The following is a 72089-nucleotide window of genomic DNA, read 5'->3' on the forward strand; positions in this document are numbered from 1 at the left end:
TTTATCATTCAACTTCAAAGAGTGACTCACTCAGAGAATGAGCAAACTGTAGGTCAGAAAAACTACATCCTTGTCATTTTCTTCTTTTAGGCAGGAATTTAAGGAACTCAGCACTGACCCGCTGGAAAAGCATCTCCCCAGTCAGTAGGAGAGCCTGCTCCTTGGCCTCTGAGAGGAATGGTCAAATAATGCTGTCAAATTTCCCCAGAAAGTTGTGTTGAAAAATCATACAAACAGAAAACTAAACAAATAAATCATCAAGACTATTTGTGAGGCAGTATTTTTTTTCTTCTCATGTTTTTCTCTCCTGTGTATCAGGCGTTTTACAGCTACTTTCAAAAGTCTAGTGTGTGTGTGTGTGTGTGTGTGTGTGTGTGTGTGTGTGTGTGTTACTGGGCTAACTAACTAACTAACTAGCACTGTGCCTATGAACTGTTTCCCTAATCATTTCCCTACTCTTTGTGATCAGGTCTCATGAAGCTGCCCTGCTTCAGTGACTATTGTAACTTCCCCTTATTTAGCCACTTAACACATACTTGCCGAGAATTTTCTATATGTGAGATACTATAAGGGCCATAAGTTTCTAAGACTAAGCCAATCTGACACTGGCATACAAGGATTTTGAAAGTTAAAAATGATGCTGACGTAAAAGAATTGGAGCCAGGGCCTGCTCCCACCGTTCGGAGTCTCACAGGGGACTCAGCTCCACGTTTTCTCTGCTCTCAGGTTCAGTGTATCTGAATTCACATATTGAGGTCTTAGATCCACTTGGACTTGAGTTTTGTAGAGGGTTATATGGATCGGTTTGCTGTCTTCTAGATGCCTACATCTAGTTAGATCAGCCTCATTTGTTGAAGATGCTTAATTTTGGCTCCTTTGTCAAAAATCAGGTATTCATAGGTGTGTGGGCTTATGCCTGAGTCTTCAGTTCAATTCCATTGATCCATTCTCTGTTTTTAATGCTAATGCCATGCAGGGTTTACTACTACAGCTCTGTATATGATGTTAGGATCCTCATACTGGATCCCCTTGCCCAGTCTTAATACATGGGGCGGTGCTTAGTCTTACTGCACCTTGCTATACCATACTCTGCTGATACTTATGGGAGACCTGTCTTTTCCTGAACAGAAATGCAGAAGGAGAGAATTGGGGGTTAGGGACAGAGCAGGGATGGAAGGAGGGCCTGGGAGGAGAGGAAGGAGGGGAAACTGCAACCAATATACAAAATAAATAATTATTTGTTTAAAAATGTTAACGGTGTTAGTGATAGTAAACACACCTGCCTATTTTTATTATATATTAATATACCATAGTCAAGTTAATAATTCTTAGAAACTACTGGGTACAGTAAAGTACAATTATTTGTTACCACTTCATGCCCACTGATCCTGTAGATTGATGTGATTTGCCCATAGTTTATTGAGAGCACAAGCTTAAGAATAACAAAGCCTACGGGCATGGCTCAATCAATAATATCTTTATCATGTTAGCATGACAACTTGAATCTGGGTCTTCTGCACCTGTATAAAACTGTCTGCAGCGTAGACCAGCCATCCTAGTGCTGGAGATCTGGAGACAAAAGACCCCTGGGGCTCTCTGTCCAGCCAACCTGTGAGCTTCAGATTCAGTGAGAGGCCCTGTCTCAATAGAGTGATTGAGTCAGCTGAGAAGGACACCTAACATTGTCTCTGGTTTCCACATGCACACATATCCATGTCCACCTGCATTCACACACATACACACAAGGAGAGAGAGAGAGAGAGGGAGAGAGAGAGAGAGAGAGAGAGAGAGAGAGAGAGAGAGAGAGAGAACCACTACTCCTTGAATACTCTGAGGTGTTCAGTGTGTGGCTCACATCTGCCACCTTGAACTGTGCCTGCCTTTTGTTTTGTAGATGGTAACTCCTTGCTTTTACAGCCCACACAGCAGCCATGTTCTGTGCTTTGCCCTAACTTCTTTCTTCCATGTGCCCCCAATAAACAACGGTTGGTTCACACGTCTGATACATAATTGGCAGGCCTCAGTCTCTCCCCAGCCCTCCAAACTGTAAGCTCATTCTCTCGTCCCGCCAATCCTAGAAGCATTCTTGAATCAACCCCACCTGTGCTCATCCTAGAAGGGAAAACCACGAACAAACACTGGCTGAAATTCTTTCTCTAACAAGGTCTTCTGCTTGGGAATTCCCTGGCTCTGTCTCTGTGGTCATCTTACAAGCTGGGGCTTTTGATCTCCTGTAGAGGAAAGCTGATATCTCACCCGGCAAAGCCCCTGTTCTCACAGGCCCCATAAATGTCTCCCCTGGATCCTACATGATAAATTGCCCTCTGATTGGCAAAGCAGATACGGTTTAGGGAAGGGGAGAGCAGAGAGCTCTGATGATGAGAGTCTGAGCCTCATGGTGTATCCCATCTGTCCGTGTGAAATCCCGCTCCCCAGCAACTGGAACCGCAGAGTTGGTAGAAACCCATGTAGGATTGCCTCTCCTTGAGGGTTTTGGGTTTGGTTTGGTTATGTGTGTTATTTAAGAGTGGGTAAACTAAAGTTTGCTCACCCAAAGCAAATGAGTTTGTAAAATGTCTGACAGGAACAGGGGTCTTACACAATCACAACTGGTATTTCGGGCCACTATTTGAAGAGAAGAACTAATTACGCAAATAGAGCACCAAGCGGACTTCAGTCGTGTGTCTGCGTTGGAAGTGACTCCCCTGACTCATGTTCTGCTTTGTTTTCGATTCTTGGGAAGACCTTTCTCTATACTGTGATTTAAAAAAAAATTAATAACCATTTTCCATTTGGAACCATTAGTTGGTCTTTCCACAAAACTGGGTTGCCAAACAGGGCGGGGAAGGAGGAGGCTATTCCTGGATCAAATGAGACGGGGTGAGTGAGGTCCTCAGACCTGACAGGCGTCATTCAGCTCGTAGACAATCAAAGGGGTGAGAGGGTTGCTTTGCTTCTGCTTCCAAATTCATGTTTATTTAAATTGGGGGAAAAGAAGCAGGTAAACAACAAAAACAAATGAAGATGGTCAGTAGCTCTGGGGCCCGTACAGCTAAGGGGACACAGCCTTCTGCTAACTTCTCTAATGGTAGGAGTCCCACGGTCTATGGCCAGGACTCCATGCCCGAATCAATTTACCACCTAACACACACCTAACACACACTCCCTCCCTCCCAGGCCACGTTCCAGGAAGCACAGCTTGGGCCCCTGTGTACATCATTGTGGCTTTTGAAAGTACTGTGTTTCTGTCGACCCAGCTGAAGGGCTTTGTGGCCTGATCCCTTTCTCAGGCGTGGACAATGGAGTCCAGTGTGCAACAGGGCTCCTTCTCTTTTAAGGTCCTCTCTCTTGGACAGAGAGGTTGAGCTTCCATCATGGGCTCTGGGAGCCCCAGGTTTCGATGCAGTGCTGTGTGCTCACTACTTCTTAAATTACCAGGACTGAAGACCGATGGGGAAAGAATCCTACGCCCCCATGGCCAGTGCCACCACACTGGGGGAGGTAGACTGCCACAGGCCAGAGCTGCCACCCAGCTGATTCAACCGCCACTCAGACTGTCCTCAGAGGTTACTGGCTGGAGACGTGAAGTTACAGGAAACCTTCCGGCCTCTGCCGGTTATTTATAGAGCCGTTTATAGGATTCTTCCACAACTCGAGGGAGGAAAATCCAACAAATGTCCCCTCCTATTATCACAGCATCTGAGGGCTACTCTGAAAATAGAAATTGGAACCTTCCCCCATTAACCTGTCAACCGATCCAGTGGTGTATTTATATTTTAACAATGCTATTACACATTTAATTTATTTGATGCTTTCAAATTTTACCTCCTGGAGAACTTTCCCTGATTAGGCCCACCCTCATCTGGACCCTTGGATGCCTTTCTGCTCTGAGCTAATGATTGAGGAATGGACTATGAGTGCAGAGTTATCTTACTCACGGTTCCTTCTTTTTCCTTGATTATTGCTTCTCTGCTGTACCTTTTACAAGTACGCATACTGAACTTGCTATGTGCTAGGCGTGCTCTGGTTTTTAATTCTTATTGCAGCCCAAACTGAACATACTCTTCTTGGTTCCATTTTAAAGATGAGAACCTAAGATTTTTGACAAGCCATTCACGCTGTCCAGGTGTGGCTTAGTTTCTTTGTTTACTCCTTTCTGTTCACTTTGTGAATAATAAAAGCACACCCAGTCCAAGAATTAGAGCAGAGCTAACAGAGATCCTTATATACATTCTTTCCTTGCCCTGTTTTGTGACCAACCCACGCATGCTGAATTTTATATTATGTATTTTTTCTCACTGATTTTAAAAATAGCACCAACACTGTACACCTGCAATCACTGCTGTTGCTGTCACTTTAGCGGGCTCTGAATGTCACTGAAAACATCATGTGGTGTTCGGCTCCGAATGTCATGTCACTCAGAGTCATACCGTCGTGTGTCACTAGAATTAATTTCATAACTGTAATGTACCCCTGCATGTACAATTCGGTATCAATTTTCCTGTTGAGAGCTGTGCACGACCTGCCTTTGCTAATAAGTGTTTCAATGAACATTATTTGACGGTGTGTGTGTGTGTGTGTGTGTGTGTGTGTGTGTGTATGTGCACACATGTGGGGGTGTGTTTCGAGGCTAGGAGACAATCTCTGATGTCATTCCCAAGGAGTCATTCATCTTTTTATTGAGTTCTCACTGGCCTGGAACTTGCCAAGTTGGTCAGGCTGGCTGGCCAGAAAGCCCCAAGGGATTTGCTTGTCTCTGAGTCCCCAGTGTAGGAATTACAAGCACATGCCACCACACAGACTTTTTAAATGTGGGTTCTGGAGATTAAACACAGGTCCTTATGCTTTCAAGGTCGCATTTTACCAACTGACCTATCTCCCTGGTGCTTGATGTGAACATTTTTAAGTGTACTCTTTAGTGCACCAAAGTAAGAATTTTCTTTGGTGTGTATACCTAGAAAACTGTCGGGTTATGGGGTATGTTGTTTAAAAGATTATGCCAAGTTCTTTCTCACATGATTTAGCAGTTTATCCCAGCAATGAATGAGAACTCTTTTATGTAAATATTCCTGGCTTGGGTGTAGTTTGAACTTTTAACTCTTGTCAAGAAATTGAATATAAAATGATATACAAGTGTTGCCGACGGCTGGTATATGTTCTTGTAAGGCTGGATATCTGTATGACTGTACACGGCTCTCTAAATGCTATCTATCCGTCTGTCCGTCTACCCACCCACCCACCCACCCACCCATCTACTATCTATCTATCTATCTATCTATCTGTCTATCTATCTATCTATCTATCTATCTATCTATCTATCTATCTACCTTCTCTCTCTATAGCAATCATTCATTAATCTATCATCTATATATTTATGTATCTACCTATCATCAACCTATCATCCATCCATCCATCCATCCATCCATCCATCCATCCATCCATCCATCCATCTATCCTCTGTCTATTTCTGTATCTACCTACCATTGCTCTGTCATCCACCCATCAATCTCTTCATTCCCCCCGCCTCTCTCTCTCTCTCCTCCTTTCTTTCAATCTTTTCTCAGCATCATAAAGGATTCTTTGAATATTCTTGGTAGTAAGGCTTGGTCAATTTTATGCTACAGATGATGTTTTTACCTTCTTTGAGAATTCTTCTTATATAGAATTTCTTAGCTTTAACAAAGTCAAAATCACAGATCTTTTTCTTTTATGATTTGTACGTTCTGTGCCTGTTTAACAAACCCACCCCTACCCAGCTTCGGAAAGATATCCACCTATATTTTTCTCCTAAGTGTTTTAAAGTTTGCTCCTGACATTTAAGTCTCTAATCCATCTGGAGTTGATTTTGGGTATGGTGTAAGGGTGGGATCCAGATTCATTTTTTTTTTCCAAATAGACAACCAATTTTTCCAGCTCGTTTTTATTGAATAATCCCTCTTTTCTCCACTGAAATGCCAGGTCACCTCTGCCCTTATTAAAGCTCCATATGCAAGAGGCTATTTCTAGAATGTTCTGCTCCACTAGGTCTTTGATCTACACCTGCAAGGTCAGGCTTTTAGTGACCATGCAATAGCTACAAGCAGAGAATTTATCATCTATAACCAAGGGAATTTGAGCATGTCACCTGACCATTTCGTTCAATTTTCTGTCCAACAACACATGGTAACAATAAGCTCCCTTACAAGGGAGCCATAAACATTAAGGGGCTATCTGTGAAGATGTTTGTTAAGAAGCCTATGAAATTTGAGCAAATCCTCTATGGTGTTACTTGTTAGATAAATGTTCTCAATGTGTGTTTTTGTTTTATTTTAGAAATCTTTAAGTTGTTAGGAATCCAAGCCTGACTTGGGCTGGCTTTTAAAATAATGTTTAATGGCCCAAGTAACTTAAACATGCCCATGGTAGACCCTGTCCTAGATGAGGCTTTAAAATAGCCTCTCTCTCTCTCTCTCTCTCTCTCTCTCTCTCTCTCTCTCTCTCTCGACTGGCAGGGGAGAAAAAGCACTTTCCCATCTCTCCTGTCAGGCTCCACAGGTTTTCTTCTCTTGAGGCCTTCTGATCCAGTCTGGACATAAACTCTTCAAATGCTTCTAGAGAAGAGGAAGGAATCATTTTCCCCTGATGCATGGATCAAAATTCTCTGTCTTATGAACCTAGTTTAGGACAACTGCTTGGTCTCCATCCATGGGATGGCAAGATAAGCCCCAAGGATGAGAACCATTTCCTCTGAAGTACAGAACTGTGATGTGAGATTCTCCTCTGTATATCATTGGTTAATAGAGCAGCTGTTTTGGCCTATGACAGAGCAGAACAGAGCTAGGCGGGGAAAAATAAACTGAATTCTGGGAGAAAGAAGGTGGAGTCAGTGAGATGCCATGTAGCTGCTGGAGGAAACAGTTGCTGGAACTTTGCCGGTAGGCCTCAATCTCATGGTGATGTACAGATTAATAGCGATGGGTTGATTTTAAGGTGTAAGAGTTAGCTAGAAATATGCATAAGCTAATAGGCCAAGCAGTGTTGTCATTAATATAATTTCTGTGTGACTATTTGAGGTCTGGGAGGCTGGGAACTAACAAGAAGCCTCCGCCAACAGAACTGTGACAGAGGTCTGAAGAATCTAGTTCCTGCTCCTAAGGAAGCAAAGAGTAAGTCCTTTGAGGGGACAACACATTGCAAGAAGTTATTCCATTTGATGAAGTTGAAACCAAATCACATATTGATAAATGTCACAGGCTGCACACTGCAGAGTGCATAGAGTGTGCATGGTAACCACTCTAAACAAACCCAGCCCCTCCTGGAAGAACCTTCCGTTAATCCTGTTTGCATGGGAGTCTCTAATGCATGTCTTCTTGCTTCTGGACCTTGTTATGTCTAGGAAGCCTGCTTCATAGTAATGTCTTTATGTAGTCAACGCCTTTGTCCTTTACTGTCCACACTGGTCATTCCTTGAGCTGCAACAGGGAGGCTAGTATTTGAAAATATTTTGTTTACTATTCTTGTTTTAAACACTATACCCACAAGTCTTTACTCAACTATTTTTATTATTTATTCAATCATCCACTTAAGTATGCAACTGTGCGTGTGTTTTGATTCACTAGCACTAGGGTTTGAAACTAAAGGTTTACACAAACTTGGTGTTCTACCACTGAGCTTTACCCCAGTCTCATCTCTGTTTCCTTAAATAATATGGAAAAACAGAGAACTTGCATATACCAATGGGTCACCATGTGATGTTTTAATGTGTGTGTGTGCATTTTTTTTCAGTTTTTCAATTGAGTTAAACAAGTCTGCTCAAATTTCTATCATTTGTTCAGAGTGAAATTACTCAATGCTCTTCCTGTCTGTATTGACCTCTCAGCCTTCATCTTTGAAGAACTTCAGTCTTGCTTCCTTCTTCTCCATCCTCTCCTCCTCTCACCCCACCTGTAAGGCTTTGAGTGTTGAGCCAGCAATCTTGGGAATGTTCACATCCTCCCCTTCATCTGTAAATCAGGTTTTCTTGCCCTCTACATGCTATTAGTTCTGTCCCTGGAACATATTCACTCTCAATCTAAACTTTGTGCAACTAGAGAGATACTTTCTCTCCTGTAATCCTGGCACTACTCAAAATAGTTGCTACACTACTGACTCACGGGGAAGTGCACCCTGCACAGAGGGTAAATAGAATCCTGGTTATTATATGCTTGCATCTGGGTATTTTATTTATCGTTTGTGTCATGACCTTCGACAGACTTCACTTTTCATGGACTTCCTAGTCAATATAGTTTTCCCTTTCCACTTATGACTTTCCTCCCATGCAATTCTTCCTCAAGAAGCATCCTTCCTTGTTATATTGTCTTTCTCTTCTGATTAAATCTTCTGTCTCTAGATCTCCTCTAGGGAGCTGTGTATGGTTCCTTGGCAATGTGTTGGATGCACTGTTTCCAGAATCCTGTTTTCCTTTCTTGCTGCTTCATCATTTTCACCTGAAGCGTGAGCAAAGACAAACTGCCCGTCTTCACCGGCTCGCATACATTCTAGTCTTTTTTTCAAGTCTATTGACATGCAAGTTTATTTTATTTCTCTCTATTTTATCTGGTTCTTGATTTAAATTTTGCTTTGCTGTATTTTGTTATGTTTATTTAGTGTCTCTCTGGCAAGGCTCACAGCAGGGCTGTCTACATCCTTGACACAGGTTCTACCACTGAGCTGTAACCCCCACCCAGCACTTAAACAAATTAAGAAATGTGAAAGAACCTTGTACATTTTCTAGTATTATACCAAAACTTACATGAATCTGACCATTATCCCTTTCCACAGTTTGTAAAGAATTCTTTATCTAAAGTACTCCATACCTTCATTAGAATTTACCTGCTTAATAATGAAAGAAAATCTTTTATTTGAATATTTTCAAAACTCCTTGATGACACTGTAGAAAATAGTACCCTCTCATCACTTTCTCCATTCATGTATTTCATAAAAATATGATAATCAAAATACATACGAATCTTCCAATTTCATAATTACAGTTTCTAACATAGTTAACAAAGGTTGGAATAATCTTTATATATCATGCAAAACACAGTGGCACATTAAAGTTAAGTTTGTGTCCATATAAAATGGCTTTCAGGTTTTCTTATACTTTGTTATTATTTTTAGCCTTATATGCACATCTAAGTGTGTGCACACTCACAGAACTGTCACAGATTGAGGGCAAGGAGCATCCACTGCATCTCAGATGTCAACCTCTTACATCTCAAGGTGACAAAGCGACATTTGCTCACACCTTCTGCAACAAACCTCTCTGTCGACAGACCCACAGTATCTACTCTTTCATTTGTTTGGCATCTTCTACTCAACAGGATGTCTGAGGATATTATTTACAACATTGGCCTTCATTATTCTTAAAACTGCTATAGAAGATTCTATATTCTACAACGTCGTTTTGAGATCGTCTGTTGATGGGCACCTGGGTTGTTTCCATCTGAAGTTAGTCAAAGGTGAAAATTGCGAGCATTCTTGTGCATGTTTGATGGGAACTCCTACTGACTTGTTTTAGGTATGCCAAAATGGAATTGCTGAGTCATCATATTTAAATTTATAAGAAACCATTACTGTCTCCCCATGTTGCCCACACAACTGTGCTTTCCTCCTGCTTTAGAATCCCTGTTGCTTTTCAGCCTCCCCAGTGTGTGTGTTTCTGTCAGCCATTCTAGCTGATAGATGTATGGCTTTAATTTGCATGTTTCTGATGAGTAATAATGTTGAGTTATTTTTTTTCACACATGTGTGAAGCTGTGGATAACTTCTTTTACATTTCTATGGCATTTTGTGCATTGGAAATTGAATTACATATATTTCCCCATGATGTTTTAGGAGTAGTTAAATGAAAGGAGTGTTTTTAATTACATTCCGTGGCCTGCTTTTCCCTCTCTCAAGACAAATTTTTATAGACAAAAGTTTTGTATTTACAGACATCCAAATTCTGAATCTTTCATTTGTGATTAATGCCTATCAAGGAAATTTGGGACCCACTCATGCAGTTTAGTGTTAGGGTGTATGACTAGTTTGTCTGTAGTTCCAGGAGGGTCAATCCCTAGTGCCATTAAATAAATCAATCAATAGTAAGATTTGAAAACAGAGAAAGAAATATTTCCCTATGTTTGTTTCTGAATATATTCGTCGATTTTTTAATCTAGCAGCTTTGTTGTTTAATCTTTAATATTTAGGATTACATTTACATCTATAGCAAATTGATTTCTTGTGAGCTCTCGGCAGGTAGCATGGGTTCATACCAGCATTCAGCTGCATCAGCAGCTTTCATTGAAAAGATCATCCCCCCAATGAATTCCATTACCAGTTTTGTGGTAAGTCTTCTCAATGCCTATGTGTGGAACTTTTTCTGGGCTCTACTTTGTCCCACTTTTCTGTTTGTCTAGTACTATACCAATTCCACATGTCTTTAATAGCGTTTTTTTATAGTGAGTCTTAAAATCTGGTGGAGAGTTGGGAACGGTGACACTCCCAGCACTCAGCAGACTAAAACAGGATGCTCAAGAGTTCAAATACAGCCTGGGTTTTATAGAAAGCTAGAAGCTGCCTGGGTTACATAGTGAGATCTATTTTTAAAGGGGGTGGGAGTATAGAGGCATCGAGGATACAACTAAGAAGGTAAAAGTGATTGCTCTACAAGGCTGATGTCCTGAATTTAACCCCTGGAACCCATGCAAAAAGCCTGACACAAAGTTCTTTCTTATTCTCTTATCCAATAATAACAGTGATAGTAAAAATAACATCAACTTACACTTGATCTGTGTATTAAATACAATTTGAAGTTACTCAAATTAGATTCTTTAATATTCATAATGATTTTGTTTTCTAATTTCTTTCCTACATCCCTACAAATATGTTGCCTTCTTTCTTTAAAAAAAACCCTTCTTGCTCCTTTATGCCTCTTTTTGTATATTCTTAGTAGTATCTACTTATTCATTAATATTTAAGAAATAGCTGCTTATCCAGGAAGGCTCTTCTCCCTTGTGTGACTCTGTGGCCTTCAGTCTCTTCCTGTACAAGAATCTGACCATCAGCTAGACTCAATAGAAGGGATCAGCTGGCTGCTCCCCTGCAGGAGTGAAGAGACCAAGAGCATCAAGCTGCTGCCTCTTCTATGTAAGAACACAGAAGTGAACCACTAAGGATTGTGTGATTCCCATACAGTGTATACGCCAAAGCCAAAGTCAACTCATCCTCAGTTTCATTGGGACCTGTGATGATGGAATTAAGCTTGAGTGAGGTCATCAGGGCAATACCTAATCTGAGAACTTGGGTCAAGGTGAAAGAATGAGATTCTCTCTCTCTCTCTCTCTCTCTCTCTCTCTCTCTCTCTCTCTCTTTCTCTCTCTGTCTCTCTCTCTCTCTCTTTCTTTCTCTCTCTCTCCTCTGTGAAGACACAGCAAGGAGGCAGCCATCTGGGAGTCAGGAACAGAATCCAATCTCTACTGTAAACTTTATCAGACACTTTCCAGCCTTCAGAACTGTGAGACAATACACGCACAATTTTTTTTTTCTTAAAAGTAGAAATGGAAGTCTAACTGCCTACTCCAAGTAAAGGATATAAACAGAGACTGTGCTTTTGATTCCCAGCCACACAGACCCAAATAAACATACAGGAACTATATTAATTACAACACTGTTTGGTCAATGGCTCAGATGTATTTCTAGCTAGCTTTTATATCTTAAATTAACCCATTTCTATTAATCTATGTCTCACCACAAGATTGTGACTCACGAGTAATGTTCTGGCATATTTCTTCTTCAGCAGCTACTTTCTATCTCTGCTCAGAAGTCCCACCTGGCTTTAATCTGCTAATCCATTGGCCAAAACAACCTTATTCATCAACCAATAAAAGCAACATACATACAGAAGGACATCCCACATCAGAAGGAGGTTCTAATGAGTATTTTTAAATACAGCTACTCTTGTCAATCCCCTTAGTTTGTATTTGTTTCTGAGTTTTCTCATTCTAGACATCTTGCATATATATATATGTCTGTTACCTGTTACTCACCGACCACCTGTCTTATTCACTGCGTTTTTGTGCTTATTTTTATATAAACACAAGCAAATGTGTATATATGCACATGTAAGTATAGATTCATTCTTTATTACACATGTTTCTATATGTAAAATTATATAGTCAAAGGAATATACATAATTCATGCTTTATATATATGCATATTATATATTTATATTCAGTCATGAATCATTTAACAAAGGATATGTTGTAAAAATGCACTGTTAGGCAACTTTGTCCTTGTTTAAACACTGTTATGTGTACTTTACACAAGACTCAGTGGTATAAGTTACAATATACCTAGGCTATATGCCATTGTTCTTAGGACCATGTACAAAAACAAAAACAAAAACAAAAACAAAAACACACCACAGACCAATTGAGAATTTAGAAAATGCTGTAATTGATGCAATCACAAGGTTCATTCAACATGAGGTGGAGGAGACTTGTAGTGTCACAGCATTTTTTTTTATAGAAAACTAATTTACTTTTTTAAGAAACAGAAAGGGCTACATAGATGGCTCAGTGGGTAAGTGCATTTGCTGTACAAGTGTGAAGATCCGAGTGAAGATCTAAATCTTCAGCGAGCCTGTAAAGAGCCACACATGGTCACACACTCCTATAACACCAGCTTTGGAATGTAGAGGTGGGCAGATCTTAAGAGTTTGGTGGCCAACCACCAACCTCACAAAAATAGTGGGCTTCCTGCTCAGTGGGACAACAAGACAGAGAAGGATGGAAGAAGAGACCCTGAAGGTCTGTGTGACCTCAGTGTGAACACACATCTAAATAACCACACACATACATGCACAACACACATACACCATACACACAAACGCACATGAAGAAGTAGAAGGACTAAATTTTAAAACAGTGACAGAAACTGCTCCATAGTAAACACAAGGATCAGGATCAGTTGTTTATCAACATTCAGTACTTGGTACTGTAAGAACTGCTCGTGTAAGAGTTTAAAGCAGATGTCAGCACAGTATATGTATTCACACCTATGTGACCTCACCTGTGAAGAATGCGCAGGAGGCTTATTCACACCTATGTGAGCTCACCCTGAACACACACACACACACACACACACACACACACACACACACACGTCATGTGCACATCCTTATTGAAAGATGTCATTGTAGGGAGAAAACCCTATTTGGGTATGTCCTGTTTCCATACAGTTAACTTGGTTTGTGTATTGAACAACCTTAAAAATGGAGATACTGCCTCCTTCTGTAGACATGAGGCAAGCCTGTTTGTCCAAGATAATAATTTGCTACACTCGAGTCAAGTCATAGTTGGGCAGGATTTATCAGTCACACATTATAAAAGATCAGAACTTCACAAGTTCTCAGCTGTGGTGCTAGCTTGAGAGAACACGGCATCCCTTGTGCTGCTGTGGGTCTCTCCAAGACACTGGAGCTTAAGGAATCAAGGATAAGAAGCCCTCCTCTCTACTGCGCACACGTGATGAAGAGCTTGGTTTCTGACCCACAGGTCTTTCTTCTGCCTTTACTAGTATTCGTGGAACTGTCAGGAAAGCTTGTTAAATTACAGAGCAGAATTTGAGAACCGCATACCACGTTCAGGATAAGTCTAAAAGGGGTCTTAAACCAATTATGATGCTAAAATTTAGCCAAATACAAGTTGAAGACATTCATTCTACCTGTTCCATTATGTTTGCTGCTATTTGGCTTCCTCTCAAGAGTTTATTAGCACATACTTTTAATCCTAGGACTTGGGCTGTGGAGACAAGAGGATCAAGAGCTCATCACCACTCCCACCCTCATGGTGAATTCAAGACCAGCCTGAGACCAATGAGACCTTGTTTCAAAACTATAGAATTAAATAAAATGAGAAAAGGAGATTGAGAGAATCGCTTTGTGATGCACAGACTCAAGCAATTCCAGTCATTTCAGAAGGGATTCAACAATCGCTCCCACTAAATAAGTATATTCAGTACACCAAGGTTAGTTAAAAATCTGACTTGAGTGCTCTAAAATTAAGATCATATAGGTCATAAAAACAAACAGAATCTGTTTGCATGTTTGTTTTTTGAGTGTACATCTTGGGCTGTGACAACTAAAGAAACAAAGATAAATACTTAGGGAAAGTCTGAAAGCTTTTTCCTTTTCTGCAGACCTCTGTGTGCTTTTCTAAATCACAGGAGCCTTGTTAGTCTGAGCGGTGATGCCTAAATGGGCTTAAATTATTAGGGTATAGGCAGAAATCATTGGAAACATAGGAAAAAGAAGAAAAATATTTTTAAAAGAGTTTTGTCTGAGCAAAGAGAATAATTTGGGGTGATGTTCTCTAAAGTTCACATTTCTTACATGCAATTTTCAGACATAAAAGTATCCCACACTTAATTTGGAGCATGGGATACTCAAGAAAAGGCAATCAAAAGCCATTAACCTGAGATGAAAGATTTACCCAAACCAAAGCCTAAAGAACACAGTGGCCAGTTCAGACAACGGCTAGATCCCTGTGGCGTCTTAACCTCCTAATACTTATGTGAAAATGTGTGTTTGCGGTATTGACCTAAAGGCTCTAAGAAAAACCTCTCAGACATCAAAGAGAGTCTGAGTTCTGTTTACTGCATAGACTTTGCTAAGGGCATTTTGTGAGTATTATTCAAAATGTGTTGAAATAAGAATGGTTCTCTGACTAACCGGCAATTAACCAGAACATTAAGCAAACGCAAATGTTCTAATCCTTTTAGATTCTGTATAATTACAGTCTTCCCAGTGTCTCACGCTCACCTCCCTAGGATTATTATTATTATTGACATTGTGTTTGTCTAGGTATTAAGTCACTAAAATATGGCCCAGTGATAGAGGTGAAACCCAAACACCTTGGTGTCCCTTAAACAGCACCACAAGGTCTGACCCTGTGAGAACCTGGGAGGGGAGTTGTGTGGGCCCAAGCGGTGCATCTCCCATCCCATTATCTTCCACAATTCCAATTTTCTTTAGTTCTAATTAATTTATCCAAAGCATTGGCCACACACTTAGATAACCCTGTCCCATTCAAATTCCTAATTTATGAGCAGAGTTTTTCTTTCTTTTTTTTTTGTTTCAGGACAACACAGAGAGCAAAAGAACACACGGTCTGCCTCTGCGAACATTGCCTACTGGAAGCAGAGACTGGTTGTGATCAGAGTGAGCCATGGAAAAGCCCAGGACCAAGTGGTAAGGGGCCCTCACGCAGGATGAGACGCACACAGTGGTAAGGCCCACACTATTGAAACAGAAAACAGTCAAGAATTTGAACTCTGCTCAATTTCTTTATTTGAGTACAATAAGGGTCCCAGCTTGAGACTAAAGGAGATTCAGATGTGTCGAGGGACATGTGGCAAAAGGGCAGTGTCAGCCCCCAGATTTGTTTGCGTGAAGACTGAGTGTATTTCTGGAGGAGGTTTTCCTCACACAAAAAAGATTTAGTAATCATGAGGCTGACTCAGTCAAGGAGCCTTAGTCATGGGATTAAAAAAAGATTATTCTCAGCACAGTCAGGGTGAGGCTCATGCCCAGCTTCACCCACGCTTAGTTGGGTTTCATGAGTTAGAAGGGAATGCTGAAATAATCCTTCTACTTCGTGGAATAGCAACTCCACTTGGGCTCCCCTCTAGCAGAATTGTCCAGAAAAAGAGTGGTACACACACAGATACGGCATGTTCAGGACACCACCAGGTAGGTACCCAAGCCCTGGCTTTGCCACCACAATGCCTTGGCCCTGTTTTGAAGTTGGTCAACCAGGAATAAATTCCACTCCTACCAAACAGCAAAGAGTGCAGGTCTCATCAGTGAGATAAAGGGACCCCTACAGAAGGCTTTTATACCCAGCTCAACATTAGCAGATACCAGTAGGAACCTGCAAACCATCAGAGTCATGAGCCAGATTGGCAAATCTGCACATCAGGTGCACAGCAGTCATGTGTAGTAGAGTGTCAACCACACTGAGGTATAGAAGCACCAACTGTGCCCAGTTTGGTAAGTACAACTTATTGGTTGCCTTATTAGAATGAAGGGCAAGACCTTCAATAAGCAGGGCATGAGATACTATGAGATACTGACGGGTGATTTATGTTTAATATCAACAGAACCCAGAGGGAGCTGTCAGGAGAGATCAGACAGGGAAGATGGCTCAGGGGTTAGAGTGTGTGCTGCTGCACAAACAACCCAACTAAAGCCATGTGCAGTGGTAGCACACACAGTGGGGTAAGATGTGAGGTAGAAACAGGAGACCCTCGGAAAGTTGCAGGCCAAGCTAGCCTGACATTTGCAGTGGTAGCACACACAGTGGGGTAAGATGTGAAGTAGAAACAGGAGACCCTCAGAAAGTTGCAGGCCAAGCTAGCCTGACATTTGCAGTGGTAAACAAGAGACCCTCTAACAAAGTGTCTACATCTGAGGTTGTCTTCTAATCTCCACAAATACACACACACACACACACACACACACACACACACACACACACGAGAGAGAGAGAGAGAGAGAGAGAGAGAGAGACTGATTTTAAAAGGAGATGTCTTAAGATGCCTACTTATTCAGTTAGCTCTCAGTTTTAATAAAAAGAGAAATTATCTTCAGATGTAACATTTTATATTAGGTTTATAATAAAGGCAAAATGAAAATGATCTCAGTGTATGAAGTAAATAGTCTTTAAATGTTCTATGATTGTATATATTAATTCTGTAGGAACCTCAAAGAATCAATGGGTTAGGTAGTTCAATGACAGAAATCTAGTCTGCCAATTCAATGATGATTCGAATAGAAAACAACCAAGAAACCAGCCATTGACTGGTGGCTGGCCTGGCAGTAGAGTCCACATCCTCCGACCTCCGGTTCTGAGCTTTGCATAAATACCCCGAGGACTCAAAGAAACCAGTTCTGAAATAATAAACCTAACCATGTCTCACAAAGTGTCAACAAATTAATTTATCTGTAGTTATTCCAAGCAAATAAAAAAAATGAAGCTTGGAATCTGTGCACGAAATGATGAAATGTGGAAATTCTCTTAAGTGTTTTTATATCGTTATTGATTTTGTTGTTGATATTTGAGACAGGATCTTATGTGGTTCAGGCTGCTCTTGATCTTTCTACTTAGACAAGGATGACCTTGAACTCCTGAACTTTCTGCTTCTGTGCCTGGAGTCCTAGGATAATAGGCATGCACCACCTTGCCCAACATACATATGCACACCATACATACACACACATATACATGCACATGAGTGCACACACACACACGTCCGTTAGTTTAGAAATGTTAGTTCTTGAATTTATTTTTAATATGACCTCTTAAAAATTAGAAGCAGCATTAGAATTAAATTCATAACAGAAAAGTTTGCACAATCTCTTGTTTTTCTCTTAGGAATAGATGAAGAAAACATGGCGGGAAATAACAAAGAAAGGCATGCAAACAGAAACAGGGGCAAGAGTGAGGAAGAAAAAATGGGAGAGGGAGGAGGGGAGAAAGCCAAATAAAGTGTTTGCAGTTTCCACATGAATCTAATAGGTGGCGAGACTTCCACCAAGTGCATACTGAACTTGAAGCACGTCTATTTTAACTGATATGATTTAGTTGATGTGGGTGACAGACCAAAACAGGAACCATGGTCATTAGTCAAGCTGTCCATTTGTCCGTGTCTTCATGGCCCTGTCTGCTGTTTCTGTTTGTCAGCCCTAGCCAGCCTGTGTCCTTGACCAGTCAACACAAGACAGTGAGTTTGGACATGTCCGCATACTCTCTCTGTTGAGATCCAGACTCAGAAATGAGTCACTACTCCTGAGAACTCCAGAGTTCAACTTTTCTCTTCCTCTAAATTAGAATGGGATGGCTTGTGTTTATGCTTTAATTAAGTAGAACCACATGGCTGCATCCTTTCTTCTGGGGGCCGTACAGAAAGGTACTGCACAGACCCTCCGCCATCTTGACTACCTGGCTGCTGTGCTCACTGAGAAACCAGCTGTCTTGACTTCTTCTTCAGGAGTTCAGTAACTTTCCCTAGATCCTGTTTCTAGGGATGGAAAGAAGGGGGCTACAGGGAGGAAAGGAAGGAGAAAGGGAAGGAGGAAGGAAAAGATGAAAGTCTATATTTTTCATTATAGATGCATGTGCACATATGCACATATGCAGTTTGTGTGTATTACTGTGGTTGTAGCAATCAGAAGACAATTCCAGGTATTGGGCCTGACCTTTCACCTTAGTTGAAGCAGGGTCTCTCATTTGCTGGCTGTTGCATGCCCTAGGCTAGCTGGCCCACAGGCCTCTAGGAATTCTCCTGTCTCCCATCTCTGTAGGAGCACCAACATAGGAAAAGGCTGCTGTGGCTAGCTTCTATATGGGGCCTAGGAATTCAAACTCAGGCTTTGCATTGGCAGGAAAATCTTTTGCACACTGAACCATCTCCGCAAACCTCCAGCTACTTTTGTGGCTGTACTGAGGATTGAACCTTGGCCATCATGTATACTAGGCAAGCGCTCTGTTACAGAGCCACATCCCTAGCAAGAAACAAGCACTGCCAGAGTTTTTCATGTTATGCTTAACATCTTCTAAAAAAAAAAACCAAAACCAAAAACAAAACAAAACAAAACAACAACAACAAAACTAGCAAATTATCTTTCATTTGCCCTGGTTGTGGAGAAGAGTGCATATTTCTGGGAACCCAATGACCATTTATTCTATGCAACAATTAACCTGGAAATTTGCCCATGGATGTCATTCTTTACCTCAGAAGCTCCTCTCTCTTCTACAACTCTTGGGTACTCTTTGAGCCCCAGTACAGATGGCACTGTCTTCAGAATTCTCTCCTCAGTGTCTCCAACCCACATGAAAACTCATACCCAGTGACTTCATTCCTCCCTTCCTCCCTACATTCATCCCTGGCACCTGACCTCCGCATTCTCTTATGGGGCTCATATAGATGGCAGCTATGCCTGCAATAGCACCCTGATGCTAGACAGTGCCAGCTGGTTACCATCCAGTTTTTTCCAAACAATTGTTTTTAAAAAGAATTAATTTATTAATTATAAATCTAATTTATAAATTGAAAATAAATAATACATTTTAAAAATGTGTGTGTGAGTACCTGCATGACTTTAGAGACACTATGTGTGTGCAGTTGCCCATGCCAAAAGAGGGCATCAGATATCCTGGAACTGGAATTGCAGGCAGTTGTGAGACAGTGATGTGGATGCTGGGAACTGACCCCAGGTCCTCTGCAAGAGCAGTAAGTGCTTTTCACAGTGTGGTGAATGTCAAATTAAGTTGAACAGGCAGGAAGACAACAGGGGAGCCTGAAGAAGAGGAAAAGGATAGAGGAAGGTTTCTAGTAACTGAGAATAACAGAAAACACAAAATGATTTGGTGTTGCTAAGGAGGGAGACAGGAAAAGCAGTCGAAAGGCAGAGTGGTGGTAAAATAGAAGCAAGGGAATGAAGGCTGAACAGGAAGTTGTCAGAGATCAGTGATGCTTTGTAATGTGATTACGGTTGTCACCAAAGTGGATGCCTTTGGTGGAATCTACTTCCTGGTTGTGTGAGACAAGGGAAGATAATCATACCGCCCTCCTAAGGCTACCTCCTCCCACAGGCCCCAGGAAGTCTGCCCTGTCCCAAGTTCCCTCATTTCTGTGAGGTCTGGGTAGATTTGTCTACAGCTACCTGGCTGAGCTGGAAAGCTGTTTACCCCAGAACTCCAGCACAAGAGCCTAGAAGAAGAAACCCTCTGACTCTGCTTCTGTGAAGTTTGATTAAGACAGAGTTGTCCTTCATCTGAAATCCATGCTCAGTATAATCTGTGCCTTTCTTTCCATCTGAGGTTATGAGATAACCCAGGATCCAGGAAGGAGCCTCAACTCTCAGTCTGCCTTCATTTATGATAAGCTGCCAGATTTCTTACATCAATGCAAAAAAGGATGTCATATCCTCAATCAATAACCCAGGGGGAAGAAGCAGCTATTGACAGAGAAAGCAACAAAAGGCCACTCGCTAGGGGAGAGACACAGACATGGTGGGGGGCACCATGACCCTGGAGTGTTAGCAGGAGGCATACGTCTCAAGCTAAGGGGCCAGTCTGTTTGGTACCGCCTCAGCAATCTCTCTTCGGCTTCATTGTCCTGTCCCCTGCCAGCCCCACTTGCTCCCCATGCAGAAACCACCAAGTGGTACCTTGGGATAAGGAGGAAACTGGGAAAACCCAGATTCTATTGTTTGGGGGGTGAGAGGACATTTCAAATCATATTCTATACATCATCTCATTTGATCCTACCAACAGTCACCAGGAGAAAGCTAACACTGATAGTATTACCTGCTGGATTTCTACTCAACTAAAGAAATCTGGAGCTATGAATCCTGGGAATTGTTTACATGGTTGATACAAGTGCCGCCCAGCCTTCGGCCTCCAGAGGTGGCCTTGGCTTTCCCACCATTTTCTTGCCCTTCTTGGTTGACCCAGCACGGACTGTTAGGGGACTAGAAAGACTCCTTGAGCACACGGCGGACCCGACAGACTCTCGTGACCTGGGCTGACCTGGAGAATGAGCCACCAGGCGTGCTTTCCATTCATTGGAAAAATTTGTTCCCGGTTGGTTCTAAACAACTGATTTACATACAAGATTCGAGTCCGTGGCTCATGTGAAAGCAAGCACTGCCTGTCCTGGGCTCCCAGCTTCTAAGGATAGAACCACGGCCCCTTTTATTTTTCCTGCTCTGCTTTCGGAAACTACCAACCAGGGCGCCAATTAGCACCAGATGGGACAGGGACTGTGTGATGTGGAACTCAGACCGCTGGGAACTGGAAGACATCCACTAATGTATTAAGCAACCAAAGAGCCAGTGGTTGGGCAGCCTAGGAGAAAGACTCAGCTAAGTTCTGCTCTGCCCCAGGTCCATATCTGACCCATATCCATTCATAGTAAGGGGGTCAGTGACTTGGATCTCTGTGACCCTCAAAGTCACGTGTCCTTGTTTGCATATTGCCTTTTGATCTGTGTCCGTTGTTATTTTAAACTTGAACACATCTTTATGGGGTGATAAATAAGTTGAGGGATGCATGTTTATTTGTCTTGGAACATTATTTTTTATTTTTAAAATTAAAATATAATTACACCATTTCCCCTCTTCCTCTAACCTCTCCCATGTCCCCCCCAACACACACATATCCTGCTCAAACAAGGCTTCTTTTTCTTGCATTGTTATTGCTTTTGTATGTCTAGATATATAAATGCAAGCTGTCCAGTCTGTTTAGTGTGATGTCTATGTGTATGATGTCAGGGTTGAGCAGAGTATTGGGTAACCAATTAGGGGCCTCACCCCTGGGGAAGACAATTTTTCCTGCTCTTGGTATTCCTTAGCTATCTGTAGCTCTTTGTCTAGGTGTCAGGCCGGTGCTAGGGCTCCCCTTCCATGTTAGTTTGTGTGCTGGTCTCGTCTTTGTTCAGGTCTCCTCTATGCAGCCCTGTTGTTAAGGTTTCCTGTGTGACCCTTCTCTGTCATTCCTAGGAGACACAACCTCACAGCAGCATCCCTGGCCATCTGGCTCCTGCCATCTTTCCTTCCTTCTCTCCTCCCCAATGTTCTCCGAGCCTTGGGTGCACAATTCTTACTCAGCTGTTTAGACATTTCTGGAGAGCCTGATTTTTGAAACCATAACGTTGTCTGAACACACAATCAGAACTGAAACTTCAGCTAAGCTACTCAGACTTAACTGACTTGCAACCCTGAGAGCATACAAAGGGAATACCACTGATGGCTATTGATATTATCCAGGAATTCATTGTTGCCTTATTTGGTAGCCATGTATATGCCCTGCCGAGAGCTGTTACCTGCCATTCTCTGGGAAACTTACCAACTATTCCCAGGCAGGGATTTATGTCACCTTTAAGATACCTAACCACAACACAAACTGAATACAGCTTTACCTTGATTTAAGATTTCAGTCATAAAATGGGGGGGGGGGGCTGCAATAGTGCTTTCCAACATTTTTAAAATCATAATGGAACACATGATAACTGATATTTTGAGAACTCATTGTCTAAGAATGACAGGTAAGATAGCTCATGGCCAGAAGAGGATGACTGGGGATGGAAAGATGCAGATCCTGTCCTGACCACACAGGGTCCCACGGAGTCAGCATCGGAGCAAACCTGCAACCCATTTGCACCGCATCCATTGACAGAGACCCCAGACATGCCAGGTCAGAAGTTCAGAATAATAGGTAGGCTAACTGCCTGTGAGATCCGGGACAGCTTCAAACTCGAATTTCCTGAGATGTGACACTGGGGAGGACTGAGCACTGTGTACCAGAGCCTAGGCTTGGGCGATGGACTGAGCCCAGAATAAAATATCTTGGTGTACAGGATTAAGAAGGCATCCAGCTCTTGGGTGAACAACTGCTTCAGGTTGACCTAGAATGAGAGGATTTTCATGACTTGACGACTCAGTTAATCCTCTACCCATGAGCTATCAAAATCCTCTATTAATATATTTTCTGAGTGGTGTAGGCACTGACAAGTGACCTGTGCCCCATCAATAACCCATCAGCAATGCCCCTGAAAACAACCATAATTAACTCATGGGGTCACCAAAAAAATTTAGACATGTGTGTAGAAGGGGGCCTAGTTGGAAAGAAGAGAAGAGCAAGAAAGGATGATGGGTGAATATGATCAATATTTATTATATGTATGTATGAAAAGGCCAAGATGAAATCCATTATTATAAATAGTTAATATATGATATTGAAAATATTAAAAATTCTCAATTTTTCTATCAAGGAAACAAACAAGAGGGAAACACAGTTTGCACATCCACAGGTTTCTACAACTTGTCCTTTTCCCTGGCCATCCTCGGTAAAGGACACACTCCATGCCTGTGTTATAGGATCCAAGACATCTATGGTTTATAAATCAGAAGTCAGGGAGACTTTTCTTGTGAAATAGTTTCCTCGTGCAGTTGTTTTTTGCCAGTTCCGAGAGGAAGCAGTAGGCTGAAGTCAAGTGGCATGACCAGATGACGGGGGCTAAGCAAGCGCTGTGTGCAAAGGGCTGCTGGGAACGGCCCGGCTCACGACAATAGCGGTGCTGACATGACTGCCTCCTGCCTGAGAAGCTCGTAAACATGCGCTCTAGGCGATCCCTGGTTCCAGCAGCTGCTGGCTCTTTCGTTTAATTATAAGCTACAAGCGAGCTTCTTAAAGAAGCGACGTGTGTACGGAACAGTGGCCAGAGGACAGTCTGTTCACAAATTTTAAGATAGTCAGCACAGTTGGAATTACATGTCCTAATACGAGATGGGTGGACTGTGTGGGAGAAATAAGAGCCACCACCCGCCCAGAGTTAAACCAAAATTGTTTTTGAGGTTCAAAAATATTCACATGACAGCTTTCTATGTTTGGCTAGGGCAAGCTAAACTTGCGTGCCCAGAAAACAATTTTCTCTATCTGTCAAACTTGCACAAATATTTGCCACAGCAACGAAGCGATAGTACAGCCCTGGCTTCTTACCCTCAGGCGGAGCTACTGTACCATGGCCTGTGTTTATTCTGAGCCTACTATGTGCGCAAAAACCAGCCTTGGCACAGAAGGGATGAGAAACGGTGAGAAAAGATGCGCTCTTACCTCACACTCTAACTACGTGGGGAGGGAAAGGCCTTCTCAGGAGTTACTGTCACACACCACATAAAACAAACACAGCGTAAGTATGAAATGCCATGTTTCTGGTAGCAGTTCACCAAACATGTGTGAGACCCTGCGTCTGATTGCCAACAATGCAAAGAAAGTGGAAAAAGAAAAACTCTAACTCCCTGTACCCTTTTTTCTACTCAAATAGGAAGAACAGCCTGGCTTATTAGAAAAATCCAAAGAATAGAAGAAAGAAAAGGAAGAACTCAGAAAGGGAAAAGCCCAAGCAGCCTTCCCCTCAATTACTGGCTGTGTCAGCTTTTCTCCTCCAAGTCTCGGGTCAGTTAGGAATCAGCTGTTATAGGGCACTGTGCCTCCTACCTGACCCCCACAGCATTAGAAGGCAGTCGGTGCCCAGAGTACATTTCAAGGTGTGACCCAGAACCTTCGGGGCTGAGACACCTCCCTGAGGGGTAGTCAGTAAGGAACAAGTCACTTCTCTAGTGAGTTAGCTTTTCAAAGGGTTTCAGAACCATTTCCTTGTACTGGGCGAGCCAAACCCTGACAACTCCAGCGATGCCGTACTTCTCTCTCTGATGAAGAAGGAAAAGAGCAGGAAATTCAGCATATCGGCCTCATCCTATCACTGGCCCCTTCCAGAGCTTTCTCTAAGTGTTCACTATGAACACTGTGATACACAGCCTAAGAAGTTGTTATAGCGGGTCTACTGTAATGATAAAATGCCAAAAATTTCCTTTTCATAAATAAATGAGCTCAATGCATATTGAAAGATAGAGACAGGAAGAGGGGAAAGGAAGAGAAGAGGAAGAGGGAGAAGTAACCTGAGCATGTATTTAAATATGGGAGAGAAAGAGGACTAGGGAAAGAATTAGATGAGAAAAAATGAAGTATAGATTGAATCCAAACACATTATATGTGTGTAAATATTAAATAAAATATTTAATTAAAAATAATTGATTCATAAACAACAATTGTGTGCACAAAGTGGCCTGTCTTCATTAATTCATTTATACAAAAATATCTATCTCATTTCCTTGATACACCCAACACTGCACAGGTCATGAAAGAAAAGCAGGGTTGGACAAAATCCTCCCCATCATGAATTCCACAGTCTTCTGTGAGGAGAGCAGTAAAGGACATAAGACATGAGATTGCATAGCATATCTGGGGGAAATGATTTAGACGGGGGGGGGGGGGGCTGAGCGGAAAAGAGCACAAGCCAACACAGGATGGTTCTGGGTGACTGAAAATGAGATGCTGAACAGAGAACTAGGGGAGCTAAAGGAGAGAGGCAAAGGAAACGGGATGCTAACCTAGGGGAAGAGCCAGAGCCGGGTGTACGCACGGTTGAGACTATACCAGCTGAGCAGTCCCACTGGCTCAGCAGAGAATCTCGAGTGACCAAAAAGACTAGAATTTAACTCATTGCACTCCGTGGAAAGCAAGCAAATAAACCATGTAAAAGAAAGCATGCCTCAACTTTCTCCGGGTGATACCCAGTGCAGCTTCATGCTAAGTGAGCAGCAATCTCTGCACAGGTATCCTTGGGAAGGAACAAAACACAGCAAGATAGTCCAGAGTGAGCCTTACCATTGTGGAACATAATTATTTTTGTTTTCCATTGTGATAGGCTGGATACAGAAGAGACGTTTGCTTTGGGGAGAGGGGGAGTGAATGTTAAACTACATTCTATAAACATTGTGTAAGTTATGGCATAAAGTTACGTTTTATGGGCAATTTTATTGGTCTTCTATCCATTGGCCAAAAATCTCAGGTGCTGAGGTTGGTGGAAAAATAAGCTACTGTCTGTAGAATTTTTCAATAAACCAGTCAAAAAAGAAGCTGATGTTAAAGAAAAATTGACGTTGAAAACTAATATTATTTTAGAGACCATTTTTTTTTACGTTATATTTATGCACATGAGACCACTTTAGAATTTATCCCTCCCAAAGGATTTCAGTGCTTTCCAAAGTGTCAGTTTGGTCTTTACAGTTGGGTTTAAACGAAGATCGAAATATATATATATATATATCTATATATATCGCCCACAATTTCTAATTAGTTTTTAATCACCTCTGACATTTTGCTTATCTGCATGGAAAACCTCAAAACAGCCATTAACAGTGGTAGGAAGTGACTCTTGGCTTCACCACCTGAAGGGGAACTTCCACTTACAAAGGGGGAGAAAACGGGCATCGTTATTGGTTTCTAAAACAAACTAGAAGACTGAACCCCAGTGATGAAATGAGCCCACTGGCCTGGATGATAACTTCTGAGGGCTGACATTCGATCACTGATCTCACCTATCCAAACAAACCTAGTATTAGTTGCTCTGTTTTTCTTTCATTATTTTTGAGACTGGGAAAATCAAGTGCAATTCCTTCAGCTTTGATTTTTTTCCCCCACTAAGAATGAGCTAGTTTTCTGTACTCATTTTAGCTTCGCTTCAACAGAATTTGACTTTTTAAAAAATGCCATTTGGGTTTTCTGTGAGAGTACATGTAGTGTATATGTGTATATGTTCATGAATAATTGTATATGCACATGTGTGCACATGTGTGTGAAAGTCAGAGGTCCACATCAGGTGTCTTGCTCAATCACGTCTCCATCTTAATTTTGAGGCAGAGTTTGTCAGCAGAGCTGAAACTTAGTGATTCGACAAGTCTTCCTGGCCAGTGAGATGCAGGAATCCTCCTGTTTCTATCTCTCTGGGGCTGGGATTGCAGATATAATCGGCCATCACACCTGGCTTTTCATGTGGGTGCTAAGGATTCGAACTCAGGTCCTTACGCTTGTGAATCAAATACTTTATGGACTATACCATCTGCCCAATCCTCTAGTTTCATACTTTAAATATTTACATATACTGGTCCAGGTGGAATATTCCTTTATACTGTGTAAAAATATGTTTCTGTGATTGGTTTAGTAAAGAAGCTAACTGACCAATAGCTGGGCAGGATAAGGTTAGGGGGAGAGCCAAACAGAGAATTCTGGGAAGAAGAAAAGCGTAGTCAGAGGAGTAGCTAGCAGAAGCAGAGAGAGGCAAGATGAGCTTGCCATACTGCGAAAAGGTACCAAGCCACGTAACAATGCATAAACAGAAATATGGTTTAATTGAAAATGTTAGTTAGTAACAAACCTGAGCTATTGGCCAAGTATTTATAATTAATATTAAGCATCTGTGTGGTTACTTGGGAGCAGCTTATGGGACAGAAACTTCTGCCTACAGATTCACACATATGTATTCCGATGATAAATAGATTTTAATCTCTGTAGCCTGCTTAGCTTGAAGACATGAGAATACATGGCTTCTTCTCCCACAACAGAGTCAATTTCAGACTCTACAGCAGTGTTTCTCAACCTTCCTAATGCTGTGACCCTTTAATACCGTTTCTCATGCTGTCATTATCCCCAACCATAAAATTATTTCCATTGCTACTTCATAACTGTAATTTTGCTACTGTTATGAATCATAATGTAAATATCTTTGTTTTCTGATGGTCTTAGGTGACCCCTTGTGGAAGGGTCATCTGAGCCCAAAGGGGGCTGAGAACCACTGGAATTGCTGGCCAACCTTCCCTGAAGTTTGCCCCTCTGAGTCTGGGTCTCAAAGTTTCCCTACATACAGGCCCGTTTGCAGAAGGTGGTCCATGCAGTCACTACAAGACATGCTGCTTGTGATGTGATGGTCACATCAGGACTTCTGTGAAATAATTATCAAGGGGAATTAGTAACATTTCAGCCAAGACAAAAGGGTTACCAATCCAAGCTGGGCAAACTAAAGCTGCTACATATGCTTAATTGGGTCAGAAACATTAAGCTGTCAGGCAGCTCACCTTAACACATGATAAGATTGGTCAAATTTCAGAAACTATATATACTGGGTGTTAAAAACAGTCACTACTGAACACTAATATTCTAAACTTTCAAACCAATACACTACATTAAACATAATAATAATGTATTTATTTCTTAAAATTATTTTTTGTGTATGGGTATGTTGCCCACATGTATGTAAATGTGCCACTTATGAGCCTGGTGCCAGAAAGGACATCAGATCTCTTGGCACTGGAGTTTTAGATGATTGTAGGCTGTCGTGTGGGTGCTAGAAATCAAACCCAGGTCCTCTGGAAGAGTGTCCAACGATCTTAACTATGGGACCATCTCTAGGGCCCTATGATAATGCCTTTCAAAACTTAATGCTATGCCATTATTTGACTGGAACCTGGATTCTTGCTGTGGTGCTCCTGAAATAGTAGCATCATAGACACTCAGTACAATAAAAGCATCGAGGAACACTATGTATAATGAGAGCCTCTGGGTTGCACTGTGTTTTGTGGGAGCATCATAGAGTCTCTGTGCCTAATGGCTGCTTCATGCACATACTCTGTCTATCTTTCTCCCAGTTTTGCCTGTGGTACATCACACTATCATGCTGCAATCCCCTAGGGAGTGTTCGTGCCTACGCCATGAACGTGTACAAACACTACAGATTGCAGCTTCCTTTGTTTTGTTCTAGACCTTCCGTTCTTAATGGGGTGCAAATTTGGTCTTTATACACGCAGCCTGTGACAAAGTCTGGAGACTTAGTTGGCTGATCCACCTGGGACATGTGACTGGAGGCTACTTGCTAGAGACTGTAGTTGCTGCCAAATATTCTGTAACACAGGACAACATCAAAGAGCTACTTGTGCCCAAGATATAATAACACCAAGGCTGGTTGCCATTAGTCTAGAACTAATAAAATAAGATGTGGGAAATGTTAACAGTCAGTGTAGATTAACTTTGTCTGTGCCTATTTTGTTGGTCTATGTCTGCCCTCTCCTCCCTTGTTATCATAGGCAACTCCAGCCAGTCAACTGCCTGTAGGGTTCTCCAGGAAAAGACATTGAATCAACTTTTTCTTCTCAAAAACTCCCCAATCTTGAAAGAACCCATAGCACATGCCCTTTATCACAATTATCCCAAACTAAAATTTTGTCTAAAACATGACCAGGGTTCTTTAGGCTTCTATAAAGACCTTCTTGTGGTGGGGAGAGCAGCAGGAATATTTCTGTCTGTGACATTTCACCAGTGGTATTCTTTACCAAAAAGTCTCTACGTCCTGTTATCTAGCCTGGGAAGGCTTCATGGGATGTGAGTGCTGAGACTATCTGAATTAGCCGTGGTGGGTACTAGAAGGCTGTTTTGAAGGTACATTTTTATACCTCGTTGCTCTCAGCTTCAGGACTTTAACTGAGACTCTCAATAGTAGGGAAGTTGCTTGGTCATGTCCTATACAAACATTCAAAGTCAGAATCTAAGATCTGGACAAAGGGAAGCCCCATTTAAATGAAGACATATGGCATTCAGTGTGCATATGTGTGCGGAGGTGAGGGGAAGTGGGGGTGTGCTTGTGTGTGTGCTACTGACTGGTCTATTGCTGTGATAAAATACCTGGGCTAAAAGCAATTTATGAAGAATTTATGTTGGCTTAAGGTTCCAGAGAGAATACTAATCCATTGCATGGGTAAAGAATAGGGACTGTGAGAGTGGAGGATCACATCTCAACTGCACAGAGAAAGCAGAGAGAAAGAGAGAGAGAGAGAGAGAGAGAGAGAGAGAGAAGTGGTGCCAGGCTATAAAAGCTCAAAGTCCTCCCTTGGTGATCTACTCAATCTTTCAAGGCTCACCGTGTGAAGGTTCCATAACCTCCCCAACAACATAACCAACTGAGGACCATTTAAGTGTTCTAATGCACAGATTTATGAGTAGCATTTCCCATTAAAACCATCACACTGTGAAACTATGATGGGACACAACTAGACAGAACAAGTCAATTTGAATGTGGCTCATGTGCCTCAGTTCAAGGCTCCAAAAGTCTTCTAGATTTTAGATAGAAGGTTTCTGAGCAGGTGGAAGACCCATGGATAGAAGGCAACTAGATCTTTCAACTTGGGGCTAAGGGCACTTGATGTGGGATTCCCCTCTGTATGCTGTGATTACCATTGGTTAATAAAGAAGCTGTCTTGGGCCTGCACAGGGCAGAATAGAGGCAGGCAGGGAAAACTAAACTGAGTGCTGGGAGAAAGTAGGCAGAGTGTGAGAAGCCACATCACCCAATCAGAGACAGATGCCAGACGAAACGTTGTCAATATGCCATAGCCACGTGGTGATACTCAGATTAATAGAAATGGGTTAAATTAAGATGTAAGAGGTAGCCAATAAGAAGCTAGAGCTAATGGGCCAAGCAGTGATTAAATTAATACAGTTTCTGTGTGGTTATTTCAAGTCTGGGCAGCCGGAAACCAACAAGAGGTCTCCTACTACAGGCACTGATGGGATATTTTGGGTCAAGAGACTGACGGGCTAGTGAATCATCCCCTAAGTAAGGACACTATTAGTGCCTAACTTGGATGGTACAGTTTATGGGGCATCGTTCCTTTGGCTTATCCCATGGGCTACCATGAAGCCCTAGGCAGAGCCTCACATCTTGTCTCAGTCTAAATAGAGGTGCCCAGAACCAGGCACTGTTAGTTTTGTTTGTTTTGTTTTGTTTCTGAGGAAGCAAATTAAATGGTTATTTGCACAAATTTTGTTAAAAGCCAAGAAAATCTAATGATCCAAACTGTAGATAATGGAATGATTAGGCTTGAAGCATCCACATTCAAAACAAAGGAAACACTAGAAGTCAACAATCTGAGAAAATAGAACCAGAGCTAAGCAAGAAAAGATGTCCTTCCTCCTTGGCTCCAGAGAATGAAGTAGTTCATTTCTTCCTTCCACGAGGCATGGTCATGAAGCAGCTTTCGGTAACTGTTGACTGGAGACAGAGAATTAGTCAATGTGCAAATCTGGAGTCTCTAGCCGACTAAAACAGCAAGCAATAGAGATCTACTTCTCTGAGATTTATTTTTATCGTTTTTAATCATATGTGTATGGGGTAGATGTGACCATGAGTGCAGCTGCCCATGGAGGCCGGAAGAGGGAATTGCATCTTCAGACAGAGTTTACGTGTGGTTTAAAGTTGCCTGACCTGGGAACCAAACTTGGGGCCTCTGCAAATCTTTCTCTATTGAACCATTTACCCAGTCCCATGGGGATTTGTTGTTGCTGTTTTTTTTAAATAACCATTTTACTTGCATGTGTTTAAAATTTGTTCAGGGGCTAGGAAAAGAGCTCAGTGGATAATAATACTTGCCGCACAAATATGAGAACCTGAGTTTAAATCCCCAGAACCCACATTAAAAGCTATAAGTGGGTGCATTTGCCTAAAACCCCAACATAGAATTAGGGGACAGAAACAGGAGGCTCATTGGAACTAGCAAGATGTCTGGCATGTTCTGACTTCCATGTGTCCACATAAAGGCACATGCATGTGCACACATCACTAAGATTACACCATTCATACACACACACCCTCTCTAAAACACACATATGAACACACACATATGTATTCATATGCAGATACACACACATACATACACACATGAATAAACCTTTCTCTCTTCCTCTCCCTTTCTTTCTCTCTCCCTCTCTCCCTCTTTTTTTCTCTCTCTCTTCAAGAAGAACATCCCCCATTCTAGGGATATTTAATATAAGTGATTTTAAGACCTAAGCTGGGGCCAGGTGGTGATGGTTCACGCTTTTAATCCCAGTACTCAGGAGGCACAGACAGGCAGATATCTTCAAGAGTGAGGCCAACCTGTCTATAGTGCAAGTTCCAGGACAGGCTCCAAAACTATAGCAACCCTGTCTCAAAACAAAAAAAAAATAAAACAAACAAACAAAAAAAACCCCTAAGCTTCAAAACTTAAAGAAGACACTGCATGGTGTAAGCTAAAATATTGCTCAAACTTTTTAGTTATGGTAGAACAGTAGAACTTAGTTGTACCCATAGTCATTAGAGCTGAAACATCAATTTATTCCTTATTATGATGAGCAATAGGGAATCTCCAAGTATATAAATTCCTTTGTAAAAGGCTATTGTATCATTTTTGACTATTTCCTTATTAATACTTTCATTTTATTTCCCCTGATATAATAAGAAAACTAGATTAATGTGTAGCTATTAGAAGTCATATTTAAATTTTCTGTGAAGTAAACCTTTATCAGTGTTATCCAAAGGTGGAAGGGTGTAGGATATTATTCAGTCTTAGAAAGGCTTGGTCTGCTTGCGGGATTTGTAGAGATGGGAGCAAGGGTGGTCCCTAATGCTTTGTCTGGCTCTTGGAAATCTGTTTCTCATGCTGAATTGCTTTGCCTAGTGTTAATACAAGGGGAGGTGCCCAGTCTCACTGCAGCTTGATATGCCATGCTTTGTTGATACCCATGGGAGGCCCGCCCCTTTCTGAACAGAAACAGAGGAGGAGTGAATTAGGGGAGAGGGGCAGAGGGGAGGTAGGGGAAGGGAATGGAAGGAGAGAAGGGAGGGACGTGATGAATGACAACTGGTTCTCACGGATTTCTGAGCTTCCCGGCCCTGAAGCTACTTTGTCCAGTATGGGTACCAGTCAACTCCTGCTTACTGGGAACACAGTGACCAGAATGCCAAAGATCAAGATCTACTCGGGGTTTCACCTAACTTCAGACTGTGGTCCTTGGTGCCAGTTTGGCATGGTCTCTGAGGGTAAGTTCTTATGAAAGAGTTTTGTGTGACCCACAAATCCTTCATGATCTGCCGAGCTGGACTCCACCCCCCACCAAGCTCATATCCTTCCCTGTGTGTGTCCCTGTTCGAAGAGTACGGTCATCTCCCAGTCCCTCTGGGAGATGGATCTCCCCTTTCTCTCGACATTCGCATGCACTTTTTTTGCTCCCTAAATTCTCCTCCCATATGGATCCTGTTAATGCTCACTTACCCTTGCCAGCCTCAGAGAAGACATCTCTCATTGCAGTAAGAGGATCAGATGCAATGGGACCAAGGTAAGAAGAGAATAAGGTGTCTACCACAGAGGCATGGCAGGTAAGACCTGATAGTCTCACACTCTACGACACATGGATTGGATTATAGAAAGCTTGGCAAAGGCAAATTTCCTTTTATTTGATATAAACGTTATAGAATCTAAAGTAGTCTATACACAAAGCATTAAGGTTCATGTTCTTCAACACCCTTATGCCCTTTCCTCCTTAAACTGAATACTGCTTAACAAGTAGTATTGAATTTCCTCTACTATACTTTTCCTAGCTCAGGGCCTTATACAGATCTGACATACTTTCTAACTAAATATATATTGAATGAATAAATGAATGAATGAGAATGTGGTTTACTGCTTGTGTTTTGCACTGGATAGTTTTTCTGTTAGCTTGACACAAGTTAGAGTCATCTGAGAGGAAGATTAAGGAAATGTCTCTCTAAGATCTGTCTGTAGGCAGACCTAGAGGGCCTTTTCTTAATTAGTGATATCTAAGGGAGGGCCCAGTTCATTGTGGGTAATGTTATCCCTGGACTGGTGGTCCTGGGTGTTGTAAGAAAGCAGACTGAGCAAATCATGATGAGCAAGCCAGTAAGCAGCATCCCTCCATGGCCTCTGCATTGGCTCCTGATTCCAGGTTTCTGCCTTGTTTAAGTGCCTGCCTTGGCTTCCTTTAGTGATGGACTACAATGTAGAAGAATAAGACAAATAGACCCTTTTCTCCCCTGCTTGGGTTGTGGTGTTTTATCACAGCAATAGAAACCCCAAGACAGGTCTCCTCATCCATTAGTGACCCTCTAACTTGTAAGGTCTTGAGCCTCTCTTCATGTGCTTCCAAGCCCTGAGTCTACCATAATCCTCAGAACATTTTGAGCAGCAAAATGAACAAGTAGTGAGTGACGATAAGCAGAGTTCTCAGAGGCCACTCAGGTCACCTTCCATGGGCATAATGAATTCAAACATAAATCTAGGGATTAGGGATGTGACTCGATTAACAGAGTACCCAGGTATGCATGATGCCTTGAATTCAATTCCCACCAACACATAAAGCCAAGTGTTTGTCTGTTGTGGTACTTGCCTGCAATCCTAGTATACAAGAGGATCCGAAGATCAAGGTTATCCTTTACTGAGCAAAAAAGAGGCCAGCTGGGCTACAGGAGACCCTGCCTCAAAACAACAAGTCCCAACAAATGTGTATCTACCAATTTTTACCTGTCGAGGAAGGCAAGAGCCATCCAGTCTGGACACGGACTAGGGGTGCTCATCGCTTTGACATGACTCCACAGTTCCATCACCAACAGAGCCTTCCCAAGATGACAAACAGAACCCCTGGCCCTCACCCGGACCCTGATCCCAACAGACCTATCCCCTAACCTTGCCCATGGTGATCAGAAGGAAATCAGCAGGCTTTAGTATGGCTCTTCCTTTCTTTCACACCATCTTCCCCACACGTGCCCCCATGAGGGGCATCAGCCCTTCCACAGCATAGCAGTTTCCTCAGAAAGCCGACAGGAAGCTGCAGGAGGTCATGGGAAGAACTCAGGAGTAGAGTCGGGAATCCACGGTCTCTGATTCCTAAGATCAGATTTAACGATTCTATGAGGACTTCATGGGATAAAGTCTAGATGTACCAGGATCAAACATCTGTATAATTTCCTGGGAATTAATAAATAAGCCATTCCTTGTTCATCACTACAGGAAATTACTGTTGTGGGCAGTAATTAAACAGAAACTTCAAAAAGAAAGGAAGAGAGGGAGGGAGGGAGGAAGGGAAGAAGGGAGGGATGGAGGGAAGGAGGGAGGGAGGGAGAGAGGGAAAAAAATCTCTGGTGGTCTGAATTGGCCTCATCTTTCTAAGAATTAAATTTTGCTCAGAACATGCAGGCTTCATACCCTTGACTTGTGTGTTGCATTAAATGTATTCTGATGGATTCGAATAGAACATTGCAGTAATTCAGTTGGCCCCTTTCACCTTCTGCAAGGTCTTATCATTCCACTGATCTGGAAGACCCATGCATCAGGGCACTGTTACTATGTAAGAATGTCATGTGTTATCTGAAAACATCAAGGACAAAGTTTAAGGGCTGGTGAAGGCAGATAACCCACCCCTGGCCCGGTGTATTCCAACAGTGTTAAGGAAGAGATCACTGTGTGCTTATTCACTCCTGGACATTGGTCTGGATTCAGGAAGCAAAGTCTTTCTCAGGTGAAGGAGCTAAACAGTCTTGTAAGCTTGCTTTGATGGCACATCATTCAAAACCTTGGTGTCAAACACCAGACTGCAGTACTCCCCACCCCCAGGCTCAGAGAAAAATCCTCTTTCCTCCTGCTCTTCCACCAGGGTGAGTGACAGCAGGGAACCCTGCCTTGTCAGTCCTAATCCTAGGGATCCAAAGCCAGCTTGGCCCTTGAAGATACCAGTCTGACACTCAAACACACATAATGGTAACTTAAGGAATATTTACACTACAAGGAAAAAGAAAACATGAAGTTGGAAGGGCATCAAAGATGGGACAGAGGGCGTCCTATGTCCAGGAAGAAAATGATAAGGCTCCCTGGCTGTTAAGTGCTTGAGGGAATTGAAGTGCACTGTTATTCCAAAGCCACAATGAAAACCTGGCTCAAGTGCCCTTCTGCCTATAAGTACAGTTTCTCACATGGAGACTGGATTCACGGGGAAGATGAGGATTTGTTTGGGATTTCTGCCCCCAAAGTGTAAGAATAGCTTAGGCATTAGGTATTCCTAATTTGTTAGAACTTGTGAGCAACTGGCAAAGTTGGCGAGTGTAAAGAGGCTGGGACTGCATTGGAGTCTAATAAAAACCCCAATAAAAGTTTTAAACTAGTTCACACATCTGCAGTCTAACGGGGTGGGGTGGGGGGGCATTACCTAATGCGAGCAATGGCTGCAGCAGCTACACCCTGCACACTGGATGCTGCTGGGGGACGAGGGTGGGGAGCAGGATGGGTGCAACCTTCCCCCAGGCGGCGGTCACTCCTCTGCAGAGAAACTTCTCATGAACCTCGAGGGGACTGAGTTAAAAAATTACAGCCAATTCTCTCGGGTCCCCATAATTTGCACTTACAAGCTTCCTGGGGCGGGGCTGAAGCGTGCTTCTTCAGTGTCTAGATATCTTTACCAGGAGACAGAGAAAAAAGAAAGAGAAAAGAAAAATACAATGTCTGGGGTTTGAATGTCCCTGTGCAAAAATAACCAACTCTAGTCCCAGGGCCCAAGTTGAGGTGCATACACCCTGCGCTTCCCAGTGCCAGGACTGACTGACTTCTCTAGAATAGAAAAAGCAGGGAACCAGTAGAGGGAGGTGGGGAGTCCATGGTTTTCCTCCACAGTTTCAAATAATTCATGGAGAACCTTGGGAAAAACACAGAAGACAGAATTTTTTAATAAAAAATTTAAAGCTTTATAAATTGTTGATATTACATGCAAAAAAACATACTCGTCCCACTCTAGAGTATTACGAAGTGTTTGCATTGTGAGCTGACATTCAAATGTGTTTAATTAGGTGATGGTTAAGATCAGTCTAGCACAGTGCATAAAGCTGTCCAGCCTAGGGCCTTAGCATTGGCTCCGTCCCAGGAAAGGGTGCTGGGGGGCACTTCCCAGCTAACAGTAGCAGCCTTCAAGGCCAGTGCCCACCAGGAGCACATAGATCAAGTCAGCTCTTACAGGCTGGTCACACATCTATATTAAAAAGGAGAAAATCTACCTTCTGGGATTTTTCCAGAGCTTCTAATAGTCTCCCTTCTCTCAGTTCATCAAGCTTAAAATGGTTCCCTTTGTTAGGTCTCAGCCCACCTTTGCCTTCCAGACTAAGGAGATCTGAAACCCCTCTCCCTAGGCTGTGGGCTAGACAAAGGACTTTTCAGTTCACTGTACTTTCGTGAAAGGAAAATCCTGTTGTCTAGTAAAAAAAAAAAAACCCCAACATACGCAAATGCATTGGAGGGCAGCGGGCAGCAAACAGTAGACAAAATTCCCTCATGAAGACCATCACTCACTCGGGAGAAACACAAACTATCCCGAGTTTGGGAATTAGCATCACTCAGGTGAATCTGAGGACCAGACAACTAGCAAATTCACTTGCTTTGCTTGAATAAGGAGGCTCATTGCAAAGGTTGACTGTCCTGAAGCTGACACTTGGGCATGCCTTTAAAACAGACAAGCACTTTGGCATTTGCACTTGGGCATGCCTTTAAAACAGACAAGCTCCTTTAGAAGAGACTATTCACCTCCTCTCATGCCCTACTCCTTGCCTCCCAAAATGAAGATATGGTATTAGTGTTCAACCCATTAGGGGACAACCAGCAAGAGCCTGTGAATTCTATTCTCATACCAGGACTCTGTAGTTATCCCTGATTTCTGCTATTTGCTGAGACAACTGGAGTTGTGTGTATTTGAGCTGTGAACTGGTTCCAGGAACTTTCATGAAGTCACAGAACATTCCTGCTTTGTGAAGCTGCAACTTTTTCTGTTCTAACTTGTCTCGGGGTACCTGAAATATCAGCTTCAGGTGGTGTGGATGAACCACCATTGAAACTTAGGGGTCTACCCCTGAACTTCATCTGGGATATCTATACATTTAGATTAAAAACTGTCTTAACAGTTCTGCCAGGGTATGGAGAAACCACCCTGCCTTGAGTAAATTCCCCATTGAATGGGGCGGTAGGAGTTCCATGAGGAGCATTTACCTGGCTAGTGGAAGGGCTAGTGTTTGGATCTAGTCTGTCTGGTTCCAGAATGAACAAGGATCTTAAGACCACCATGATGTCGTCCTTCTTTCTAGTACATACCTGAAGGTCCTGACTTGGTGTTTCTAAAAGGGGGGAAACTATTCAAAGAAAGAGTACCTTTGTGCTTCTAACTCCAACCTAGAGCAACAACCCATTTCTTCCCAGCCAGAGCATCTGCTAGTTCAAAGGACTCGTGTGAACCTGGGCACATGGTGTTGTACACAGGTTCTACCAGAAAGAGACATCTACCAGTACACAAGGGAGAGTTGGCTATTAGGAGTAGTTGGCCCAGGAGAGCCATGAGAGGAAGAAAATTAAGCCTGAGGCTCTAACAACTTTGGGTGCTGACTGAACTGGAATATTTTGCGAAGAAATTGATAGGTATCCAAAGACACTGCCTTCATGGCAGACGACATTTTGTTGCCAAGTGGCTAAGAATGTTTAGAACTTCAGCATGGGGCTTGGTGCTGGTGGAACTCCTAGCCAAATAAAACTTTTCCTGTGGCTTGTTACCAATAATTTTCAGAGGTAATAATCACTCAGAAAAGAAAAAAATCTTTATAAAGACATTTTATCTTTCAAATAGAATTTGTTGAGTCCTTGCGGTGTGAGACCTCTTTTCTTGAGAGGGACCCACATAACCCTTTCCAGTGTTCTGTAGCCAAGGGATACAAGGATGACCACCATACCAATCTAACCCCAGGGAAGAGAGAGCTCCAGTCCCATCACTCCAGCCTGGAGATTCTCAAAGCTATCCCTGACTTTGGAATACCAAAGGACCAGTGCAAATGTTGCAATCAAAAGTAAGGCATGATCACTGCATGGTCACTGTCCTTCTCTGACCACCATGCTTTTAAAATGGCTGTGTGGAAGCCATGGCACATATTCACTCACCGTGGTAATGATGTCGAAATGAAATATTTTGAAAAAGAACATCCCCATTTTCAGAACAAATTCTTTTTTAATTATATTTCTTATTTCCTCTTCAGATATGTCTAATTAGACATGACAATATCCTCCTTGACACCCTCTATTTTTATAGTACCATTTTGTAAATAAGCAAAAGTGACCCTTCCTGACCATTGCTTGACAAATAAACCTGTTTTTTTTCAAGTATGAAAAACATGTCTAAATTAGTCTCTGGGAAGGACCATCTGTCTGCTGGACTTCAACTTCTCCCTGTCTCCCTCTTCCTGGCATTTACGGACAGGGCTGGCCTAAGCCACTGTAAGCACAGGATGCTGGAGGAAGGTCTTCTGTCAACTCCCATTGCTCTTCCACCCTCCTGCCAGTCAATGGGAAGTCTCGGGACAACATTCGAGAGCATTGCCACAGCACTGCTCGCAAGAGAAAGCTTACATTTTGAACCTTTAATGAAAGCAAGCAGGCATGCTAGGCAGCTTGCAATGTTCGGTGATTTCATGTCCACACTGCAGGGAACCATTCCCCATACTATAGACTAAAAACAACTATGATGCTCATAATCATAATAACAACAATAATAATTATCAGCTAATTGCTGAATTTGGTCCTAATTCCTTTAGTTATAGATTGAAGACTGTATTGAATAGTTCTTAGACACAGTATAATTTTCCACAAATATAGCCACTGTATGCTATCAAGACACAATTGAGCCTTGCCATATTAAAAAACTTTGTTCAATGTTGGGGAGAATGGCATCTCTAAGAGAAACATGAGTTCTAGAGTTTGTGTTCCCAGTGCAGACACGAAGCTCTGGTCCTTCTGAGAGCTGAACATGTGTCTTTATGTCACATCTCAAAATGTAAAGACATGAAGAAAGCTGATGACAAACTCTGCATTTAAAACTCAGTTTTATAGATTTGCCAACGAAAAGATCATCAGAAATAAAGAATTTTTTTTACAGAGATATCCTAATAAAGTTGTTATAGTTATGTCAAATTTCCAGGGAATCTTGCCCCTGGAATGTTTACAGTCTTTTAAAAAAGAAGACTAAAAAGAACAGGACTTACCAAGTGGTACAAATCGTTGCAAAACATCCCATTTATGCAACATTGGAGAAAAGTCCAGCTTTCTAACTGTGGAAGGAATTTTCTAGAAGGGTAATGGGTAGGTGCAAGTAAAATAGATGCTCAGTTTTTCACTGAGCCATGTCATGGTGCTAGAAAACTGATGAGAAGGCAGATGGTGTTGACAGTCCATCATTTAATGAGGCACAACAAGCAAACTGTTATGACAGGCACATGAAAGCGTCCTGAACAACATGAAGATTTATGGGGACAGAGAAAAAAATCTCCGGAAAAAGAAAGAACCCTAAAGAAATTAGTATTTTCACAAGCACTGATGAAGTATGACAAGAATATCAGTGGTTGGAATTACTAAAACTGATTGAGCATAAAGCAGTCTCATTTATACCGTCGGTTTTGTCCCATAGATAATGAAAACAGCAACAATTTGTCAGCAATAAAATTCGCTGTGCAACTAGAAAATTACCCGTTTTCTCATATGCTGTGGCTTGCCACATGGAGAAACAGCGGCATTGCTCGGTGTCTTGGCAATCCAAGGGACCAGGATGCTCTCACGGGTAGCTCCCTTTGTTAACACTGCCCAAGTCAATAAATCTATTTTTAAGTTAGTGGTGTTTTTTCTTAAAATTATGACACTTGTATTTATTTTGTATAGTGTGTGTATGTGTGGGCACACGTGCATGCCACAGCACAAGTGTGGGGGTCAAACGACATCTTGTGGGATTGGGTGTCTCTCCTCCACCATGTGGATCCCAGGAATCACACTCAGTACTTAGACGTGTCAAGGCAGCCTTTATCCACTGAGCCATCTCTCTGGCCCTGATAAATTATTTTCATCTTAAAACTAAGGGAATTGAGACTAATCTTCTGACCAATGTTTTAACTAATTTTTATTGTATGGGAAACTTTTGACATCAAAAACTACGTTTCCATCATTCCCATTCATTTCTGTCTGTTTAGTGATGCTCATGTGTCCATGTGCTTGGATTTGATCTCTTGAGATTGGAGCTCATCGCTGAAGAGAGCAGATCCTTCCTCCCCTAGAGGAATCCCATAGGTTCTCTATAGTTCTTCTTCTGGGGGTGGGACGGTATTAAATTCCCTCCGTCCCTGTTGGCACGTTAGCTGGTGTTGTCATTATACAGCCCTTGTATGGGAGACTAACACTGTTGAAACTTCATGGGTGCGGCTTCCTAAGTTCAATTCCTGAACTCACATGGTGGGAGGAGAGAACTGACTCCCACAGGCTGCCATTTGACATCTACACATGTGCTATACATGTACATGCCCACATACATCCTCACACTACACAGAATAGATTAAAAAGTAATATATGTTTATATACATTATATATGATGTGTGTATGTAACTCCAGGATATTTTAAAAACCTCTAGAAGGCTCCCTGAGAAATCTTGTGTCTCTTAGCTAACAGTGCTATAGAATTATTTCACTTAATAATTGGCAAATTAATAACACATTCAATATCAAAAGTAAAACTCTGGGCCAGAATGGACCTGTGTTTTAGACGTATTTATAAAGTTTAATGAGGTGACCCTTAAGATGTAAGGAACCCTCATGGCGATTGCCAAGAAGCAGGGACTTATTTAAAAATGAAGTTTTCACCAAGCATTTGCCTTTTTTATAGCTATCAAATACACAGAGGCAGAAATGTATTACTCTTGTATGGATGTTGTCAAGGATGTGATGGAAATAATTATAAATGAATGTGCCTTGATGATCAAGAGATATTTCCCCCTTATAAATGAGAAAGAGGCACTACGATCATCCTTTACTGACATTGACTTGTCGGGAGGAAGAATATAAACAGAAACCCTTCAACCCTGTGACCACGGTATGACTTCAAAGTCATCCCATCAAAGACGCAGCTAGATGAACAGGAGCACCACGCCACACCTGAGTGGGAGGAGTCTCGGTGTGAATCCCAGCTTCAGCCAAGGGCGGTCCCTGTAGGAACTGTCATGACGATCAGCACAAGGGGGTTTTAAAACATATCAAAAAGATTATATACATCACTTTAATAATTCCCCAGCTAAATTCTATCAAATTAGTGGGATTGCATGAAACAAACACACTTTAAGGATTTACAACTATTTATTGCTATTTGATATATAAAATGTATGTGTGTGCTCAATGACAAAAACAAAAGTGCACACCTGTGCTGTACGCTGTGTGTGTGTGTGTGTGTGCTCTAAATGACTCAACCATGTCCCCAGTCCTCCTTCAGTTTTTGATTGTGTGAACATATCTATTTCGTTTTCACTTTTAAAGGGTTCTTGGCTAACAGAAGTTAGCTTCTTGTGCAGTATTTTACAATGCATTTCCCTGTTCTCTCACTGCATTGTCTCAGTGCAGTCAGCTGCCATTACTCCCTCTGCTCCTGACACTAAGTGCCCCTGCCCACCCTCCCCCCCCCCCAACTAGTCTCTACACTCTAAGTACTAACCAGAGCTGACTCTGCTTAGTTGCTTCCTGAGAGCAGATGGGATTGGGGTGTTTAGGGCAGTATGGAACTAGACATTTTTAATTTTTCTCAAAATTGTTACTAGTCATTTTCGGGAAGCTTATTAAGAGTGTCCTTTGTAACTTTTTTTATCCATCTTATTTAGGCAGAGTTCTTATCCTGTGTTCCTGTAGTTTTCATCATTAGGAAAATCTTTGGGTGCTAAGCTTTCATTTTTTCCTAGTTTGCCCTTCTTGCTTCCTCCCAAGGTTCACACTGGGTAATCACACGTTTTACTGGTTTCTCGCATTGTCGCAGGGGTCACTGAGAATCTGCCTTTTCTCTCACGCTTCATCCCTCTGAGCCTCTCTGCACAGACAACTTCATGTGTTCAATTTCATTGATCTTTTCTCCTGAGATGCCTGTTCTTGGGAGCTCATCCAGTGGAATTTTCCTTTCGCAGAGTGTGTTTCTCGTGTCTCTGAATTCCATTTGCTCTTATTTTAGCTTGCCTTTTTCTTTCATGTTTATTTTTAAGTGTTCATTAAGGCCAATATTCCTGTCATTTCTCAGTCTGTTTCTAGCCCTCATCTTTTCCCTCCTGATTATAGGTGAGCTTTCTGCTTCTTCTCATATCAAGAATTCTTCAAATGATTTAATTACATCACTTCATTGATTGCATAAAGATGTGGTTTGTTTTTAGATTGCGTCTGTGAGTATGTGACTGAGTGGGGTATATGTGTATTCACAGGGGTCCCCACAGAGGCCACCAGAAGGTACCAGATCCTCTGAAGCTGGATTTTCAGGCAACTGTGACCCACCCAACATGGATCCTCTACGAAAAATACAAAAGTTATTTATATCTCTTAATGATTGAGCCATTTCTCCAAGAGCTCACTTTCTTGATCTCAATGCCTTCCTATAAAAAAATAAACAAACAAACCGAAAATAGTTACTGTTATCACTGTTCCAGCAACAGCTTAATTCCTTGTGGACTTGCCTGATTCATTTGAATCTCAGTAGGAAGTTTGATTAGGCCAAGCTTCAAATCACTGATTGGGCAGTACCCATGGGATTCATGTTGCTGAGGTTTCCACTCAGAGCTGCTGGTGTGTAGAGAGTGTGCCATATTCGACCGCTTCTCAGTGTTATTCACACCTGGACAATTGTGTAGCTTCTAGACCCAGGGCACATCTTCTTCCTACATTCATTTTCTTCCAGCTTCTTGGAGTACATCCAGGTTCCACAGGCTGTGCAACGGGGCTTTGTGGCTGTTCCCTGCCATCCACACCTCCTCAGGTTCTCTGCCCTGCAGATTCTAGCTCCTGCCGTCTCCGCAGCTCTGTCATCGGTCCGCTGGGTTCGGAATGACGGCCCCTGCAGGTGTCGCGGTTCCGGAACATGCCTCCAGACTGAGAACTCCAGACATCACAGCACACCTTATTGCTTTTCGTCCTCACAGGAGTACAGTCTGGTACTGGCTCTAGTCCCAAATCTGGAGAAATTCGCTTCACACATGAGGCTCAGATGCACTTTTCCCACAGGCAAGTTCTCCCAGCACTAGCTAATCAGTCACGACCAGAAGGCTGGATTGCCTGCTAACTTTCATTTTTCTCTCATGCTGCTATGGAAGCCTATCATAAAGGCTTTCTACAACCTACCATACATATTACTTCTTTTCTAATCCAACCTCTGCTTCATACCACCTGACAAAATATTTGCCCTTCAAAGTCTTAATAAATGCCAGAAACTGAAAGTATTTCCCAGCACGTGGCAGATTTTTAATGAGCAGGTATGGTTTCCATGCTGCCCTGTCCTTACTGAGCCCCGAGTCTTCTACCCAATTATTGATCCTCCACTGCTGAGATAGTTGCCATTTGCTAGACCGTCATCCATCTCGTTTTGTTGGTCTTTGAGTTTGCCCTGTGTGTTATCTTGACTTCCCTAAGCTCTTATCTTTTTTCTTTTCATGTGCAAATTGATATAACCTCTCCTAACTCCATTGCTGTTTCAGTTTTGTTAAAGGCATCTTACCTTTTTATTGTTATGATAAAAATATCAGCCATAAATGTTTTCCTTTCTTCTTCCTGACAGAACTGCATGGAGATAATAGTTTTGAAATTATGTATATATCCTAAAGAATGCCAGATATCAGCAGATCCTGGAACTGAAAACCTTTGCCTTCTGAACTACACACCTGCTGCACGCTGTGCTCATAACTCTCTCCAGGTAGAACTTAAATATGTCAACTTCATTCTCCTTCGTTACAAGTACACAGAAGACTTATTGTTTGTGTAGGTCTACTATCTGCATGTGATTTATTTCTTTTTACAGTGATTTTTTTTAAGTTTTAAAATTCCACTTTTATTGCTTAAGAATTTCACATAATGTGTTTTTGACCATATCCACCTTCTCTCCCTCCCTCCCTTCAATTCTTTCCCTAGCCCTCCACTGTTATTACTGCCCAACTCATGTGTTTTTCTCTTAAAATGATTGAGTCCATTAGGGCTGCCTGTATATTCACGGTTGTAGGACCATCTGCTAAAAATGGATAGTCTTTCAGGGCCACATCCCTGAAGCAAACACTCTCCCTCCCCTAGAATCCAGCAGTTATCAGTAGCTCATTAGTCATAGCAGGGACATCACAAGGCTGCTGTGGTTGTCATTGGCTGGATATTGTAAGGGTCATACATTCGCAGTCATAGCTGATATGAGTCCGTGTGTACAATGGCCCTGTCATATCCAGCAAATAATAGTTTGCTGCAGATGTCCACCAACTTTGGCTCTTATAATCTTTCTGTCCTCTCCCATGATGATTGCTGAGCTTTGAAGGGAAAGAGGGTAATATACATGTCCCCTTTAGAGGCAAACCCACGAGAGACTAGAACTATTGTATATAGAAAGACAATACTGTATGTCACTTTTCTTTCAGCATGGTAAAGGGGATATCACATGATATTGGCTTGATTCTTGCAAGACTAAACTGATTTCTTACTTCATACAACTTGCTAATTGTTTTATCATCTCCCAAAATTGTCTTTTAAATATAAAAGTGAAGGGTGAATGTCATATTTGAGGGAGTTGACAAATTTATAGAAGAGAACCTCCTATAATTCATGAATTGGCTCATGTCTGTCTTCTTCAGGATGTCATTCATTGTTCCTAGGACAGTCGCTGACACATAGAAAAGAGGGTGGTCCCCAGACCCAGAAAGACAGTTATCACATGTACTCACTTATAAGTAGTTTTTAAACATAAAGCAAAGAAAACCAGTCCACAAATCACAATCCCAGAGAACTGAGACAACAATGAGGACACTAAGAGAGACTTACATATATCTAATCTACATGGGAAACAGAAAAAGACAAGATCTCCTGAGTAAATTGTGAGCATGGTGACCATGGGAGAAGGTTGATGGGGAGGGGAGAGGAAGGGAGAGGAGCAGAGAAAAATGTAGAGTTTAATAAAATCAATTTAAAAAGAAAGAAAGTAAAGAGGGTAGTCAATGTGCAGGTATTGAATTAGTTTGGGTAGGTTTGCAAGCAGAAGAATAGAACAGTAAGTGAAGAACGACCTACTGATAGGGTGACTGTGGGAGTCTAAAATAGGGAAATATTAGAAGTGACCCCAACGGGACCTTATAGAAATGGTGCTTCTACTAAAATCATGTCAAACATAGGCACCAATGACAAGGCATGGTGTGGGACGTCCTTCTGTCTATGTGTTGCTTGTATTGGTTAATGAATAAAGAACCGGCTTGAACTATTTCATGGGAGGAGAAGGGCAGAGTCAGAGAGAAGTCATGGAGACACCACTGGAGATAGTCATGCTGAAACTTTGCTGGTAGGTCACGACCTCGTGGTGATACACAGATTAGTGGAGATGGGTTAAATTAAATCAGCCAATAAGAAGCTAGAGCTAGTGGGCCAAGCAGTGATTTAATTAGTACAGTGTGATTATTTCGGGTCTAGGCTAGCAGGGCGGCCGGGAACCAACAAGCAACCCTTCTTACTACAAAAGCATCTGTAACAAAGGAGGAGATGGAACAAGAGAGCACAAAGGAAGAGCCACACAGGGCGCTGGAGGAATGGTGAAGAATGAAACCGTCTGGACCTCAGCTGTCAAGTTCAGATAGAGACAAGGCTTGACAGCTAGGGCTGGTCTGGCACAGAAGCAACTGAATCACACACAGAGTTTATGTCTGATCCAAGCCCAAAGCTCTCAGGATGATTAATTGAGTTTTGCTATGTAAGAATACGATGTCAGGGACAAAATCTAACACGCATGACATTTTCCATAACAAATGGCTACACAGAACCCTCTCCTTTGGAACCCAGGAAACCTCAGACTTATATTTTTATGCTAAATATCCTAATGGGGTGATAAAGAAAAGTGAGTTGGTATTAATATCATATACAAGTTGGAAGAAAGACCTAGATGTAGGATTTGAAATAAAAGAATAACCCAATGGAATAATAAAGAGTCATTCAGATAACACTGACATTTTCTTTATAAAACCTTTAAATAGCACCCTGGGCACAAGGTGCTAGGATGTGGTTATGGTAGGAGGATGTTGAAGTATCTAGAGGTCTGTCCTTAAGTACCCTTCCATCACAGCAGAGAAGACTCAGAGTGACCTTTGTTGCTGACAGAAATGACATGAATGGTTACAATCAACACAAAAGGAGAGAACTGGTGATCTCTACTATTGTTGATCATGTTTAAGTGTTTTATAATTTTTTTTCTCCTTAACAGAGACACTGTGATTTCTCATCTGACTGGGATAATTAATTCCATGTGCTTTGCAGTTACCTCTGTGTAGTTGAGGGAAATGTCAGAGATGACTTACGTGAACCTGCTCAGAAGGCAAAGATTCATCTGTCTCTTAAGGATTACATCTCTAGCCACAGCCAATACCATTGATTTACTCCAAGATCCAGGCAACAAAACAAGCTCCTTCCCACAAACCCAACCCAAGATGATACCTTGAGGCAGGAGAGCAGTCTGGAAGTTGCACTGGTCAGAGGAGATAGAGCGCCCTGTAATTTTGTGGTATACAGCATTAGGCTCTAGCTGCCACCACAGACGTCCATCATGGACTTCGGGATCCTCATCCCTCTGTTTCTAGCCTATCACTAGTTCAAAAGAAGAGATTAAACTGGTCATAGCATGAAACAAGTCTAATGTTCCTCTTAGTGGACTTATTTACTTAAGCCTCCTCCAGAATGCTCCATCAGTTAGAATGCCAAGCAGTACTAACATGGGCAGTCACCAAGCTTTTGTCACTGACTATTCGGACTGGGCCCCAGGCTCTTCTCTGAAGTGGATGTGGTTTTTATTTTCACTCTTTTCATGTGTGCCCTTTCCTTTCAGACGGTTTCTTCTGCTTCAGTGACAATCTTCACGCAGAAGGTATCTCTCCTAACAAAGGGTTGAGAGCACTCACAGAGTTTAGTTTTGTCTCAAGACTGCATGGGTAAAAACTGAGCATTGATTAGAAACAGAGCTGTGTCTCTGGATGCATGGGATAAGTAAAATCTACTTTGGCAATTAAACTATAAATTCCAATAAATTCCATCCTAATGAAATTTTAGTGTTGAAATAATTTGGGTTGTGAGATTGAGGTTATTTTAGAAGTATAATATGAAGATGATGGAAAATGAAAGCCTCTGACATTGTTTATATGATCTTTCCTGTCACATTTGAAAGACAAGGTGACTAGGACTGAACTGATTAATTTCAAATCAAAGCGGGGGAATGTAATCTACAAGTCTGAACTGTTACCATGAATAACAAAAATGAATCTCAATAAAGCATAATTGTATCCATAAGTAAAGTTTGTTTGGTTTATTGTTTTCAGGGTTTGTTCGTTCATTGTTTTTGTTTTTAGAAATTCTTGCCAATTTGTCTAGGCTGGCTTCAAACTTCTGATCCTCCTGCCTCAGCCTCCGGAATGCTAGGATTATAGCTGTATCCCACCATGCCCTATCTGAATCAAACTTTTATCATGATTTTATACCATAAAATTATGAGTCACAAAGATAATGTTTATTGAGCACTGTGCGTGTGTCCATTAAGCACTTCCGATGTGGTTTTGAATTTCTCTCTTAATTTTTGTTGCCGTTTTATAACATACTCCTGTTCAACTTGCAAGCCCAGAAAGTGAGCTTAGGCTGGAGAAGCAACTTGTCTAAAGGATAGTGAAGTTGGGACCTAGAATTAAATCCTTGCTTTTATTCGCTTTTATACCTAACGGTTTGGTTATAGTGAGCATTCTGGTCATATCTCAACACATATCTCAAAAAAACCTATCTTCTTAAAAATCAGCATGGGATTAACTATTAAAGCTAGCACCATTAACTTCAACTCCAGAGACTGAAGTAAATTAAAGGTTCACTCTCTGATAAAAGACAGGGTTTGACTCCTGCAGTGGGCTCAGCAGCTCAGTGATGCCATCCTGCCCATTCACCACCCCAGCAGGAAGGAGCGCTGTCTCAAAGGGGTACTAAGGTCACTAGTGTATCAAGTGACAGGATCATGTTCACACCAGGAAGGCGCCAGAAGCATCTGTCCTTCTATCAGGAAACAGAAGGCTTTCTCAGAACCCCAGCAGACTCCTTCGGTATGACTGCCCTGAGCTTTGCCACGCAGTTACACCCAACTGAAAGGACAGTTACAAAAGAAAGTAGCCATTTTGGTGGTTTTTAAAATGAAAGTAGGGTGGGAGAGAAGAGATGGCTGCAGAGCAGTGATGTAAAAGCACTTACCCCACAGCAAACGTTCAGAAAGATGGTGCCGTCAGCTCTGACTGCTATAACAAAAAGATCACAAAATTCATGGCTTAAACAACAGCAACGTGTGAGCCATGGTTCCTGAGACTTGGCGGGGGGGGGGGGGGGGCTTCAAGATCAAAGCATCAGACAATTTGGTTCCTAACCAAACTCTATTTTCTGATTTATAGATGGACAAATGTTATGTCCTCAAATGACAGAAGGAAGAAAAAAATCTGTTCCCTTCTCTTTTCTGTGATCATTAACGTCATCATGAGGGCTCCACTCTCAGATTTCACCAAATCCAGAGGCTACCTGCAAATGCTGTGGCCTTGTGGATAGGGTTTTGACCTATGAATCTGAAGGGCAGAGATAAGGTATCAGTTCACAACAGAGGGCATTCTGGGAGCAGAGCACAAGAGCTCCAAGCTGCTAATAGCATTTGCAGAAAGAGGTTTTCCTCAAAGACAAGCTCCTTATTGGAAGAAGACGAGTAACTTCCATTTGTGCAACTTTAATCGAAGTGCCTCTTGCAAAGGTCTGTCTGGGACACGTGAAAAGTTGGGTCTGCCTAGCTAGCTCACATCTAGGTCTCTTGTGAAGTATGGAGAAAAATGGGGAAGTAACTCCTATCCATACGAAAATAACTATGGAGTAGTGCACACTGCATGCAATGAAAAAGAACGACCAGCATGCGCTGTCTTCAGCAGGGGGAGACACTATTTCCCCCCCGGGGAAAATGTTTGCTAAAGTAGAGCAATAGGTGCCTGTTTTTCAGGCAAGAGAGAGCTCCCATGACTAGCTCTCCAACAATAACGCTTCAGATACGATGGCAACATACATAATAGAGAAAACCCGTCCAAGGTGGTATAAACACCCACAGTTCTGGATGAATAAGAATGGTGTGGAAGCCATGAAGCACGTGTGGAATGAGGTCTGATGTGCCGACCCCTCCCACAATCACACAAATGTGGGTGTTCCTGATGTCTCGTATTTACACATCACCATTGAGAACCCCGGGGATTTATTTTCCTCTCTCTTAATCATTTCATCGGTTTGAGGTTCTGGTGTGGTTTGGTGACTGAGAACTGTTCGGCGTGTTAAAGAAACACATAACATTTTAATTGTGCTTGGAGACGGAGAGCCTCAATGAGGGAGACTAATTAAGAAACATAAATAAGCTGGAGTTCTGCTTTGCCTCACATCCTATCATTATGGCTCAGAACAAACTGCTCAAGTTCATTGCTAGTCAAAGAAGCAGCCAAGACCACTTATTCAGGGGTAAGATTAATAGCTACGCAGAACACACGAAGTGAAGGATTGTAGCAACTCTGATATTGCAGTTATCTTTCTGTGTGCTGCGGTCATCAAGAAACACATGAATTATTTCTGGGGTCTATGGCATGTTCTCTGGCCACAATCCCTAAGGATATGATAGACATTCTGTGAGTATGTACATGTGTGCTCACGTATTCATGGGTACACGTATGCAGAGATACACGCACATTTGAGGATACTTAAGTGAATGTGGAGGTCAAAGTTCAATCTCAAATTGTTGCTCTTTAGATGTTGCCCATCTTTTGTTTTATGAGACAGGGTCTCTCACTAACCAAGTAACCTAGGCTCACTGGCCACTGAGATCTAGAGATCTTCCTTTCATCTGGGCTGAGGTTAGAAGTGCAAGCCACTTGGCCTAAACTTTTCCTACTTGGATTGTGGAAAGTAAGTTCAGGTTCTCATGTTTGTAAAGCAAATTATTCAACAACCGAGCCATTACCTCAGTCCAAATCAAGGACATTTAAATATATATACTCCTCATATGAGAAGACTGAGGTAGGAGCTGCTGATGTTTCTATATAGAAAGAAAATAAGACTTGAGGAATTCAAGAGGCATGTCCAAGCCTGTGCCGTCTTCTCCCGGTGCCTGGCAGATGCCAACAGCCATTAAGAGGAGGGTCTCACTTGAAGTACGAGCTCTAAGACTCGCAAAGCCATCCTGTAAACCAGCGAAAAACTGATATTTCTAGGCCTCAAAGAAGATCATAGAACACTCTGATTTCCATGCAGAATTGTCTTGCAATAGAGTCATGTAAATACATTTGACATAGACATTTAAGTGCACATTAAATGCACTTAATGTGCACTTAATGTGCATGTGGATGCCTCCATGCAGTTGGCAACTGTCCTTCAACTGCATGGAGGCATCCACACAGCCATCAGCGCTAAACATGAATGTTTGTTTCTGTGACAATGTGATAGTCACAATACTTACGCCACTTGCCTACCTGGGTCCAGGCAGGAGAACATGTTGGGTCAAACCCAGGCAGTGCCTCTGTTGGTCTTAACTTCACTCAGTTTCCATCAGAGTCACTCAGGTCTAGCTTTGTCACATGAAAGAAGTCACAGGTGGCATGAAAGTGAATGTGCACAGCCCTGTACCAGTAAAGATTTATTTACAAAACAGACAGTGTCCTCTTCAACCATGGCCTGAGGTTTACCCACACTGGTATGTAAGAGCTAAAATGATAACATTTTGCTGTGGAAATGTTAAGGTGCTAAAAACACAGATGTAGTATACAGAGAGAAAATAGGAAGTCCATACAGGTGATAAACATTTCCATAGTACTAGTCTTACTCAATTCTCACATCAAAGGGCAGTTTTAAAAATAGATAACTAGGAGCTAGACAGATAGCTCACAGTCTGTTGACAGAGGTTTCTGTCCTCCCTGGTCCCACAGATGTTCAATCCTAAAGAAATACACAGAGGCTTACATTAATTATAAACTGGTTGACCCTTTAGCTCAGGCTTCTTATTAAGTAATTCTTACATCTTACATTAGTCCATAATTCTTGTCTGTGTTAGCCACGTGGCTTAAGTACCTTTTATCAGTGAGGCATTCTCATCGTGTTTCCTCTGCATCTGGGTGACGACTACATACTGAGCCTTTCCTCATCCCAGAATTCTCCTATTCTGGTCACCCCACCTATACTTCCTGCCTGGCTACTGGCCCACCAGCATTTTGTTAATCCAATACAAGTGACAAATCTTTACATGGTCACAAGACCATTGGCCCATAGTAACAGTCCTCAGTTGAGAGCAAGACAAGACTTCCGAGTCCAACACCCATGTCACCTGCCAGACATACAACACATGCCTGTAAGCCAGTTCTAAGAAGAGCAGAGGCAGAAAGAGAGGAATGACTGGGGCTTGCTGGATTTCAATCTAATGGGCAAAATATAAGCCCCAGGTTCAGGGCAAGCACCTATCGCAAAAGAATGGGTGGAGAATAATAGGAAAGAACACCAGACATGCCTCTCCTGACCACCACATGCATAGATGAATGTCCCACACACACATGTGTATGCTGATGTGCATGCACTTGTGCACATGTGTGCACACAGACCCATACACATACACACACACAAATAACAAAATATATAAAACCTTTAGTGAAGAAAACCCTGACTATGTTTGATACAAAGGTATACAAATAACTGTGCTGTACCTATCTATCCTACACACATATCCCAGAATTAGAAGTATAAGACTCTCATTATGATATAGTCTAAATCATTTATCTTCTCCAAGAATATGGAGAAGTCATTGAGTTGATAAACAAGACTTTCATAAGCATGAATAAAACATATTAAATATTTGGTGGCCAGAGGTTTCCATCAGGTCTCCATGGCAGTTAATAAATCCACAGAAACCACTTACTGAAACATGTTCATAGGTCCAGTGGAATTCTAAGTAAATACCAGGTTTAAGAATGAAAAGTCAGTTATATTTTCAACGTAATCTAACTTTCAAAGAAGTGTAAAAGATGCTTAAGTGTTAATATTTTATGTTTCCCTGCTCTCAGCAGTAAATGCAGCCCATTAAAAAGAATGCTAAGCCATAGCTGTTAGCGCTGGCACGGGACCAAGGAAACATTGAGCCTTCACAGAAGGGGGTTAATTGCTACACGAAGAGGTAATTTATTAAGGAACACTGCAGCCCTCTATGTTTCCCCATGTGAGGCTGAATGGAGAAATCGTATGTGAATATTACATTTGATAATCAAGGCCTTTTCTACAGTTGACTTCAGAGCTGGCTAAGCTAAACAAAAAGGGGAGGTGGCGAGCAAGCAAAAAATTCCAACACCATTTTTCTCCATGGCTCTCATAAAGCTCTACTTGGTGCCCTCCAGTCTGTTGGCCCTACCACCAGGAAAGTTTGCTACACCATAAACTTCTTGGTATAGCTGAAGAGAATGTCTCATATCATGACCAGGTCGAGGGTTGGTACTCACTGTTCTTTCTTTTATCTAGAGCTGGTGCTTCAGGGCCCTGAGTGGCAAGCTTCATGCTCGTTATCTGTCGGGTGATGACATTTTTGAACCCTTGTGACACTGAACTAGGCTTCCTTTACCGTCAAGTTCAAATTGATAGCGTGTTGTACTAAACTTGAGCAACTAGAAAGTACTGGCTCCACACATCCCTAGCCTAGTGCCTCCCCTTTGGCAGCATTTGCTTCCATGCCCAATAGTTGCCTTGTTCTTTTCTGAGATCATTCTTTTGTACACAGAGTTCAAGAGACCAACAACATGGTTGGGGCATAGATTGGTTAAGAGTACTTGGCTGCCCTGGGATTCAATCCCTATCACCACAGAAACTGAGTGTGGTGGACGTACCTACGGTCTTAGACCTTAAGAGACAGAGGCAAACAGGTGAGGAGTGTAGGGTCATCCTTAGCTTCATAGCAAAATCAAGACTGGCCTGGGTCTGCCTCATAAAGAGGTAGAGTTTGAAAACAATCATAGGACTGGACCATAGTCTTTAGAGGAATACAGAAGGTAAATGTGTGCTGTGTCTATCAAATTCTCTCTCTCTTTCTCTCTTTCTCTCTCTCTCGCTCTCTCCCTCTGTATATGTGTGTGTGTGTGTGTTTGTCTGTCTGTCTGTCTCTCTCTCTCTCTCTCTCTGTGTGTGTGTGTGTGTGTCTCTCTCTCTCTCTGTCTCTCTCTGTCTGTGTGTGTGTCTCTCTGTCTCTCTCTCTTTTTCTCGATCTCCCTCTCTCTCTCTCTCTCTCTCTCTCTCTCTCTCTCACACACACACACACACACACACACACACATGCACAAGCACACGCACACATACACACACATCAAATACACCAAATTGTTCTTGGGAAAAACTTCCCTGATAAGAAAATCAGTAGTTTCTCCAGAACAAATCATTTTGATGCCTTACACTATTGTCTATTGTGAAGCCTGATCCTCCAGTCTGCTCTGGGGACATCCTGAAGAAAGAGCATTTATGGGACATTCATTTTGTTCCCAGTGCTGTGGTGATAGAGACAATAACAAAAGACAGAAAATACATATATAGTCCAGGGCTCAGCCAAGCCCGGAGAATGCATGACAGGAAAGACAAGAAAAGCATAGACATGGCACAAAGAACAATTTCAGAGTAGCTGCTATAGGGATGAGCACAGAGGGGGAGTGAGGGGAGCTGGTCTCCGTGGTTACTGTCCATCTGGTACCTTAAGCTTCTCTACATCTTCCGTCTTATATTTTTCCTCTTTTTACTACTTTTTCTATTATGGACTCACCTGTTTCTCCTGATCTGCAGATACCCAAAACTGCTGTCCAGACCTCTTATTGCTACGCAACCTTGAAGGTATTGTTATCTCCAACAAGCGTGCCTCATTCTTTGGTATTGGGCAACAAAATGCCAATTAAACCAGTTTACACCAAGAGGCAGGTTTACACAAAGCAACCCTCGTCTCCATCCCCTCCTTCGTCTTCATATATTTTTCTAGACTGTTAACTTTATGCCAATCAAATAGTACACAGTCGCTCCATATTCAGAATGTTCTGCTCCATCTTAAGACAAAGCCCAGAGCATATGCCCGGTGGTAGGGTTCTCAACTCTAAATAAGGAGAGAGGGCAACAGGGGTTTCTTTCTCTGCCTGAGCAACTGTGCATCCCACCAGCTCCTACCAAATTTCACAGCTGTCCCTGTCTCATCTCTCTTTAATTGAGAGTTTGACAGGCAGGCTGCTGTATTTGCCGTGTGGTTTTCTTGCAAGGGACAGGGGGAGGTACTCTTTCTGTAACGCAAGAGATGTCTTGTGTTGAGCCAAGAGAGAATGATGCTTGATGTTTCCCAACACTCAGAAGCAGATTCACCTGTCCCTTAGAGCTATCAGGAAGATAGAAGACTGAATAGTTGTGGTGGGGGAAGATGAGATAAAGAAGTTTGACTCTTCAAGGATGCAGATCCTTGGGACTTTATACTTTCAAGGATTCTGCTCCTTTCCCAAACTTCATTTTGAATTCCAGATTCTTACATATTTATGACTAAGCATGTTAAATTGCAAATGAAAACTCTAAACAAATTAATATTTTCAATTTCCACTCTGTGTGAGCCTCTCTTCTAAGTTGTTGGTGTAAGTGGTTGTATGTGCAGTTTCTCTTGCACGCATGCATACATATATACATACATACATATATACATATATACATATACATATACATATATACATATACACATATACACATATACACATATACACATATACACATATACACATATACACATATACACATATACACATATACACATATACACATATACACATATACACATATACACATATACACATATACACATATATACATATATACATATAGAGGTTGGCCCTGGCTGTTGCTCCTTGAGCACTGTCCACTTTGCTACTTTCAGTTAAAATCTCTCATTGTTCTGGGACTCACCAAGAAAATGCTAGGCTGTCTGACCTGTGAGCCCCAGAGTTCTGTTTCACTGTCTTACAGGTCCTGGGACAGCAAGCACTCATCAGAATAAGGCTGGAGAGATGTTTCAGCGATTTAAAAACAAGAAGAAAGAAGCCCTTGCAAGAAAAGACCTAAGTCACATCCTTAGAACTCACATTAGAAAACAGTGTGTGGAGCACATTTAGGGTTATTTTTTCCCTTAGCTTCTCATCCTAAGCAGAACTGAAAGTCATTAAAAACACTATTGCACTCCTAAGATGAACTTCAACACGCATACACACAGCGCAGTTGCACATTCTCAAGAGCTGGTCTTTATCTTTCTTGACTGACATTTAATGAGAGTTCCTATTGCTTCTTGTTTTCTTCAAGTATCCCACTGAGGAGAGCCTTATCTGTTGGGTCATGAGCTTTATCTTGGGATTTAGCAAAAAGGAATCATTTGAATCATCAGAGTCTACACGCCTTGTCTCTCTTCATCCTTGTTTTCAATTTTCTTTCTAAGGAATTGGAAGCAAACAGGCAGAGGAGTAGCTAAGCAATCCCAGAACTTTACATGTCACCTGGACTACAGCCAGGCACATGCGAAGGCCTTCTCTTGCCAAAAACACGCCAGGGACCTCTTAAGCAATCAAGAATTGCTACATGTGTGTAAGAGCTAAGCATCTTGAACACAATGGAAATCTGTAATTCAATTATCCTCCGTTCTTGCATGCTTCCCCTCTGAGCACGCTGACCTCGGGAACATAGAGCTCTGGAATGGAAACTGTTGAATGTTCTCCCTTCTGCTCACCCGGGAGCTTTCTGGGGAGGGGTTAGAAGGCTTGGCTTTGTGCTGACGATTATGTGGGATAAGGAGAAGGAGAAATGGAAACAATAGGAGGGAAAAGCTGCTAAGTAAAGTATAGACTAAAACTCACTGCGGTGAGAATAGCAGAAGAGAGGGGTGGGAAATTCAACAGGTGTCAACTTCATCTACTTACCTAGTTCTCTTGGGAGGGCCACTGACAATAACTGATCTCCAGTAAATGGAACCCCCATTTGCATGATAAACAAGGGATGTGTTGATTCTCTAGGGAAGCTGTCAGTACTCATCAGAGAAATTTCTTCCTGGGGTGGATGGTGGTTAACACAGAAACTCACAACTAGCCCATATGTAGAGAATAAATATCAGTGGAGTCCACAACTACAAAGGGGACACTTATGTCACACTCTACCCCCAAGGCTTAGGGATCATTGAAAGAGCAGCAGCAGAAAGATGGCAAGAACGAGAGGTTAGGGAGAATGAAGGCAAAACTGTGTCCCCTGGACATGGCAGGACTGTTGCCCTCATGAAAGCCCAGCAGTTGTGGTTGCTGGCTAAGACCTTGGTAAGATCAAGCCAACCTACACTCTAGCATGGGGGTAGGAAAGGGTTTGTGAGCCCACCACCCCCCAACTGCGGAGCTGTGGGCAGTTGATGGTTCTGGGGCAGTAAGAAGAGGGTTTCCTTATGGGTGTGGCCCCTGGTAACTGTTCATGTTCCAGTAGATGGCCCCACAATCACCATCACAAATATAGGGACAGCATAAATTGGAGCCAGTGACTTCTTCAATTAAAATGATCTAAAGGAGATCAAGGAGTCGCTGAGTAGGGAAGCAGGAGTTAAGGGGAAAAAGGAGGGGTTAGTATGATCAAAATATGATGGATAGCATTCTCAAAGAACTAAGGAAAATATTTGTTAAAACTCATAAAGAAAAAAGGATTTCATTTTGTGGCTGGTATTTGTGCTATCTAAAGAGAGGTGAAATACCCCTGGTCACTCTCAGGAGAGTATTGTACCCAAAGCACTTAAATCATCATCCACTACCTGCATCTGATATGAGAAGAATTTAAGAGTAGATTTACCCACATTTGTTATAATAGCCCAGGTCATTTTCCATTTGAAAAAAAAAAAAAAGGAGCTCTCAGTAGGAAACAAGTATGTTTAGAATGTGCTGATCTTGAACATGGAGTATTTATATAACATTTTGTCATCCATAGGCTTTGTAGGATTGGATTTCCTCCTGGGGCACACTGTTAATAGTTCAACTTCTACACATGCTACATGGAGACAGAATATGTTTGGATGGGTAGATACATTTCTGTCATTTTTGTTGGATACGGACACAGTGACACAGTGTTTTCAGCTAGGATTACGGGGAAAGCTGAGAGCCTTCTCCAGGATTTGGTAACTTTATGCAAATGATTAACCCCAGTTAAACCCTTTTAAGTGCACTGTATTACTGGAGGGTCTTTAGATTACAGGTGGCAGAAACCTGACTCTGGGTAACTCAGAGAAAGTTCACTGGTAGAGACAGAAACAATGTAAGGTGTCAAGTGACATGCTGGATCCCAGCTCACTTCAAAGTGAAAGATGCTACCAGCCCTCAAACACAAAAACAACTCACATTTCACACTTCTAGGGTTTGCTTTCTGTTCCTCTTTGTCATTGCCTTTCTCTGGATGCTTCTTTGCTTCTTAATTTAAATTTCTTTCATGGAACAGGAATCGTGGTCCCTGGCCATGCACCTGCACCATCCTCTACAGCTCCGCTCCTTATTCCCAGCACAAATGTTCTGGGCAAAGGGTTCTGATTGGTTTATATGGAGCAGATACTCATGCCATAAGGGGAAAAATAATCTTTGAATTAGTCTAGCAGAATATCTTTCCTGTGCTGGGTACTACTTTGGGTAGTATAATCAATGTTTGCTAAGGCATCAAGAATGTAGCTAACTAATGTGGGCACCTGGCCCCTTTCCCCCACTTTATGAAAGTGATGTGTGATTGGTGTGAAGAAGCCGGGTGGTCATGCCTGTAACATCAGCATTGGGGTGGCCAAAGCTGAAGGGTTATGATTCCAAGGTCAGCCTGAGATTTATAGCAAGCTTGAGATCAGTACTAGGTATTTAAGTACGACATGTCTCAAGAAACCAAAGGCTAGGGGGTCTCTCTCTCTCTCTCTCTCTCTCTCTCTCTCTCTCTCACACACACACACACACACACACACACACACACACACACACATAAACACACATACACACACAAATAAGATTAAAAAATTTTTTAAGTACCAAAATGGGAAAAACAAGTTCTCTCCCCCTCAAAAAAATAAAAAAAAATATGTGCAACAATACATCTGGGTCTACTAGATGAAAGAAACTGGCATGGGATGAGAACATAGTCAAGTATTTCATGCTATGAGACTCTGAGGATACCAAAGCTGTCTCATAACTGCAGAAAGTCAATCAGAGGTTGTGTAGGCGACACAGGGGAGATCACCAGTGAGAAAGGTACAGGGTGGTTTCTGGAAAAAAAAATTCTAGACCCATCTTGACTCAGGAGCAGGAGGGAGTTACATGGTGTGTGTGTGTTTATTGAAAGCCATTGACACATGGACTTAAAGGGCAAGAATTTTATTTCCTGTGGGTTACATCTCAACAGAAATTGACTTTCTATTTTAAGGTATGTTTTTCCCAAAAGTTTAAGGTCAGCAGCCAATGAAACAGAGAACATCAAAGTATTTTCTCAACATAGAGCAATAGGCAGTGCTACTGTTATTCTGGTTAGTGATGCCTGGTGAATCTACTGGCTTAAATCAAGATGCTAACACGGCTAACCCAGGACCAAATTCTACCTTCTTCATCACTCTGCCCAAGGAGCACTCCTTCTCTTTGTCCTTTCAATGACAGGAGTTCTTTTAGGTAAGTCCTGAGGATATGGCTCTGAAAGTTATACCAACCCTTGGTATGACTTCCCACAATTGCTCTACAGGAAGCACAATATGTGTCAACGACAAAGTCTCCATACCAGATAAGCGACCACTAAGAAATTCTCCCCCTGTAGTGAATCGGGAGTTCTGAGCTGGGCAAGCCTAGCTCCCTGTGGCTTCCAGATATTTACTGCTGCTTAATAAACTGCCTCAAGACACAGGGATTAAGACAGCATGATTTGTTATTTCTCATGGCTCTGTAGGTCGGCTGGTCTCCGTTGGACCCTTCCCAGTGATGTCAGCTGGGGTCAGACACATGGCTGCATTCAGCTCGGAGCTCAGCGAAGGCTGGAACACCCAAGATCATAGACACACATATTTGGCGTCTCAGTTAACGGGGCTGGAAGGACTGGGAACTGGTTGGGCCTCTCTTGCTCCCCATGTGCAGTCTAACACAAACTTCCTTCAATGACATATAGATACAAACTTTGGATGAAAACAGCAAGTCCTCTTCAAGTCTGACCTGAGAAATTCCAGAACATTGCTTCCCCTGCACTGTGTTAGAACAATTCATAAAGGAGGTATGGAATCAGCCTGCATCTTGATGGCAATATACCATTTGGGCAAGGCATGGAAAAAAATTGTTGGAAGACATCTTTGTCAACAACCTACCATTCACTGATTTTTTTTTCTCCCCTAGCTTATTATGAACAATTAAATTCAAGGTCAGTCAACTAAACAAGAAACCGAAGATGTTAAAATGTAGCATCCATGAAAATAAGTCTTAAGAATCTAGTATGTGTTAGGTACCCACTGTGAGGAATATTGAAGAAAAACACCCCTTTACCCAGGACCTCGATGGGTTGACTTGAAGGGTGAGCCTTACCTTCACCAAATCACATTGAGAAGAGTTCCCATCTACATGACTGCACTTTGAGGACCAAATCGTTGCTCCTTTGGCGTGTCTTCCTCTTTGTGGGTAACAGTCTTTCTGTTTGCAGAGGAGACTAAGACACAGACTGTAGAAGAATAGCTGTCCACACAAACTAAGGCAAGTGTTTTTGAAAGATGAAGACGCTCCTTCTTACTCTATTAATCCTTGTGCTGTAGTCATCTGCTCATCCCGTTCCACCCACTGAAGTACTTCCTGCCAGATCACAGGCGCTCAGGAACATCCCTTTACCTACACCCTCCTTCAGTCTAATGATGCTTTGGGGATGCTAGCCCATTGTCAGAAGCCTAAAGCCACAGATCAGACTGGTTTACTCCTGGAATAATTTGGGACCATGAAGAGGGAGTCAGCCCTTTAGAACACATCTGTAAAACAAACGTGTGAGGGTCCCTTTACTTCAAATACGCTGTGCCCTTGTTAGGGGTGCTGGCCTGCCTGAGTCAATATGGCCATTTCTGCCAGGTCTCTCCCAACAGTTTTGTGCTTTGGAACCAGGTGTACTTTTCCCTTTTAAGTTCCTTCTCAAGACCAGAACTTGATCCAACCTCTTAAGGATCGAGTGAATCACAAGAGGGTGTTAGAGACTGGCAACAGCTGCGCTACCTTCAGGGACACCGCTTTTGATCCTCAAAGCAGAAACAAAGAACCTCAAAGTCGTGAAGCTCAAATGGCATTGAGTAGAGGTGGGAGGAAAATGTCCCATCCCCGCTCCCTCCGGCCTTACATATGTGGCTTTATCTGCACATCACATACATCTGACTGCTGCAAGAACTCTACTTCTTTTCTCCTTGAAACCTGCTTCTTTAACGCTTGGTGAACGGACGTCAAGAGGCACACCAGGAGAAAGCACTTAATTCCTTGTGGAAGCAGGCCATTGAAACGCCCTCCTTTGTTTGAGTCAGAGGCCTCTCTGCAGAATGCTGGGTTCTGGGAACTGATCAAATCCAAGAGTGTGTGAGGGGGAGATGAGGTCTAGGTCACTGCAGCACTGCGTGGCTGGGATTCAGCTAACTGTTGGTGTGTGGGTTTTCTTTTAACGATGTGCAGTGGACTAATAAACAGAACATGCTCGGGTTTTGGAAAGCAAATGAAGCCCAGGACTGGAAGGCTCTTGGGTGGAGTGTGTTAACCCTCTCCTGAGCCAGAAATGGGACCTCTGAGGTTTCTCGTGGAAATTGTAATATTTGTGGATTCTAAAATAGAGAAATTGGCCAAATCTTAGGAGCTAAATGCGAGTGACTCATCTGGGTTAGGTACCTCCCAGGCCACATAAACAACTCTTTGCCATAACCATCGCTGCAAGTGTCCTTAGGTGAGCTCTGACAATTTGCTTTCAAATTTTGGTGACCATGGCAGAACTGACTGGACTCGCTCTTTATCCTTGGTTTGAAAACCAATGATGAATAAGAGTATCTTCTCAGATGTGACAGTAGGGAGTAAGGGCTCCCCCGCCATCTGAACAACATGTGGCACATAGATAGCTCTGTATTTAAGTTCCCCAATGTTTACTGGACACATGTGTAAGTACACTAGTAAGCCTAAGTGATATGCTTGCTATAGACACAGTAGCTGGACATATATCTTGGCAATTATAGCGGAATGACACCTGCCTCCCCTAGGGTGAATCATGCAGGTTCATCTCGTTGTTGTAGCAACTGAATCACTGAATTACTCCCTTCAAGATGTGAAAAGTGAAAAAATGAATATGTTCTGGTAATGCTTCAGTGTGCTTGGACAGCCCATATATGGTGGTTCTGTTGAACTTGTCCATATAGGGTTTCATGGTCTAAAATGATGAGGACGACTGACCAGGTCTCTTCCTCAAGAGGGTACCAGATCTCATTACAGATGGTTGTGAGCCAGCATGTGGTTGCTAGGAACTGAACTCAGGACCTTCACAAGAGCCGGCAATGCTCTTAACCACTGAGCCATCATCTCTCCAGCCCTGTGGTGGTATGTTTAAAAGATATCTTGCTAGCAGTAAGAGGAGGAGACTCAATATCATGTGAACTGTTAGGGAACAGGTAGTTTAACCTCTCTGTGAGCTGGGAACCAAGATGACAGGTGAGCTCCAGTCCCCAACAGCTGAGGAGTACTAACCTACCCAAGCACCTCTTTGCTGAGTACGAGTTGTGTATGTTCCAGGAGTGAGCAGTTGGATGTCTTTGCTAAGAGACTCAATAGTTTCATTCCTTTATCTCAGTCAAAGTCCTCTGTGTATTCTGCATGACTGCTTGGCTAGAAGTGTACGTATTTTCATGAAGAAATATGAAGCAGGCAAAGACCGTGATGCATAAAGGGCAGGCTCCACAGACCAAGGCAGTGAAGTTAGGCGGGGAATCCCTCAGCAGAAACATTTCAAAAGGAATCTACCTAACCTTGGAAGTGACATCCAGTGTCCGGCAGTGACAGCAATGCATTGTACATTCCCTAGGACATACTTGGATATTTTCAGGAGACACTCAAAGTGATATTTTACAGTACTGTTATGGATTCTGTGAGCAATTTCCTTCAAGAGTGGCAAGTTCCATCTCTTCTTTTAGAGTAAGAAAAATAAAATCAGCCCCGTCAATCAACAAAAAAGTCAAGTCCAACCTGGGATACACAGTGAGACTTTGTCTCAAAACAGATAAGCACGTAAATGCATGCATATATACATGAAGCCATATACATATTTATGTACATGTATGCATGCATTCATAGACACATACATGCAGTCATACACATATACATGCATGTAAGTATCCATAAAGTGAGACTCATGCCACCATATCTGTGACTATTTCTAATCTTTGGTCAGAGGCAAGTGGGAAGGAATGGTGGCCTTTCTGGGAACGGGCAGCAAGTGTTCTCTTCGTTCTTTGAAGTTTCTTCTGGTCTGTGAAAAACTCTCCTTTGTCTCCTTATCTCCAGAAGCCGAGAGACCCTGTCCCTCAAGCAGCTGGAGAACTCATCGGAGGGAAGTAGTGAGGCTTCTGTAAAGGCTTTCTGTTCCTCGATTGTCACTGTGGGTAGAAATAGACTGCATTTTCAAAGGCAAGTCCCCCCCTCTCCAAAAAGCGAAAAGGTAGAAAAATAGAGAAGCTAAAAATAAACAACTAAAAGAGAAAAATCCCTGTAATTCCAACTTTCAAACACAAGGCTGAGCAATCAAGAAAAGTATTTTTACTGCCTTGTCAATATTTTTCCTGGAAGGTCATGTAAACAGCCTGTGCTCAGATCTGGATGGCGCGTGCCTCGTGGGCTTAGGTGTCTCTGACCACAGAATAACTTTATTCCAAAGAAACAGAGCAAACAGGAACTCCGCGGTCTCAGCAGTCTCTGTAAATAAATAAATACATGGATATAGATTTATTAACAACAACAAAAAAATGGTTCGGTGCCACAGGAAGGACAATTGGGGTCCCTTTGAGAACTGGTTTTCTGCTTTGTTTTGTTTTGTTTTCTACTCATTGAATCCTTCATGGCAACAGCTCCATGCAGACAAAGAAGAATCCCGCTTTCCTGGGCTCTTCTGATGATGCTGTCTTACTCTCGACCTAGTGTGAGCTGCCCAAAGACCCACATGAAAAAGCCTAGAGAGTCTGTCCTTTATAAAACTACTGAATTTTCATTTATTTTTTCTGTAGGCAACAAACTCACCAGCTTCTGTGTCGTTTCTGACTTTATGGCCGAGAGAAGCAGGGAATCCAAATGCTGAAGTGCATGTCAAAGGGGGAAACACGATCTTAGGGGCTTTTAAGCACACATGGGTCTCCAGTTCTAGCTGCCCCGGGGATTTTTGTAGGTATTTGCCCAAAGCTCCCCTGTTCAGACAAGGGGAACAGCATGTGGTTTTGCTGTGCCAATGACTCAATCTCTAACTGGTACTTGCCTCTGCTGGCTGATTCATTAGGTCCCGCTGATGTCTGTACCTGAGGCAAATCCATCACTTAACCAACAGGCCATCTCCCTCCCATTCTCCCACCCTGCAGATCTGGGATTATTTGATACTGGGTGGAAAGTAGGTGCTGGGAATTGTCAAGGGAAACAAACAGCACGCTAGATGCTCATACATCACCCTGAAGGCCATGGATGCAGTGTGTACTTTCCTGTCAGGCTTGACTAATAGGGCCTTGGTCAGGACCTGGCCACCGTGCAGCCAGCAAACCCCACAGGGGAAGACTGCCCATTTTCTCTTCCGAAAGGGCCCCTTGGAGATGACATCGCCTTTTATCTAACTGCTTCTGACTAAAACAATTTGAAAAATAATTTGGACAATAGATGCTCATAATTTTACCCCTTGGAGAAAAGTATTTCCCCTGTGGGGAACAATACATTACTCTTCAAGGCTGCTTGACAGCTTCTGACTTCATTGACATGTTAAAATGTGCATCAAAAACCCAGTCGTTTCTCAGGCATAAAAATAAATGGAAATCTGATTCTGAGAAATTGCATAAATTGGAACTGTCAAATTCTCTAAGGAGATGTGAGATTCATTTAGTATTGATCATTGACCTCATATAGCTTTCCCTGGGGGGAATAAAGGGGGCAGAGAGGGCTCAAAGAGCCAGATTGTAAGGATAAATAAAACTTTCTTGATATTTTTAAACATGATAAAATGTGGGTAAAAAGATGAATAGATAAATAAATAACAGGCAGTGTGTTTTGTTTCCTGTCATGTTGAGGCACTCTTGTTTGCATCCTTTCTTGGCAATAGATGAAATGACTGTACTGTGGGCCAGTTTGTCCTCCCTGCTTGACACATCTGTGGCGTCTTCCCCGCAAGAAGACAGCGAACAGTAAGCAGACTCAAACGACAACCCCCCCCTCGCTGCACAACACACACACACACACACACACACACACACACACACACACAGTCCTGAGCCTGGTCCTGTCTCTTTCTACAACAAGGGAAACAGATGCTTTCTTTTTTTCTTTGCTTTTTGCTCTTACAACTTCACAGAAGAATCGATCTGAAATGCTGTCTACTGTGGGGATGCTCCAGGTGCTTACACAGGAGAAGGTTTGGCCAAATTAAAAATTTATCTCCAAACATTGTAGTTCCTGGATGAAGAGTCTACATTCCATGATGAATGCATCCTGAAGGTTCATTTGGAATCAAATTACTGAATCGCAATCACACTGCTGTTTCTCACTCCCAGCAGGAGGGATGGCAGGTGGAGGTCAGAGCTCCTAGAAGCCTAGGCTGGTGACAATAAGTCAAGGGTTTACTTAAATCAGTCATTGGTGACATTGCTCACATCTGGTCCTCATCTTAGGGCAGAATCTATGCCAAGGCCCTGTACAAGTTTAACTACTAAGGTTCAGTGTCCCCAAATATCAGAAAACTCAAATTAAACTTCAAGTAAAACCTGTCATGCAGGCGGGCAATGGTAGTGCACACCTTTAATCCCAGCACTTGGGAGGCAGAAGCAGGCAGATCTTTATGAGTCTGAAGCCAGTCTGGTCTAAAGAGTGAGCTCCAGGACAGTCAGGGTTATATAGAGAAACATTGTCTTGAAACACGCCCACCCTCCCCCCCCCCAAAAAAAAGCACTGACACTATTAGAAATTCTGTGGAGGGGAACATATTTCTTTTCCCCAAAATCATAATTTTTTTAATCTTATGGTGTTTGTTCCTTTCACTAATATAGTCTTAACAAAAAACCAAGCACATTTTCTGCATATAACTGTATGTACCCCAATTTTGATCCATATAAATGTCCTGTGGGATAATGCTCTTGTACCCTCTAAAGATTTGTCACTTGTATTGGTTTAATAAAATGCTGACTGACCAGTAGCCAGGCCGGAAGCATAGGTGGGATGACCAGATTAGGAGAATTCTGAAGAGGAAAGACTCAGTCTGCAGTCGTCACCAGATGCAGAGGAAGCAAGATGAGAATGCTGTATTGGGAAAAAGTACCAAGTCACATGGCTAAACATAGATAAGAAGTATGGGTTAATTTAAGTTACAAGAGCTAGTTAATAATAAGCCTGAGGTAACAGATCAAACAGTTTATAATTAATACAAGCCTCTGTGGGTTTCATTGGGACTGAACAGCAGCAGGACCAGGAGGGACAGAAAATCCCAACTACATAAATTAAAAGAACTCTTCATCTGAAGGTATGCAAAAGTCGACCCCTACTATGACAGTAAAAGATACACTTTTTTTTTTCAATTGCACACTGAGCCATCACTTAAATAAATTACCAATTCATAAGAATAAAAATCAAACAAAGCATTTGTAGAGGAGTTAAACTAGACATCAGTAACAGAAGATAATTCACACATCCCTTATATATCTTGGAATTTTAAAAAAAATAGTTAATAAATGGCCATTATTCCACAAGTAAAGTTTAAGGAAATTTTAGAAGAATTCCAGCTATGAAAAACAACGAACCATAATGCAACAAAATGCACTGGATGCTGGTCACAAAGCTGTAGCAGTTTCCAGGCATGAAGACCCAAGGCAGAGACACCACTTCTAACACAGACAGCAGAAAATAATACGACAGGGATACTTAAAATTATATTAGGCTCATAATTCAACAGTCTAGATGTGCTGAAGGGAGCAGGTGGGCTGCTTGTCATCTGAGCCACTCGAGAAGGGCGCAGGCCCTTTGTTACATTCCGTCCAGCTAGCTTACATCTGAAATAATCACACAGAAACTGTATTCATTCAAATACTTCCTGGCCCATTATCTCCAGCCCCTTATTGGCTAACTCTCACATATTAGTTTAACCCAGCTCCATTAAAGTGTTTCACAACTTGACTGTGGTTTACCAGCATGAGTCTAACCAGCATCCATCTCGGGCAGGAGAACCATGGTGTCTGCCCGTCTCTGCTTTCTTCCTCCCAGAATTCTGTTCTGTCTTCCCCACCTACCTGAGTTCTGCCCTATCAACTAGGCCAAGGCAGTTTCTTTAATAACCAATGAAGGCAACACAAATACAGAAGGACCTCCTACACCATAGATGAAATGGACTATACATTGAGAGACAAAAACTACCAAAGCTCACCCAGAAAAAAAAAATGTTGTGAATAACACTACCCCATTATAGGAACTAAAGTCTTTATACAAAGAAAGCATTAGCCAAGGTTATTTTGCTACTATAGTCAACAAACATTTAGAAAGAAATAGTATTAGTTCTTATAAATTCTAGAAGAAAATAAAAAAATACAACAAGGCCACACCTACTCTAACAAAGCCACTCTCCCAACAGTGCCAGTCTCTGTAAGCATATGGGGCCATTTTCATTCAAATTGCCACATGCTGAAATGATAATCATTATAGAGTAGCTAGACATGGGGGCAAGATGTTCAGTCCCAGTACTTTTAAAATGAAGACGGGGAACAGGAATTTACAATCAGCTTTAGCTACATAGCTACACAGCCTGAACCATGTAAAACCCTGCCTCAAAAATAAAGGAAAACAAAATAAAAACAGAACAACAACAAAAACTACTGTATGCATAATTCTGTTCAACAACAATGCCTGCTACAACGAAATGCTTCTTGAAAGAAAGACTTAATCAATATGACAAACACTGTTGTCTTGTTTCCAGCAATTGCCTCCATCATCCCAGGCTTCAGCAGCCACACCTTGATTGGTCCACAGCCAGGAGCATCAAGGCAAGACTTTCTGCCAGCAAATGATTATGACTCCCCGGAGACCAGAGGGATGTTTAGCATTTTCAGCATTGAAGTACTTTTAAGTGCTATAAATGCTATTTTCACACATGACAAACTACACTCCAGTACAAACATAATTTTCATAATTGCAGGGTAACAAAAAATATTTCAATTGTTTCATTGATTGTTTCACTTCGCCATAATGATCTACAGCCAAACCTGCAATATCTCTGAGACATATATGGATATTGAGGACTAAAAAGAAAAACTGTGTGCTCATCTCAACAGATGCAAAAAAGAGGAATTGGCAAAATTTAGCACGTAAATGATTTTTAAATATGTGCAAACTGGAAATAGTTGTATCCTTAACCTCACTCTAGACTTAAGGTGGGGAGGAAGAGGAGGAAGAGGAGGAAGAAAGGAGGGAGAAAAATCCTGTCTAAAATGCCACAGTAAGAGTCTGGGAGTCTAAGTAGTGTCTGTCGTGGAAACTCTTTAGCATATTCCTGAAATCTTCATCACCAAAATAATGCTTCAAATAGATGTTGCATATGTGCCAGCTACAGTATTCTTGTGGGTTGACCAGATGGATATAAAGTCAATAGTCACAGAGATATCTACACATTAGTGGAGGCTGTAGCACTATTCACCATAGCTATGGCATAAAGCCAACCTATGTGTCCAAAGAGAACAATGGATAAGAAAATGTGACTTATACACACAGTGAAAAAGTGTTCAGCCATAAAGGGGCATGAAAGTTTTCAAGTAACATAAAATTCTGTTATTTGCAGGAAAATTGATGCAACTGGAAACACCATATTAAGCAAATTAATCCAGCTTCCTGAAGAAAAATATTGCATGATTGTTCTCATTGGTGGTTCCTTAACTTCCTATAGTCACATAAAATTACACACACACACACACACACACACACACACACACAGAGAGAGAGAGAGAGAGAGAGAGAGAGAGAGAGAGAGAGAGAGAGAGAGAGAGAGACATCTAATGAAAATAGAAGTGAAATTGCCTAGGGAAACAAAGATTAAGAAGAGAAGAATGGAGAAAATAGAGAGGAAAAAGTTGGGAGGCAGAAGGTGTTCAACACACACATGCAAGAAAAGATTCATGCAGTACATACCAGTTAGAAAAAGAAAAACTGCTTCCATTCATAGAAAACATGATTGCTGATATAAAGAATTCCAAGGAATTTACTAATATTTCTCATAGTTTGATTTAGCAAGATTTTGGGAAACAGTGTCAATACAGAACAGCAGACTGCATTTCTGTATACTAACAACAGTGAGGTTGAGTGATTAAGAAAAATATTTACAATGGAATCTCAAAATATGTTAGATATAAAACTATTAAAATTTATAAAAAACAAGAAAAATTCTCAAAACATTGAAATAAGTGTAAAGGTATAATTTAATAATAAATTGTAGGACTCAATATTACCATCACCTCTTCAGATGTATCTCTTGATTAAAGACCAAACCAGAAGTTTCTTGTCGATGGCGTCAAACTGGTTTCAAAATGTAGCATACAGAGAGGCTAAGGAAACTGAGTAGTAACAGTATTTGTACACAAAAACTAAATGAAAATCTTCAGTCCCATATTTAGACTTAGGCTAAGACTCACTGAAGGCTAAAATCCCTTGTAAGAAGACATAGAATCCTCAACAAGACATGAGAAATTAACTCCCATAATATCCAGAAAAGGTAAGATCAAATTATGGCGCTATTTATCTCAGAAATGTAAAATGGGAAAGGGAGCAGTGAGATGACCAAGCAATAAAAGGGCTTGCCACCAAGTCACGACACACATACTGTGGCATGTGAGTGCCTGTACACACACACAAAAACATAAATAAGTAAACAAATGTAATAAAAATGTGAACAAATGTACTACGAATGGCAGGCCGCTTCTCGCCAGCCTGCCCAGCTAGCTTTACCCGAAATAATTACATGGAAACTGTATTCTTTTAAACATTGCCTGGCCCATTTTCTGTAGCATCTTATTGGCTAACTCTCTCATATGGATTTAATACATTTCTAATAATCTGTATTTCACCATGAGGTGGTGGCTTACCGGGAAATATTCAGCATGTCTGACCTGGCAGCTAGCTGCATGGCGCCTGCCTCACTGCCTTCTTTCTCCCAGCATCCTGTTCTGTCTTCCCCGCCTACCTATGTTCTGACCTATCAGGCCAGGCAGTTTTTTTTATTAACCAATGAAAGCAACACATAGACAGATAACCCTCCTCCATCATTTCCCCTTTTTCTGTTTAAACAAAAAAGAAAGACTTTAACTTTAAAATAGTAAAATTACATATAACAAAACAGTTATCAAACAAGAATTACAGTTACAATATTTATATCTACTTTATCTTTTATCATAACTAAGGAAAACTATAACTATCCTTAAATAATACGCCCACATTCCCAACAAATGGACTATAGGTATTTTCCTTTGCTTAAAAAAAAAAAAGAGGGAAATGGTATGGGAGAATTATCTGTATTTTGTCAATCATGTATTTTAATAAAACACTGATTGGCCAGGCAGGAAGTATAGGCGGGAAAACCAGACAGGAAGTAGAGGTGATGCAATGAGAACAGGAGAATTCTGGGAAGCAGGAAGCTTCTTCTGTCATTCCTGCCCAGACCACCGAGGAAGCAACATGTGACAGCTGAAAAAGGTACCAAGCCACATGGCTAACATAGATAATGATAGTGGATTAATATAAGTTACAAGGACTAATAAGAAGCCTGACCTAATGGGCCAATCAGTTTGTAACCTAATGTAGACTCTGTGATTTTCTTTAGGATTTGCCGGTTGTGGGGTACCAGGCAGGACAGAAACCCCAACAAGCTGGCCCATCATGTTACAAACAAAAAGACGTTCAGTGTAAGAATCCAGTAACTAAAACTGCTTGGCACTGGGGTATAGGAGTCAGACTGCAGTCCAGGCCCTGACTAGATGTGAGGCTGCTGAAGGCTCCGAGGGGCAGTCAGCAAGTTCACAGCACGGTTGTCAGAACCCAGTACCTAACAGTTGCAGAATTCAGGTGAGGGTTTCCTCTTGCTTCAGGAAGCCAACTGAACCCCTTAAGTAGACCTCCATCTCCTAAGACCCCATCAAGTTGCCTTATGCTCAGCATCCAACTAACATCTTTACTTGCAGTTGGAGAACATGTTCTATTTTTAAAGAGCTCTGACAATGTTTTTATCTGAATATTCAAGGGCTAAACACAAAAGGAACTGCCCAAAAATGCTACATGCTGTAGTTAGCAAATTAGATTAGCTGTACACAGATGGCCTCTCCAGGCCTCTGGGGATAATGTCATGATGAACCCTCAGTATCATACGGTATCAGAAGGCACAGCTGTGGCTCTAAACAATGGCACTATGTCAAGGAGGTTGAGAGTCAAACAAGCAACAGGCCAACATAGTACCTTGTTTAAAGGTTTGTTTTTATTTATGTGTATGTATGTGTGTTTACATGGGGACATGCATGTATTGTGCAGGTGTCCATCTGGGCTAGAAGAAGGAATTAGATCACCGGGAGTTGGAGTTACAGGCAGTTGTGCGTCACTTGGGAGAGCTAGGAACTGAACTCTGGCCCTTCGCAAGAGCAGCAAGAACTTGTCACTTCTGACTCATCTCTCTAGCCCCCAACACAGAACAACTCAATTAACAAAATAAGCACTAATTATATTATAGCCTATACATTCTTATAAACTGCCATGTGTCTGTACTAATAGCAGTGGAGAATTGAATAAATAAGTACAGAGGAATTTCTTCTAGTCCTCTTGACAAAAAAAACAGACTCCAATTTATAAATACAAAAATGGCAGAAATCACTAGACAACTGATAACAAAATTACTTGGTAACAGTTTGAAGTGAAGAGAATATTTGTAAATTTTCTAAGTTGTTATGAATTATAGTTGAAATATCAGTAGCTTTACAGTGAAGAAGCCTATCAGCTACCACCTCAACTACGGGACAAGACTGACATCAGTGTTGATAAAACCTACTTCTTCATATACCTCCTAGACAGTGCACAGGGAAAGGCAGGAGTCGATTCTCGACCCTCTGGCATTCAGGACAGAGATGCAGATCCTCATCTAACCATGAGAAAGCCTGAGGTAAATCCAAATACAGAAAATGCCTCCCAAAAAGACTGACCTTAAAAGGAGTTGAGATTATAAAAGAGAGAAGACTAGGGAGTGTAACATGATATGAAGACCAAGGAACCATGAGAACTAAGTACAAGGTAGCATTCTGAACAATATTCCAAAACAGGAAAGAGGAGAGACAATTGTAAAACTACTAAAATCCCAAATAACACCTCCAAATTTCTGTAATACAATTGCATCCAAATTAACTTATGCTTGATAATTGTATCACAGTTCTGAGAAAATGCGC

This window comes from Myodes glareolus, chromosome 5 (assembly GCF_982192425.1).
Source record: "Myodes glareolus chromosome 5, mMyoGla1.1, whole genome shotgun sequence".
NCBI classification, from domain to species: domain Eukaryota; kingdom Metazoa; phylum Chordata; class Mammalia; order Rodentia; family Cricetidae; genus Myodes; species Myodes glareolus.